General features: G+C 44.3%; 3 protein-coding genes across 3 annotated transcripts in view; 1 reads left to right on the top strand and 2 right to left on the bottom strand.

Moving 5' to 3' along the window:
- The window catches only part of NET1 (neuroepithelial cell transforming 1), a 35,633-nt gene extending 31,358 nt beyond the window's left edge, over positions 1-4,275 (bottom strand). Inside the window, exon 1 of the mRNA XM_040248823.1 lies at positions 4,024-4,275. Within this exon, the coding sequence (XP_040104757.1) occupies positions 4,024-4,151 (128 nt within the window). The 5' untranslated portion in view covers positions 4,152-4,275. The remainder of the gene's footprint in view (positions 1-4,023) is intronic.
- Positions 4,276-11,980: 7,705 nt separating this feature from the next.
- Positions 11,981-21,358, top strand: TUBAL3 (tubulin alpha like 3). Its single transcript, XM_040248822.1, has 4 exons — positions 11,981-12,037; positions 17,152-17,395; positions 18,087-18,235; positions 20,180-21,358. The coding sequence occupies exons 1-4, from the start codon at positions 12,035-12,037 to the stop codon at positions 21,122-21,124; spliced, it is 1,341 nt and encodes a 446-aa protein (XP_040104756.1). The 5' UTR covers positions 11,981-12,034; the 3' UTR covers positions 21,125-21,358.
- A 6,945-nt stretch (positions 21,359-28,303) lies between these two features.
- UCN3 (urocortin 3) lies at positions 28,304-28,810 on the bottom strand. The gene has a single exon (XM_040248821.1). The coding sequence runs from the start codon at positions 28,808-28,810 to the stop codon at positions 28,304-28,306; it is 507 nt and encodes a 168-aa protein (XP_040104755.1).
- Between the last annotated feature and the right edge of the window lie 42,873 nt (positions 28,811-71,683).

Raw genomic sequence — 71,683 nt, 5'->3', positions numbered from 1 at the left:
TTCCCCCTACATGATATCACCCATGCACATCCACTCTCTAAACTGGCCCTCTGAGACTCAAGGGTTACAACAGGGAATCATTTCCTGTCCTTTTCAACTAGAATTTCTCCTTTTATTTGCATCTATGGCATCACATGCCTAACGCAATAGTAATGATCACCATACACGATTATGATTATTCTTCCCTATACCACCGTAAGTTCTTCTGTAAGAGCAGAAATTGGTTAAGGCTGCTTCCAACATGCTAGGCCTTATTCTTTTAAGTCCTCTAAGCCATTTTAGAAGAAAAGCTTCTCTTGCTTACTTACATTTTGAAAACGATTACTTTCTAATCAGAGCTGTGTACAATACATATGGTGTTCGCTTCTCTGAGGAAGCACTTCCTAACACTCCCTTCTTTTGTTAGCATTCTTTATTCTAGAAAGTCACAGTGCGATAGCCTCAAGGACTTCTGTATTCCTCCCAAGACAGCTTGACACTGACTTAGACCATGTAGAGATTTTCCAAAAGGAAAGAATGCAAGCTTGCTACTGCCCTACTCCTTATCTACAGCACTCCCTTCCCATCCTGAACTTTAAGATCCCTTCCTATTTTTCCCAAAGGAGGGCAGTCTTGAGGGCGCTAGCCTACTGTGGCCTCCTCTGCCTGGCAAAACAATAAAAGCTACTCTTTTCAACTTCACCCAAAACTCCTGTCTCTGTTTCTATCCGGCACCAGAGAACAGAGGCTGGGATCTCGGCAACACTCCCAGAGTAAGGACAGTATTTTGCATCTCCATATTTATAGTGTCTGACACTCACACATTTCTGGAATAAACCACACCTCATTCTCTTCTCAACCCACTACAAACATTCTTAATAGTTTAACTATTTTACGGAAACTACTGGAGGTCAATATGCTCTTCTCATGACCAGATTCAATGATCACTCATTCCTCATCTCATTAAACTGTTCATTCCTTCCTTATGAGTAACACTTGACATACTTTCCCATGTCCTTTCTCAAAACCCTTTTGCCACTTGGCCTCCTGGACACTGATCTCACCTGGTTCCTCACAGCTGTGGCTCCTCCAAGCTTGTTCATCTCCCGGACCTTTACATGTGGGGAGTGTCTCGGGGTTTGGGCCTCAAACTCTCCTTTATTCAGACTATCAGGATGACTTCCCAGTGCTGTGATTTCAAGTCTATTTGCTGATAAGCCCTCAATTTATATTTGGTTATACAGATGTGTTTACTTTGTGAAATTTCACTGGGCAAAACACTTATGATTCATGCACTCTTTATCTGACTGTTAAACTTCAATGAAAGTTTTTTTTTTTTTTTAAGAGAAAAAAGCCAAAAAAGAGAAAAGGGGGAAAAAATTGTGATGCATTCCTTAATAGGAGCCTTATAACGCATCCCAAAGCAAACCTCTCCAGGAACATGGAAACCTGGTCTTCTGGTGCTCAGATTAAAAACCTCAGAATCATTCTCCATTCCTGTCTCTCTTAACTCCACACTGAATCCATGTGCAAATCCTGTCAGTGCTACTTTAAAAATACATCCCAAATAGGAGTACTTTCCACCATGTTTACCACTCAGATGTCTCAAACTGCAGTAACCTCTTCATTAGTCTCCCTGCCACATAACAGACCAATCCTTTTAAACTATACATCACAGAATTTTCTATTGTCTCCCAACCGTAGATTCAAAATGAAGTCTTTCTGGTGGTTGACCATGTACTACCCGATCTGACCCCAGGCATCTCTGTGACCTCGCTGTCCACCTTTCTCACTTTAATTTGCTCCACTCCAGTTACCATGGCTTCTCTACAGTCCTTGAACACACCAAACAGGATTCTACTTTGAAGCCCTGTACTTACTTACTGCCTTTCTCTCCACATCTTCACATGGTGGAGTTCCTTAATTCCTTCAGATCTCTGCTTAAATGGCATCATTACCATGGAGGAGGCTTTTTTGATCTTTTAAAAATAGCAAAACTGCCCCTCTCCTTATCTCTGCCTGTCCTGCTGCTGCTGCTGCTAAGTCACTTCAGTCGTGTCCAACTCTGTGCGACCCTAGACGGCAGCCCAACAGGCTCTCCGGTCCCTGGGATTCTCCAGGCAAGAACACTGGAGTGGGTTGCCATTTCCTTCTCCAATGCATGAAAGCGAAAAGTGAAAATCAAGTTGCTCAGTCGCGTCCGACTCCCAGCGACCCCATGGACTGCAGCCCACCAGGCTCCTCCGTCCATGGGATTTTCCAGGCAAGAGTACTGGAGTGGGGTGCCACTGCCTTCTCCGCTGCCTGCCCTTACCATGCCTTAATCCTCCTAAAAAGATGACCACCTGGTATTTCATTATCGTCTTTCATCCCTAATCAGAATGTAAGCTTTATGAGAGCAGAAACTTCATCTGTTCACCAAAATCTCCAATATCTACAACACTGTGAAGATCTAGGGAAGTGAAAGTGTTAGTTGCTCAGTCGTGTCCGACTCTCTGTGACCCCTACAGACTGTAGCCCTCCAGGCTCCTCTGTCCATGCGATTCTCCAGGCAGGAATACTGGAGTGGGTTGCCATGCCCTCCTCTGGGGATCTTTCCAGACAAATGCTCAAAAGCTTTACTGAATGAATGCAGAATGAACTTATCACTGTTCTTCCCTTCACTACATGGTCCTGAGTCTCCTATTTCTCAGTCTCTGGGATGATGACGTCTTTCTGCCTTTTTACTACCTCTTAAATATAAGTTGTAATCAGTACAAAGGTTTCAGGCAAGGACTATCTAATCTTCAAAATAAAAAATCAATATCTAATGAAAAAGTCTAGTTCTCTGCACAATGACTTATTAACAGTGAGTTTACAAATGCTGTCCATGAAAGTAAGGTGTTCTGCTTTCTCTGAAAAAAATGACTGGCACATCCAAGCATGACTGGAATGTAACTTCAGTAAGGAACTGTAGTTTAAGAATAAGTAGTGGACCACAGGGACTTCTGAAAAGAGAAGCAGATGTGGAATTACTGATAAAAATCAGCAAATAACTGTTTCTAACTCCTTGCATACAGGCTCACACAATGACCTCACTGAATTGCACAACTTGGAGGAAGTGGATACTATTTCAACCCCATATGATGGATGAGGACCCAACCTTAGAGATGAAAGGTCCAATGGCTGGTCACAGGAACCCAGGGCCTGCAGCATCCTGACGGGAAAGCAATGCCCCCAGCCCTTGTTCACCACTCGCCTCGCAGACACCGCCTCTGACACCCTCGGCCGGTGTCCTCCCTTCGCAGACGCACAGGACAGAATGAAATGTGTCAACAGCTGAAAAGTCCAAGATGGGCCTCTGCGTCCTCTTTACCCCGGAGGCTGAGGCCCTGAGCTGCGCCCTGATCACCGACTTGGCCAGAGGCTCGAAAGGAGGGACTGTGACCTCGGCGAAACTTTTCATTTTAATGCTTTAGGCTAAAAGTTTGGTGTCTGGTAAAAGTCCTCGGAGGCTTCCCTGGTGGCACAATGGTAAAGAATCCGCCTGTCAATGCAGGAGATGCTGGCTTGATGCCTGGGCTGGGAAGATCCCCCGGAGAAGGGAATGAATCACAAGAATCCTGGGGAATCCTTGGACAAGAGGAGCCTGGCGGGCTGCGGTCCCTGGGATCGTAAGGAGTCGGACACGACCGAGCGACTGAACAAAAGAAACTCTCCGGCTCCAGGAACGATTCCAGTCCTCTGAGCCAGCAGCTCTCTGTCGGCATTTAGGAACCGCCCCCGCCACCCCCAAATCCAGCCCGAAACCTGCTGGGTGTGCAGAGAGGACCTCCACCCCCTGAGCGGGGAGGGGAGGAGACGAGAGGGAGGAAGAAGAGGAACCGGAGGTAAAAATAAAGGAGGGTCAGGCGATCGGAAGAGGGGGACGAGGGGAGAGAGGAGGAAGGAGAGAGCAGGCAGCCCGGCTCTCCCCTACCCCCGGCTCCTTCCCTGCCCGCCACCCCCTCCCCAGCCTCGAGCCCGACACCCCGAGTCCCCAGGCGCCGTTCACCCCGCGCTCACCTGCCGTCCGGGCCGGGCCCGGGGGTGTCGGCCGCTGGCTCCGCGGCGCCGCCGGCGTTGAGCCCCGAGGCCCGGCGGCTTCGCCTCCGCGGCCGGCTCTGCTCCTGGGCCTCCACCTCGGGCTCCATGGCACAGAGGGGGCGGCGCGGTGGCTGGGTGCCCGGGAGGCCCGCTAGGAGCGGCACGGCGCCCGGCCTCTGCGGCCCGAAGACGGGTTCCTGTCAGGACGGCGCCGCCACCGCCGCCGCCGCCATCTTCCGGGGTTTGAAAATGGCGGCCGTGCGGCCACCAGCCAATCAGGGGACGCGGCGCGGTTGCTAGGATCGTGGAGTCCCGCCCCCCTCCTTTCAGACGCTAAACTGTGCGGAGGCTGTGAGGGGGATCGTGGTCCACAGGGTCGCCCGGCTGATGAGCCGGTGGCCTGGGGTCTAGTTCCTAAATCGCCAAGGCCCGATTACCAGTGTACAGTTCATTAGGACTTTCACCACAAGTCAAGAGAAACTGGGAAGCATTAACTGGGAAGCACTTTCAGCTCAGTTCAGTCGCTCAGACCTGTCCTACTCTTCGCGACCCCATGGACTGCAGCACGCCGTGCTTCCCTGTCCTTCACTATCTCCCAGAGTTTACTCAAACTCATGTCCATTGAGTTGGTGATGCCATCCAACTATCTCATCCTCTGTCGTCCCCTTCTCCTCCTGCCTTCAATCTTTCCCAGCATCAAGGTCTTTTCCAATGAGTCAGTTCTTTGCATCGAGTGGCCAAAGCATTGGAATTTCAGCTTCAGCATCAGCCCTTCCAATGAATATTCTGGACCTATTTCCTTTAGGATGGACTGGTTGGATCTCCTTACAGTCCAAAGGACTCTCAAGAGTCTTCTCTGAAATCACAGTTTAGAAGCACAATTCTTCAGTGCTCAGCTTTCTTTACAGTTCAGCTGTCACATCCATACATGACTACTGGAAAAACCATAGCCTTGACAAGACGGACCTTAGTTGGCAAAGTAATGTCTGCTTTTTAACATGCTGTCTAGTATGGTCATAGCTTTTCTTCCATGGAGCAAGCGTCTTTTAATTTCATGGCTATGATTTTGGAGCCCAAGAAAAAAAAGTCTCTCACTTTTTCCACTGTTTCCCCATCTATTTGCCATGAAGTGATGAAAGTGGATGCCATGATCTTATTTTCTGAATGTTGAATTTTAAGCCAACTTCTTCACTCTCCTCTTTCACTTTTCTCAAGAGGCTCTTTAGTTCTTCGCCTTCTGCCATAAGGGTGGTGTCATCTGCATATCGGAGGTTATTGATATTTCTCTTGGCAATCTTGATTCCAGCTTGTGATTCATATAGCCTGGTATTTCACATGATGTACGCTGCATATAAGTTAAATAAGCAGGGTGACAGTATGCAGCCTTGATGTACTCCTTTCCGGATTTGGAACCAGTCTGTTGTTCCACGTCCATTTGTAACTGTTGGTTCTTGACCTGCATACAGATTTCTCAGGAGGCAGGTCTGGTGCTCTGGTATGCTCATCTCTTGAAGAATTTTCCACAGTTTCTTGTGATCCACACAATCGAAGGCTTTGGTATAGTCAAAGCAGATTTGGATAAATTTAAGCAAATTCATCAGTGGTTGTGCACAGATTTTAGCTCAGGGGACTCAGGCAGGCCTGTCATACCTCCTTTGACCCCAGAAAAGTGAAAAACTGAAAAAAGGCTGTGTGGCTTTAAGTGTATAACCCTCAGGTGGGGTCATTTCCTGCCCTGTGATAAAGCTTACCTGGGCTGGCACCTCCTGTCATTACCACGGGCAGTGGGGCACCTTCAGATCAGCATGGTAAGTGCTGCTGTCAATAGTTGTAGCAAATTTTACTCATCTTGTGTCTTTCTGTTCCCCACCAAACAATTCTTCATAGATTCTTCATATAAGAGACAAAATATTTAAAGAGACATTTGTTTCTTTCAATGTTTGTGTTTGGATCTGATTTAAATCTACTCTGAATTTCACCTGTTCATCTGTAATTCTGCTACTTTTGGGGAAAGCTTCATTGATTTGCCTTCAGTGGAAGCACTTGACTTCGCATTCCAGGATGTCTGGCTCTAGGTGAGTGATCACACCATTGTGATTATCTGGGTCATGAAGATCTTTCTTGTATAGTTCTTCTGTGTATTCTTGCCACCTCTTCTTAATATCTTCTGCTTCTCTTAGGTCCATACCATTTCTGTCCTTTATTGTGCCCATCTTTGCATGAAATGTTCCCTTGGTATCTCTAATTTTCTTGAAGAGATCTCTAGTCTTTCCCATTCTATTGTTTTCCTCTATTTCTTTGCATTGATCACTGAGGAAGGCTTTCTTATCTTTCCCTGCTATTCTTTGGAACTCTGCATTCAAATGGGTATATCTTTCCTTTTCTCCTTTGCTTTTCACTTCTCTTCTTTTCAAAGCTGTTTGTAAGACCTCCTCAGACAACCATTTTGCTTTTTTGCATTTCTTTTCCTTGGGGATGGTCTTGATCCCTGCCTCCTGTACAATGTCACGAAGCTGCATTCATAGTTCTTTGGGCACTCTATCAGATCTAATCCCTTGAATCTGTTTGTCACTTCCACTGTATAGTTGTAAGGGATTTGATTTAGGTCAGATCTGAATGGTCTAGTGGTTTTTCCTATTTTCTTCCATTTAAGACAGAATTTGGCAATAAGGAGTTTCTGATCTGAGCTACAGTCAGCTCCCAGTCTTGTTTTTGCTGACTGTATAGAGCTTTTCCATCTTTGGCTGCAAAGAATATAATCAATCTGATTTCGGTGTTGACCATCTGGTAATGTCCATGTGTAGAGTCTTCTCTTGTGCTGTTGGAGGAGGGTGTTTGCTATGACCAATGCATTCTCTTGGCAAAACTCTGTTAGCCTTTGCCCTGCTTCATTCTGTACTTCAAGGCCAAATTTGCCAGTTACTCCAGGTATTTCTTGACTACCTACTTTTGCATTCCAGTCCCCTATAATGAAAAGGACATCTTTTTTGGGTGTTAGTTCTAAAGGTCTTGTAGGTCTTCATGGAACTGTTCAACTTTTAGATCTTTCTTAACCTTTGGAGAGAAGAGAGGTTGAAAGTCATGAGCTAAAATGAATTATTCATGTGCAATAAATCCCCAGTTGCCAAAGGTACTGGAGATGAGTTCTCAGGTTGTCTCTAGGAAACAGTAAATCTGATTTTGAGACCTCATGCCTCCCAGGGCAGAGGGGACAGCAGCTCCTTAGCAAAAGAGAGTGAAAGCGCTTCATCCTCTAATTATAAGAAAGGACCACATCACCTAAAGGAACTTCTTAAATAAAAAAGATAATTTAACAATTGTTATATAGTACATTCTTTGGTTTAAAATACAGCTTTGTTGGTGTTCAAAGCTTTTAAAAATAGCCTCTCCTTTTGCACCAGAAAGGGAATCTATCCCAAGAAATGAAATTATATACACATTGAAGGGCAGCAGAATGTGCTGCCCCAAATATGCCACTTTGGCAGCAGGATTCTTTTGAGCTGAAGAACAACAGGTGCCAGAAGTGCCTTCTGACCTCTCCTTTCTTCCTAAAAGCGGGAGATAAACCTTTCTTGTGAGAGGGGCCCTTCCAGCATCAGGGGGAAAGATGCGTACTTATCACCAGAGGTGAGCAGAGCCAAGAGACAGAGAACTGTGTGCAAACAGACTTTGTTTAAGTAGCTCCTATCTTCCTTTGGTGGCCCTGTGTATTTTAGCTACTTTTCCATAATTCCCTCTCATTGTCCCACCTCATGTGTAAGCACTGAGGATTTGCTGCCTTTTTTCATCTTTGTTTTCTTTTGGAGGCCCCTCTGTACATGTCAAAGTCTGTTTGCTTTTCTCCTGTTAATCCATCTTCTGTCTTTTATATTCTCATGTCTACTGGATACCCTAAGAGGGTGAAAGGCAAAGGAGGAAAGGAATGATCTACCCATTTGAATGCAGAGTTCCAAAGAATAGCAGGGAAAGATAAGAAAGCCTTCCTCAGTGATCAATGCAAAGAAATAGAGGAAAACAATAGAATGGGAAAGACTAGAGATCTCTTCAAGAAAATTAGAGATACTGAGGGAACACTTCATGCAAAGACGGGCACAATAAAGGACAGAAATGGTATGGACCTAAGAGAAGCAGAAGATATTAAGAAGAGGTGGCAAGAATACACAGAAGAACTATACAAGAAAGATCTTCATGACCCAGATAATCACAATGGTGTGATCACTCACCTAGAGCCAGACATCCTGAATGCGAAGTCAAGTGGGCCTTAGGAAGCATCATTACGAACAAAGCTAGTGGAGGTGATGGAATCCCAGTTGAGCTATTTTAAATCCTAAAAGATGATGCTGTGAAAGTGCTGCACTCAATATGCCAGCAAACTGAGGAAACTCAGCAGTGGCCACAGGACTGGAAAAGTTCAGTTTTCATTCCAATGCCAAAGAGTGCTCAAACTACTGCACAATTGCACTCATCTCACACGCTAGCAAAGTAATGCTCAAAATTCTCCAAGCCCAGCTTCAACAGTACATGAACCATGAACTCCCAGATGTTCAAGCTGGATTTAGAAAAGGTAGAGGAACAAGAGATCAAATATCCAACATCCATTGGATGGTTGAAAAAGCAAAAGAGTTCCAGAAAAACATCTACTTCTGCTTTATTGACTATGCCAAAGCCTTTGATTGTGTGGATCACAAGAAACTGTGGAAAATTTTTCAAGTGATCGGAATACCAGAGCCCCTGACCTGTCTCCAGAGAAATCTGTATGCAGGTCAAGAATCAATGGTTAGAACTGGAGATGGAACAACAGACAGGTTCCAAATCGGGAGAGGAGTACGTCAAGGCTGCATACCATCACTCTGCTTATTTAACTTATATGCAGCATAAATCATGTGAAATGCCAGGCTGTATGAAGCACAAACTGGAATCAAGATTGCTCGGAGAAATATCAATAACCTCAGATATGCAGGTGACACCACCCTTATGGCAGAAAGTGAAGAACTAAACAGCCTCTTGATGAAAGTGAAAGAGGAAAGTAAAATGTTGGCTTAAAATTCAACATTCAGAAAACCAAGATCATGGCATCCACTTTCATCACTTCATGGCAAATAGAAGGGTAAACAGTGGAAAAAGTGAGAGACTTTATTTTCTTGGGCTCCAAAATCATAGCAGATGGTGACTGTAGCCATGAAATTAAAAGACCATTGCTCCTTGGAGGGGGATTCCTGGATAGCTCAGTTTGTAAAGAATCTGCCTGCAATGCAAGAGACCCTGGTTTGATTCCTGGGTCAGGAAGATCTGCCGGAGAAGGGATAGACTACCCACTCCAGTATTCTTGGGCTTTCCTTGTGTCTTAGCTGGTAAAGAAGCCATCTGCAATGGGGGAGACCTGGGTTCGATCCCTTGGTTGGGAAGATCCCCTGGAGAAGGGAAAGGCTACCCACTCCAGTATTCTGGCCTGGAGAACTCCGTGGACTGTATAGTCCATGGGGTCACAAAGAGTCAGACACGACGGAGAGAATTTCACTTTCACTTGCTCCTTGGAAGAAAAGCTATGACCAACCTAGACAGTATATTAAAAAGCAGAAACATTATTCTGCCAACAAAGATTCATCTAGTCAAAGCTGTGGTTTTTCCCATAGTCATGTATGGATGTGAGAGTTGAACTATAAAGAAAGCTGAGCACTGAAGAATTGATACTTTTGAACTGTTATGTTGAAGACTCTTGAGAGTCCCTTGGACTGCTAGGAGATCAAACCAGTCAATTGTAAAGGAAATCAGTCCTGAATATTCATTGGAAGAACTGATGCTGAAGCTGAAGCTCTAGTACTTTGGCCACCTGATGTGAAGATCTGACTCATTTGAAAAGACCCTGATGCTGGGAAAGATTGAAAGCAGGAGGAGAAGGGGATGTCAGAGGATGAGATGGTTGGATGGCCTCACCAACTCAATGGACATGAGTTTGAGCAGACTCCAGGAGTTGGTGATGGCCAGGGAACCCTGGCATACTGCAGTCAATGAGGTTGCAAAGAGTCAGACATGACTGAGCAACTGAACTTGCACTAGAATCATGACACAGGGAAAAAGTTTTTTTTTTTTAATTAAAGTTTAGTTGATTTTCAATATCGTGTTAATGGACAGGAGTGATTCAGGTAAAGGAATATATACCGTATATATTTTATATATTTCTTTTTAGATTCTTTTCCCTTATAGGTTAGTACAAAATGTTGAAATAGTTTTCAGTTTTAGAAAGAATGAGAAGTTAAAGAGTAAGAAGCCAATAGCTACGAATCATCTCTATACCGCTTTGGAGCAGTTTGAGTAAAGCAGTACAGAAATGTTGTCTAGGGAGCTGGTCCCCACCCAGAAAGGGCTTTAGAACATGCAGGGATGTCAATGGTACCTAAGAAATTGCTGACATTTGATCTTTTTACTTAGAGAAACAACAATTTCACCCTTTCAACCTAGCACTTAGTTGAGATTTTCTGAAGTTAGAATCTGTCCTTAGCTCTTTGATGGTGTAAAAGGAAATAGTCCTTTGGGATTTGTGATCATCAGTTCCCACAGTGACAGGTAATCCAGGATGTCGACTGGGATTCTCAGTGGGGAGGGGTTTCTTATCAGTAATCAGAATACTGTCATTTTAGGCAAAGCTTCCCTTTCCTATTTCTAGACACCTGGTAACCTACTATTTTGTTCAGTTACTCACAAGTATTTATTGAATTCCTACTATAAGATGTCCTGGCTACACACTAGGGAAGTGATGAATAGGAGACAAATTTTACTAGGTACTGCAGAAACAGAGCAGAGGATAGTGGATTAGTATGAAGGCTGGCTACTCAAAGATGTGAAAGTCTGGTGAATCATCTTGATCCTACAAAAGATCAACTTTCTGTTGCTAAATCCCGTCCCCAAATGGAATGTCTTACTCTGCCTAGGACAGTGCTGAATACCTGACAAACATTCCCTGAATCCTCTTTCTCTCATTATTTTTCTTGTAATAATCAGACTCTAGATTTCCCTCCCAGAGAAGATGTTCCTGTTACCTTGCTGCTAAGTCACTTCAGTCGTGTCCGACTCTGTGCGACCCCATAGATGGCAGCCCACCTGGCTCTGCCGTCCCTGGGATTCTCCAGGCAAGAACACTGGAGTGGGTTGCCATTTCCTTCTCCAGTGCATGAAAATGAAACGTGAAAGTCAAGTCACTCAGTTGTCCGACTCTTAGTGACCCCACGAAATGCAGCCTACCAGGCTCCTCCATCCATGGGATTTTCCAGGCAAGAGTACTGGAGTGGGGTGCCATTGGACCTAAATGTCACCCAAATTCCTTTAAGCATGGATTTACAACAATAAATTTACAAATACTGTTTATGGGGATTTCCTTCTAGATTATTTCCAGAATCTTCAGCTGTATGTAATTACATCGATCGCTGTGTAGGTTGATAGTATATATGTTCAACAACTAGTATACTAATATAAATTAATGTGTAAATCAATCATTCTAAAACCAACACAACATTGTAAAGCTATTACCCTTCAATTAAAAATTAAAAAACAGGATTCAAAGAGGCAGTAACAGGTACACACAAAATGTAATGAAATAGAAAGTAAAGTTAAGGAGTAAAGAGGAAAAAAAAAAATCAAACAGTGTTTTTGTAAAACTACTTACCAACTAGCTGGTTGTCATACATTCTTAATATGAGAGGAGGATTATTATTTTTTTAAAGACATTCGTTATTTTCAACCTAGGTATATGTTTAAAGCAGATTTGGATAAACTTTAGCAAATCCATCAGTGGTTGTGCACAGATTTTAGCTCAGGGGAGTCAGGCAGGCCTGTCACACCTCCTTTGACCCCAGAAAAGTGAAAATCTAAAAAGAGGCTGTGTGGCTTTAAGTGTATAACCCTCAGGTGGGGTCATTTCCTGCCCTGTGATAAAGCTTACCTGGGCTGGCGCCTCCTGTCATTACCACGGGCAGTGGGGCACCTTCAGATCAGCATGGTAAGTGCTGCTGTCAATAATTATAGCAAATTTTACTCATCTTGTGTCTTTCTTTTCTCCACCAAACAATTCTTCATAGATTCTTCATACAAGAGACAAAATATTTAAAGAGACATTTGTTTCTTTCAATGTTTGTGTTTGGATCAGATTTAAATCTACTCTGAATTTCACCTGTTCATCTATAATTCTGCTACTTTTGGGAAAAGCTTCGTTGATTTGCCTTCAATGGAAACACTGAGCCAAGATCTTTCTTTAGTTTTTACATTTGCTTTAGAGCGAGTGTGCTGATCTTTCTGTAGGAATCAGTAGCTTTGCTTTTAGTTACGCTTTCAGAGTTTCTGGGGACTTCAGACCTAGGTTGCTCTTGCTAAGTTCACAAATGCGTGGCCAGGTGAAGTACAAGAACCTCTGTCTTATTCTCTCTTGAGTGTAGTTCTTTGTGGACAATAATTAATACACACTTACAATAATTCTGTTTGGAGACCACCTTTTAAGATCCACTTTCCTTTCATTCTCTCTTTTTTTAGTTGACATATAGTTGCTTACAATATTATATGTTACAGGTATATAGTATAGTGATTCATAATTTTCAAAGGTCATACTCCATGTATAATTACTATGACGTATTGGCTATATTCTGTGTTGTGTACTATATCCTTGCAGCTTATTCTTTGCACATAATAGTTTGTACTTCTTAATCTCCACCCCTGTCTTGAACTTCCCTCCATCCCTCTTCCCACTAGTAATCAGTAGTTTGTTCTCTTTGTGAGTCTGTTTCTGTTATTATGTTCATTTGCTTATTTTTTTTGGATTCCATATATAAGTGATAACATGCAATCTTTGTCTTTGACTTTATAATACTCTTCAGGTCCATCCAGTTTACTGCAAATTGCAAAAATTTGTTCTTTTTAATAGCTGAGTAATATTCCACTGTACCATACTGCTTCTTCTTTGTCCAGTCATCTGTCAATGGATATTTAGTTTGCTTTCAGTTTTTGGCTATTGTTAATAGTGGTGCTATGAACACTGAGGTGCGTGTGTCTTTTCAAATCAGTGTTTTTGGTTTTTTGGAACACAAGGAGTCAAATTGCGGGTTAAGTGGTAGTTCTATTTTTAGTTTTACACAGTGGCTGGACCAATTTATGTTCCTGCCAACAGTGTAATCTCTTCTGTTCCAGTCACAGTAAATTTTAGTATCTTAGAAATTTTTAATTCTTCAATGGAAGCAAGCATTCAAACTGCTTTTTTTTTTTCATCTTTTATCATCTCTTCCTGTTGGATACTCTCTCCAGACTTAAGGATGTTTGTTTTATATTGTTTTGATCTGAAAAATTATGCCTTTCTACATGAGGAGTGCTTGCAGCATTGGAAACCCACTGTGTTTTTACTGTATCAATTTTGATATTCTGGGCGTGACCCTGCAAGATATTTCCATTGTAGAAAAATGGGTGAGCAATCCATGAATCTACAACTCATATTTATCTCAAAATAAAAAGTAATTAGAAAATTGTGCTGTCCTAATAATTCCAGTAAGCTTTAAAGCTGCATTTATTAGTGCTGGGACATCACTACTGATATTCTGTGGGCATCTTTTTTTTTTGTTTGTTTAAATAGCATGATTATTTTAACAGATAGTTTGGAAAGGAGGAAGAGGCTAAGAGAAGAATAAGGTGGAGATAGCCTTCTGTCCCTAGGGACAATAGGGACATAGTTATGAGATAAACTCGGCTGCTTCTGCAACCAGTATGGGCAAGATTTGTCCTTTCTGGGCCAAGTATTCTTGCTAAGTTCAAAAGGCTCAGTTTCACTCCGATGTCTGCATCACACAGGGGAATAGTCCCCATGAAGAGCAGCGATTTTTTTCCATGTTGGTGTTTATTTTTACTGTGAATAATTAAGAGCAAGTGCCCTGTGGACTGGTGGACTGGGTAGAAAACAGCCAGGGTAGGATGTTGTGAAAAAAGTCCACATGTAAATGGTTTTAATGATGCAGAAACAACAAACCTCCACCCCACCCCCACTGCTTTCAAGTTTGCACCTGAATCTCAAGATGTAGGTAAGTTTTGTTCTGATTACAGTAGCTGATGTACTGAGATCATCTTGAGTCCTTCCTGAGGGGAGAGGAGAAAGCTGTGCTTTGCAGATGGGGTGTGAGAAGGCTGTTGATGGAATGTGCTGTTTAGGCTTTCCTGTGCCAGAAAGAGATTGGAAAAATTGGTTGATACTAAGTGAAGTTCACAGTTTTTGTCGTGAGAGACATGGTGGCACAGAAGAACAACTGATAAAGCACTGTTAGGCCACATGACTCAGAGAGGCAAAGTACAGGGTTTGTGCAGCTAAGCAGGAACAGAGTTCAGGTCAGATGAAGAGGGTGTGACCAGCCAGAGAAACTACCCCCAACCTCCAGCTGGTGTCTTTCTGTGGTCCAGTCTCAGTCACTTTGGATAGTGGCAGCAGCCATGAAATTAAAAGATTCTTGCTCCTTGGAAGGAGAGCTATGACAAACCCAGACAGCATATTAAAAAGCAAAGACATAATTTTGCTGGCAAAGGTTTGTAGAGTCAAAACTATGGTTGTTCCAGTCGTCATGTACAGATGTGAGAGTTGGACCGTAAAGAAGGCTGAGCACCAAAGAATTGATGCTTTTGAACTGTGGTGCTGGAGAAGACTCTTGAGAGTCCCCTGAACTGCAAAGAGATCAAACTAGTCAATCGTAAAGGAAATCAGTCCTGAATATTCATTGATGGACTGATGCTGATGCTCCAATACTTTGGCCACCTGATGCGATGAGTCGACTCATTAGAAAAGACCTCCATGCTGGCAAAGATTGAAGGCAGGAGGAGAAGGGGATGGCAGAGGATGAAATGGTTGGATAGCATCACTGACTCAATGGATATGAATCTGAGCAAATTCTGGGAGATAGTGAAGGACAGGGAAGCCCGGCGTGCTGTAGCCGATGGAGTCACAAAGAGTTGGACTGAACCATAACTCAGACCTTGGGAAAGTGCAGCCATGGATGGACAGACGAGGGCAGAGTTGCCTATTAGTGGATCAGACAGACAGCCTGAAGAGTCCTGATATTGCAGCAAATAGACCTCTTACCCTTCTGCACAGACTTGTTCCATGACAATTGGCAATCAGAACACAAGGATGCTAAAGCCAGCAATTGCTGTTCTTTTAGATTTTTAGGATTTAACTTTTTCTCCTGGCTCTTAGATGAGTAGATACTTAAATTACAAAAAAAGTTGTTTGCCTTAAAAAAAGAGAAGTGAATGGTGATTTAAAAGTGGGAGAGGAGGGGAGGTCAATGGAAATGAAGAAAATAGGTAAGTTTAAAGAGGAAAAAAAAATTCTCCCCAGATATAACTAGAATTAATGTTTTGATGCATTTTAAGACTTTTTTCTATGCTTATTTTTATTTTACTTTATTTTTATTGAAGTATATATATGTATATACTCTTTCATATTCTTTTCTATTGTGGTTTATTACAGGCTCAGATGGTAAAGAATCCGCCTGCAGTGCAGGAAACCTAGGTTCAATCGCTGGGTTGGGAAGATCCCCTGGAGGAGGGCATGGCAACCCATTCTAGTATTCTTGCCAGGAGAATCCCCATGGACAGAGGAGCCTGGTGGGCTATAGTCCATGGGATTGCAAAGAGTTGGACATGACTGACTGACTAAGCACAGCACATTGAATATACTTCCTTGTGCCATACAATAGGACCTTGTTGTTTTTCTATTTTATATATAGTAGTGTGTGTATTTTAATCCCAAACTGCTAATTTATCCCTCCCCACTTTCCCTTTGGTAACCGTAGGTTTGTTTTGTATGTCTGTGATCTGTTTCCGTTTTGTAAATAAGTTCATTTTTATCATATTTTAGATTCACATATAAGTGATATCATATGATATTTGTCTTTCTCTGTCTGACTTACTTCACTTCATAGGATCATCTCCAGGTCCATCCATGTTGTTGCACATGGCACAATTTCATTCTTTTTTTACGGCTGAGTAAGCTCATTTTTAAATGTATCTGACATCATACTTTATATAAATTGCATAACATATGCTTTTCATTCTATATTTTAACATGAACATGTCCTATGTCATATAGGTTTTTTTTGGGGGGTAAATATAAAAGTTTGCATAACATGCCATTGTATTAGTTTCCTTTAAATCCCACCAAAAAGTGAATGGTTAACTATGTTGGTTCTTGGTTTTTACCCTCGCAAATAATGATGCCGTGAATGCCACTCTGCCTAAATCTTTCCATTTTGGATTCTTTCTTTTGTAATTCATTCGCTTATATCATTTGCCCATTTTTCTAATAGATATCTCAAGTATTTAAAAAATGATGTATATAAAATTGCCTTATACATAGCTCTTATATATGAAGGGTTATACATACATCTTTTTTATATACATCAACATTTTTGCCTATTATGATATGGAGTTTTTGTATTTTGGGGTTGTTAAATCTCTAGCCTATTTCCTTGGTGAAATTTGCTCTACTTTTGAGCTTAGAACATCTTTTCTTATTTAGAGCACATAAGAAAAGTGAAATCTCAAGATATGAAATGATAACATCTTTAATTTACTGCAGTGGGGTTTAATATGTATCAGGCTGTACATCAATTTTGGTTTTATTCCTTTCTAATAAATTTTTTCTGGGTGAGTAAGCTTGATTTTATTCATATATAGTATGTCTTAACTCATTCTCAGCTCATCACACAATAGGTGCTTAATTTATGTTCCTTGAACTAGAGTCCTTGATTCACATATTCCTTTTCTCTTCTTTTTTTGGGCTGCATCACACAGCATGTAGGATCTTAGTTCCCTAACCAGGAATAGAACCCACGCCCCCTGCAATGGAAGTGTGGAGTCTTAACCTCTGGACTGCCAGGGAAGTCCAGTTCAATCATTCCTGAAGCTTACCTGTACCCTGGTTTTTGGTTTCCATAACACAGCTTTCATTAGCCTTATCATCAAGTTCTCTTGTTGGCATAGGCTAGCCTGGTTTCTGTCAGTCAGGACAGACCTGCTGAGTGATGTAGTTCATGTTGTCACGTTAGGAAGACGCACACAGTTGTAACTTCTTACTATGGCTCATTTCAGAGGGAGTGCCTGTCTATCCACATTGGCCAAGCCGGTGTCCAGATTGGGGGTGCTTGCTGGGAGCTCTATTGCCTGGAACATGGAATCCAGCCAGATGGTGGTGTTCTCGATAGTGGTCAGGATCTGCTGGCACCTGCTAAAACAGAGCCCATGGGTGCATCTTTCGATTCCTTCTTTTGTGAGACCAGAGCTGGGAAGTATGTGCCCAGAGCACTCTTCATGGACCTGGAGCCTACTGTCGTAGGTAATGTACATTCCACTGTGCTTAACCGGGTCCACAACCCAAACAAAGTCCAGAGACTGGCATGACTAGCTGTGGGCCTGGTAACTCCAAGAACTGTCCACAGTCACCAGGAGCTGGGAGAGAGGCAGGGGGCAGTTTCTCCATCAGAATCTCCAGAAGAAGCCAACCCCGCCAATGCCTGGACATTGAACTTCTGGCCTCCTGAACTATGAGACCATAAGCCTCCCTTAGTTTTGTTTGTAAATTAATGTATTTTATTTTTGGCTGTGCTGGGTCTTTGTTGCTGTGCTCAGGCTTTCTCTCGTTGCGGTGAGTGGGGGCTACTCTCTAGCTGTGGTGCGGGCTCAGTTGCTCTGGGACATGTGGAGTCCTCCTGGACCAGGGATCAAACCTGTGTCTCCTGCATTGGCTGGAGGATTCTTATCCACTGCACCACCAGAGAAGCCCAACTTCCCCTGTTTTAAGCCACCAAGTTTGTTGTAATTTGTTAGGGCAGCCCCAATAAACTAATAAACGGTGAGATGATGGAAAAATGTGCACGTGGGAATAATTACACCTTTTCCTAGACTAAAAAAGCCAATTGGGCAGTTTAAATTCATTTCTTTCTATGATACTGGTGGAGAGAAAGGGGGCTGGGCAAGAGTTAGGGGTGGGATGGTGTGGGTTGCACTGACCTCCTTCCCCTCTGCAGACGGGATGCGTGCAAGCAGCTACCGCTCACTCTTCCACTCTGAGCAGCTCGTCAGTGGAAAAGAAGATGCTGCAAACAACTATGCCCGAGGTCGCTACTCTGTGGGGCCGGAGATCCTCGACTTGGTGCTGGAGAGGATCCGCAAGCTGGCAAGTGGCTCCCTTCTCCTTCCAGGGCCATTCAGAGTGCCCGGGGTCCCTGGGGACCCACCTAGCCAGCACCAGCACTTTCTCCCTCCCCTCCATCACCCAGCTTCTACCCTGAAGCCTCCCGCACATGCGCATGCTCAAAGCTGGGCTGGTCCTGATACTGGTACTGCCAACCTTCCTTACTAGGGAGGGGAGAAGCCTCACACTTACCCCACTGCCCGGTCAACTCCTTTGTTTCTTTTTCCTTTTCCCATGCATGAAGAAATGTTTTATTTTATCTCCCCTCCCCCCCTGCTTTATTGAGATGTAATTGACATATGGAGTAGAGTGTGCTAGTTGCTCAGTCGTGTCTGACTCTTTGCAACCCCATGGACTGTAGCCCACCAGGCTCTTCTGTCCATGGAATTCTCCAGGCAAGAACACTGGAGTGAGTTGCCATTCCCTTCTCTGGGGGATCTTCCCAACCCAGGGATTGAACCCAGGTCTCCCACATTGCAGGCAGATTCTTTACCATCTGAGCCACCAGGGAAACACTGTGTAAATCTAAGGTGTACAACAAGATGATTTAATTCATATTATCAAATATACATATATATTATCAAATATACATATATATTATCAAATGATCACCACCATCAGGATAGTTAAGACATTTATCCCTTACATAATTACCTTTTTTTGTGTGTGGTGACAGCATTTAAGATCTATTCTCGCTTCCCTCACTGTTCAGTGTAACCACTGGACTTTGCCTTCCAATGCAGGGGATGGGGTTTGATCCCTCCTCAGGGAGCTAAGATCTCACATGCCTCTCAGCCAAAAAAACCCAAGACATAAAATGGAAGTAATATTGTAACAAATTCAATAAAGACTTTAAAATGGTTCACATTAAATAAAAACCTTTAAAAGAAAAGACCTATTCTCTTAGTAGCTTTCACGTATACTATACAGTGCTGTTAACTACAGTCACTATGCTGTACATTAAACCCCGAGAACTTATTAATCTTATAACTGGAAGTTTATACCCTCTGACCACCAGCATCTCCCATTTCTCCTCCACGCAACCCCCTCCCCAACCCTGCCCCAGCAACTACTTTTCTACTCTCTGTTTCTATGAGTTTGGCCTTTTTTGATTCCACATGTCAGTGAGATGAGTCAATATTTGTCTTTTTCTGTCTAACTTATTTCACTTTGCTTAATTGCCCCTGAGGTCCATCCACATTGTCGCAAACGGCAGGATTTCCCTCTTTTAAATGACTGCTGCTGCTGCTAGCCACCATCTGCTCTTGGTTTTGCTGACTCATGACTTGTCTGATTATCAGAGACGTCCCTCTAAAACTTGTCATTTTCCAATAGTGACCACGAGTTGTAAAGTTAACAAGAGGCACATCCTCCCTGGAGATCAGTTCCTCTATTTACTGACAGTGAATTCTTCTTTAAAATCCTGTCTGGAGAATCCTTTGTCTAGTAAATATTTTGGTGTTTGGCATCATCATTAGGGAATATGGTGCTTTTTTTTACACCAGCACAGTAGATTGGGTACAAAAGTGACAGATGTTTCATCTACTGAGGGTTGGTGGTGGGGAACTATATTGCCTCAATATTTTGCTTGTCATTTCTTCATTATTGATAAACACCTTACTTTAGCTCACATATACATTTATATACTCATATACATATACTTTAGCTCATATACACGTACATTCATAGAGGGTAGCAAAAGACAGTTGAATGTTTATGCCCAGCTTATAGCAAAACTCTAAAGCTTTTCCCCCACTCCGGAAGTAACCGCTCAAGTATGTTTCAAAGTAAACATGTTTGTGATGGTGATAACAACGGTAAACCAGAACTTTCTGTTTTTGGGTACTGGCTGTGTCCCACAGTTACCACTGCTTCTGGGTTTATTTGGCTGAATTCTCATTTCTCATTTATGAATACTTTCCCCAGGTGGAACACTGCAGTGGGCTTCAGGGGTTTCTGATCTTTCGAAGCTTTGGAGGAGGCACTGGATCGGGATTTACGTCTCTCTTGTTGGAGCAGCTCTCCGCAGAATACAGTGGGAAGACTAAATTGGAGTTCTCCGTCTACCCAGCCCCTAGGATCTCAACCGCTGTAGTGGAGCCTTACAACTCCATCCTCACCACCCACCCCACCATAGAGCACGTGGACTGTACCTTCCTGGTGGACAACGAGGCCATCTACAACATCTGTCTTGGCAAACTTGACCTTGAATGCCCCTCTTATGCCAGCATCAACAGGCTGATCAGCCAGGCAGCATCTTCCATCACTGCCTCCCTCCGGTTTGAAGGCATCCTGAATGTGGACCTGATTGAGTTCCAGACCAACCTGGTGCCTTACCCGCGGATACACTTCCCAGTGACCAGCTTCGCCCCCATCCTGTCTGCCGACAGCACCCACCACAAGGAGCCCTCTGTGTCGGACATCACAGCTGCATGCTTTGAGCCCTCCCACCAGCTAGTCAGGTGTGACCCTTGCCTGGGGAAGTATGTGGCCTGCTGCCTGCTCTACAGAGGGGATGTGGTCCCCAAGGAGGTGAATGCGGCGATTGCGGCCACAAAGTCGAGGAACTCTATTCAGTTTGTAGACTGGTGTCCGACTGGATTCAAGGTGGGCATCACTGATCAACCCCCCCGGGAGGTGCCAGGAGGGGACCTGGCTGAGGTCCAGCGGGCAGTCTGTATGCTGAGCAACAGCACGGCGGTCGCAGAGGCCTGGGCCCGTCTGGGCCACAAGTTTGATCTCATGTTTGCTAAGAGGGCGTTTCTGCACTGGTACATCAGGGAGGGCATGGAGGAAGGTGAGTTCGCAGAGGCCAGGGAGGACTTGGCGGTCCTGGAGAAGGATTATGAGGAAATGGGGAGAAGTCTCTGATGCAGACCTGACTGGTGACAATGAACGCCGAGTTGAAGTGTCACGCTTTATGTTTCAAGGCTAGAGTTTCCTCGATGAGAAGAAAAAGGAAATTAAGTCAAGCAAGACCCCAAGTTCCATGCTCAGTCAAATGGGGGTCAACATTAACAGTAAGCCCGGACTTCCCCGGTGGTCCAGTGGTTTAGAATCTGCCAGCCAGTGCAGGGGACATGGGTTTGATCCCTGATCTGGGAAGATCCCACATGTTGCAGAAAATAGATAATTAAACAAATAAAATACCAACAATGTACCACTTTGCCTGTTTTCAGCTCACACTGTTGTTGCCACAGAGGACAGTGACTGCAGTTTGGTAGAAATGATGTGTATAAACATACTTTTCACCATGTTCTCACGCACTCCAATCAAGCTAGACAGCTTGCCCCTGCCCACATTTTTCTCTCTCTTGACTGCTTCTCTCTCTCGGTTTCTCTCTCTCCTCTCTCATTCTTTCTTCTCACTGCTTTCTCTTTTCTTTCCTTCTATGACTGTGGGGTATAATTCCAACTTCGGACCCAGTTCAGGTGTCACCTATTGTGTGTAGCCTCTTTGGAATTCACTTACTTTCACCGAGAATACAAGGAGAGTGAAGGTACACTGTGAAGTTTCTCACTGTATTGAAAATACTCACTGATAAAATGTTTTTTCATGTAAATATCTTATACAGTAATTTGAACTTTTATTAGGCTGGTTCCAGTTTGGGAAAGGAGTACGTCAAGGCTGTGTACTGTCACCCTGCTTATTTAACTTATATGCAGAGTACATCATGTGAAATGCTGGCCTGCATGAAGCACAAGCTGGAATCAAGATTGCCGGGAGAAATATCAATATCCTCAGATATGCAGATGACACCACCCTTATGGCAGAAAGTGAAGAAAAACTAAAGAGCCTCTTGATGAAAGTGAAAGAGAAGAGTGAAAAAGTTGGCTTAAAACTCAACATTCAGAAAACTAAGATCATGGCATCCAGTCCCATCACCTCATGGCAAATATATGGGGAAACAGTGGAAACAGTGAGAGACTTTATTTTCTTGGGCTCCAAAATCACTGCAGATGGCGACTGCAGCCATGAAATTAAAAGATGCTTGCTCCATGGAAGAAAAGCTATGACCAACCTAGACAGCATGTTAAAAAGCAGAGACATTACTTTGCCAACAAAGGCCCATCTAGTCAAGGCTATGGTTTTTCCAGTGGTCATGTATAAATGTGAGAGTTGGACTATAAAGAAAGCTGAGCACCAAAGAATTGATGCTTTTGAACTGTGGTGTTGGAGAAGACTCTTGAGAGTCCCTTGGACTGCCAGGAGATCAAAACAGTCAATCGTAAAGGAAATCAGTCCTGAATATTCATTGGAAAAACTGATGCTGAAGCTGAAGCTCCAGTACTTTGGCTACCTGATGTGAAGAACTAACTCATTTGAAAAGAACCTGATGCTGGGAAAGATCGAAGGCAGGACGAGAAGGGGATGACAGAGGATGAGATGGTTGGATGGCATCACCGACTCAATGGATGTGAGTTTGAGCAAGCTCCAGGAGTTGGTGATGCACAGGGAGGCCTGGTGTGCTGTAGTTCATGGGGTTGCAAAGAGTCAGACAGGACTGAGCCACTGAACTGAACTGGAGGCTTTTACCACGTGAAAATATTTTGTTTATCTGTGCTATTTCTCTCTTTAGACACTAGAGGGCGCAAGTGAAATGCTTAAATAATTGCTCGATTTATAGGGAATATTCAGGACTGATTTCCTTTATGACTGCAGGACTGCATACTGCAGTCCATGGGGTCGCAAAGAGTCCGACACCACTAAGTGACTGAACTGAACTGAAGGGCATTTGTATAGGGCATTTGTATCTCTGTATGTATGTGTATGCATGTGTGAAAAGACATTTAGAAAACTCAGAAAAGACCTTTTAGAAGTTTCCTTTTATTTTTTTAAAATTAGTAATCTACTAAAATTACGATTAAAATCCTAATTTCTTAAATTTTTAAGTTCAGTGTTAGGTAGGTAGAACAGGGAAAAGGAGTCTAAAATGGCGGTGGCTGCAAGACAAGGAAGGGAAAAGCCCGTGAAAATAGAACAAAAGAAGGTCCGAGGACCAGAGTGAGGACCTCAGGTAAAACAAACAACACTCCTGGCTTGCCCAATTTACCTAGGACAGGCCCAGGGAGAGATAAACATATAAATAGAGGAGCCAAAGCCAGCTCTCTCTCTCTCTCCGCCCCCTGGGGGCGCTCTTCTCCTCGTGTCTTTGGATTGACGTGCCCTCATGCCTCAAAGATGGATTTTCCTGCTATCTTCTAAGTAAAATAGAGCTGTAACACTGATTTGTCTAAGAGCTATAACATGGTCCATTCGAGACATGAGAGCTATAACACGGTCTATCCAAGACCTGAGAGCTGTGACACGCCGAGGGGGCTTTAATGTCCGTCACTCCAAATCTTTGTTGTGACGAGACAAAGAATCAAGGAACATATACTCGCATGACATTCAGCTTGTAAATCTTGTTTCTAAGTTTAGCAAAATTTAAATAATCATTTTAAATATGTGTGAATTTTGGTCCCCTTTGCAATCTTAAATGCTTAAATACTGTATCTTATATTCATTTTAATTTATTTTAAGAATTTTAATTATGTGACAAACCTTCCCAAGAGCTCTAGTTCTTTTAAAATCAAATAAACTAAACTATAAATGTGGTGATTGGTATTCTTATGTTCTCCAAACTGTCTATAATAAGATTTTTATTTAAGATCACGTGTAAATCCTTTACTCAAAATATGTATTTAAAATTAGAATTATAAGGCTGACTATAATTCTATTAGGCCAAATACTCTCAAATATTATACACATTGCACTTTAAATGCTAAATATGCATAGATTCCTATGTCATAAGAACTTTAATAATCCGTATTCAATTCACTCATTCACCAGTTATTTTCTGAACACCTGTCATGTGTTCCTAATTATTCTGACCACTGAGGATAAACAGAACCAAAAAAAAAAAAAAAATTCCTGCCCTTATGGTTTATATGATAGTGAAGTTGGGGGTCTATTTCCTGAGTATGTAAAGATGCTCACTCCCTAAAAAAACACTGCGTCTGGGACTTCCATGGCTGTCCAGTTAAGACTCTATGCTTCCATGCAGGGGGTGCAGTTGCGGTCCCTGGTCAAGGAACTAAGATCCCACGTGCCTCGAGGCATGGCCAAGAAAACAAAAGAGAACACACTGTGTCATCCCGTAGGCTTGGGTTATCTTCCCAAGATAAACTTCTCAGCTTGCGGCAGCTCCTGAGTGATGATGGCCAGGCTGTGACAGGATCTTTGTGGCTCTAATGGATACGCTGAACCCTAGCAACTGTCTGTAACAGGGACTTCATTAATTAAAGGATGATGTGGGATCTTTGTGTTGTACACCTGGGACTAGTGCAACGGTGTATGTCGATTACACCTCAATAAAAATAAATTTTAAAAAGAATGAAGTGTCCCATAGCTTACTTAGATCTGAGTCACATGTTTAGTTTTTCAAGTCTGATTCCATCTGTAATTCTTACAGAGGTAGCTAGCTACACCATTTGATTAGATTTTGTTTTTCTTCAGCTCTATCTATCAATGTCTTTTAGTTTAATACTACATACATTGAAGCACATGTACCTCCCGTTTCTTGGAATTATATAAAGTAGCTGATTGAATTCTGGGTATCATTTGACTTTTGCTGATTATTTTGTTTCAGCTTCCAAAATTATTCTGCTATCAGGAAACAGGAACCATTTTTAGTTTTTAGTATTTGTTTTCAGGGTTTCTTGTTGGGTAGAATATTTAAAGATCCTGTCTTCCAGGCACTGGTCTCTGGAGAAGGTTCACTTGGCATTTAAGCCTTGTTTTAAGTAAAAGTTGCTCAGTCATGTCTCTTTGCGACCCCATGAACTGTAGCCCCCCAGGCTCCTCTGTTCATGGGATTCTCCAAGCAAGAATGGAATTCCAATACTGGAATGGGTTGCCATGCTCTTCTCCAGGGGATCTTCCTGACCCAGAGATAAAACTTGGGTCTCCTATATTGTAGGCAGATTCTTTTACTGTTTGAGCCATCAGGGAAGCACCCCAAACCCTTTTTTATTTTAAAAAGAGAGCTTAAAACAGTTTTTTCAAGAGAACTCAAACCAACACAGTTCTCCCCTATTCCCCTGCCCCATCAATGATTTTACAAAGTGAAATCAAGAGAATCTTAGTTTTACGAGGTGAACTCAAGGGTGGGAGAAGGCAATGGTAGCGGTCTCTGGACGTGACAGTCTCCTCCACGTGGTTTTTTTTTTTTTTTTTAAGATTTTTTTTTGGTGGGAACCATCTTTGAAGTCTTTATTGGATCTGTTACAATATTGCTTCTGTTTTATGTTTCAGGGGTTTTTTTGGCTGCAAGGTGTCTGATTCTGGCATTTGCAATGATCTGTGTCTTCTTTTTTATTTTTAATCACCCTCTTGATTGGAGCTTTTGTGATGCAGGAACTATGATTTAAAATAAAGCAAAATATGAGAACCAATGTTATAGTACAGAGAACCCTACTCAGTGGACTGTGATGACTGTCCATGATGACTGTGATGATAAAAGGGAAGGAAATCCAAGGAAGATGGGATATATGTACACATATAGCTGATTCACTTTGCTGTGCAGCAGAAAATGATACAACATTGTAAAGCAACTATACTCCAATACAAAAAAAAAGTGAAACAAAACTTTTTAAAGCCACTTATCTAAGTCCACTAGAGGCTGCTGTCTTCAAGGATTTGTTCACCTAGCCAAAGGCCCTAAGAGGAGATAGCTGTGAACTTGGCTGTGCTTGCAGGTACCAGCCTCAACTTGGAAGTTCTCCTAGTGTTTTTGGTTGTTCAGGGAAATGTCATACCTGCCTGAGTTTTCTTTAACCAAGCTAATCCACCCCCTCGCCGCCCATTTCCTGTCCTTTGCACCTTTGGTGTGAGCAGAATGCTGCATGCACTGTTAGAACAAAAATAAATGTTAAATATACTTGTGAGAACTCCATGAGGTCTTGTTCCTAAAGAGGGTTCCTGGCACACCAGCGCTGAGGGTAGTTAAAGGATTTGCTCAGAGACACAGAAGAGGAGGAACCCAGACTCACGTAGGTATTCTGAGTCTCAGCAGGATTCTTTCTGCTGTGCCACGAGGGATTTTTCCCCCCACCCAGGATGGAAAAAACAGTTGCATTTCAGCTTTTTGAGCATTGGTTCTGTTTAGAGATGGGATATTTTTCATTTCCAAGTTAGCTTAACATTTTAAAAACTGCACAGTTTTGCTTTTTCCCATAATGTCCACCAGAATCAGGGTTGTTGAGTTAAAGGTAAAGTGAATTTGTGATTTTGATACGGATTTTCTAGATTGCCTCTCAGAATTCACATTCCCACCAATCATCAGTGAAAGAAGGAGGCTTTGCAGCTGTCAGTCACAGTGTGAGCCTATTGTCAAACAGATTTTGCCAGTCTGATGTGCGACAAATTCTGTAAGACTCCAGTTTTGCCTTTTTAGCAGTGAAGTTTGGCGTCTGTTTGTACATTTAAGGATCACTTGTATTTGTGTGTGATATATGTGTTCCTGCTTATTTTTTTGAGGGAGATTTTTTTCAGTTATTTTGTGTGCGTGTTTGCATGTGTTAAGTCACTACAGTCATGTCCGACTCTTTGCACCCTATGGATTGTAGCCCGCCAGGCTCTTCTCTCCATGGGATTCTCCAGGCAAGAACACTGGAGTGGGTTGCTGCGCCCTCCTCCAGGGGACCTTTCCCACACAGGAATGTCTCTTACAGTGGCAGGCAGGATCTTTACCAGTAGTGCCACCTGGGAAGTTATTAGCTCTTTATATATTTGATCAGTAAGATACTTGTCTTTTGCCTGTGTGGCAAACAATTTTTCCAAATTTGTTGTCTGTTTGTCTCTTGACTTTGTGTCTGATGGTGGTGGTGTGTGCATAGGAGGTTTATTTCACATAAAGACGTTCTTTGTATGTATTCATGACTTGTCACCATGCAGAAAGCTTTGCTGCCAGAGGCCATCAGGGTGCTTGCTGATGTCCATTTTTAGTGAACTGCTTCTCATATTAAACCTTCTCATCTTGCTCTGATTTCCTCGTATTTTTTACACTAATTGCTATCACCTTGCAGTTCATCACTTACATACTCCCTAGTGAAATTGCTTCTTTTCACATTTTGTTTTGGTCTGTTTACTTACGACTGTTGACTCATGGACAGCAAGGGCCTTGGTGTCTCCCATGTCAGTATCCCTAACCAGGCCTGGCACTGGGCTGGACAGTGACCGTCGATTCAAGAAGTGCCTATGACAGACTTGGTGGCCCAGGCCCTAGCAAGCCAGGGAGGAGCTGGGGGTGTCTCTCGTTCTACCCAGGGGCCCACTCTGTAGCAGACCCCAGGCTGTGCCTCTGGTGGGACCTGGCCGCATAGCCAGCTTCAGATCCAGTGATAGCCAACAGGGTCCTGCCAACTTGGCCTTTGCCAAGCTCTTGATGTCTCCCAAGACCTCCAGGGACCATCCTGGGAGGGTCAGGAATGGACTCACCTGTACCCTGTCTAACTAGCTGCCCCTTCCAAGCTCGGAGGCCTGAAGGCAGCCGATTGAAGGAAGAGGAATTGAAACCAGTCAGGGGTTCAAGAAGTCATGGGTTTTAATGTGGGTGAGAGGGTGAGAGGAGTTTTAATGTGGGTCTGGGAGTGGGGTGCTCAGCGCTCTTGCCTTCCTGCCTGGGCTGGTGTTGGTGTGGAGAGGGGAGGGCCTTCCTGTACCCCTCTTCTTGGGGTCAGAGAGCAGAGTGAAGGGCAGGAGGGCATGACCTTTGCCTCTCCTTGTGGGGAGGGAGAGAGGAGACGTGTAGGGTAGACCTCAGTGTCTCAGTATCAGTACCGTGGCCTCCGTCTGTGGGTCTGGGACAACAGGGCGCTGGTGTGTGTAGGTATAGAGGGCAGGGGGCGCCGGGCCGGAAGCGCCCGGCCGGAGGCGGGAAGGTGCAGAGGGGTGGACAGCCTGGAAACCAGGGCCGATCCCTCCGATACAAACCGGCGGGATGGGCCAACCCTCCCTGTCCAACCCCCAACCTCCGTCTTCCTCCCAGGGGGTCCCCAGCCTCCTCCTCTACTTCTTCCGCCCGATCTGGGCCATGAGGTGGGCGTTGGCGGCGGCCTTGGCTCGCAGGTTCTTGGCCTTGGCGATATTGAAGAGGATGTTCATAATGTTAGTGGGGACGTCCAGGGACAGAGTGACCTTGGTGCGCCGGTCACTCTTGGCCTTGTCCTGGGACGGCTGCCCCTGGAACTGGGCCTGGGACGGGTACTTGTACCGGGTGCTGCCGGCCCTGCCGCCACCGCCGCCGCCGCCGCCCACGGAGCCAGGGAAGGTCCTTTTCTCTGTGTCCTCCTCCTCCTGCCCTTCCTGGTCCTGTGGGTCTCCGCGGGGCAGGGCGGGGAAGGTCCGCTTGATCAGCAGCGACGTGTCCTTCCGCTGGCTCTTCTCGGCCTCACGCAGGGCTGTGTGGAGGCAGCTGAGGCTGGACCCGGCTTTGGGGGACCTCTGGGAGAGACCCGCCTCGGGGGCCTCGAGGAGCAGTAGCAAGACCAGCAGGAAGGGGGCCGGCACAAGCATCTCTCCCTGCAGCGGAAAAGAGCAATAGGTGTGAGAGGGTCTTAGGGCTCAGGGGGCGACGGGGCAGATCTACCAGGCTTTGTGCATGTTCAGCTTTGCCGGGTTTCGAAAGCGTGTTCTCTGGGCCTGCAGGTAGTAATGCAGAGAATTCTCGGGTCTAGCGCCAGAGCTGGTCAATCAAAAGCTCTGGGACCAGCACTCTGCCTGTTAACAAGCCTGATGGTGATGATGGATCGTTGCCAGATGTAGGAATGGTCCAGATGTAGGAACTAGCTACCTAGCACGTGGAAAGCAACACAGGCTCTGGAGTTAGACAGAGGTAGGTTCAAATTCCAACTGGGTCCTTGTTTGCTTGAGGGTGGCGGGCAGATTACTTAACCTCTGAGAACGTCAATTTCCTCATCTGATAATAATAATGATAATAATAATATGGGGGATAATAGGTACTACCTCATAAAGGTTAAATTAAAATGGAAAAGCTCCCTGTCTAACCAAATACTTAAGGAAGCATGTTGGTTCATGACTGTTTACATGTAATAATCCCCAGGGGCTATTAGGATAAGATTCAGTACACAGGCAGCCATCTCAGAAGTGATCTATCTGTATCTGTGTATCTGTAAATGTACTGTACATTATATAACTACTGAATATAAATCATATGAATATAAATATAGATGTATAGTATGCCAGGGAACTTCATCCTGCAGACCATTATCTTTGTTGTGTTGCGTTTCTGGCTTTTCTTTTTTGTCTGTTTGCTCCACTCTTACCCAGGTAGGCTCATCGTGCCTTGAGCTCTAAGTCAGCGGTTCTCACGCTTCAGAGTGTTCAGAATCACGTGAATGGACTGTTCAAACACCAGCTGCTGGGCCCCATCCCCAGCATTTCTGAATCAGTACATTTGGGGCAAGGCCTGATGATCTGCATCCCTAACACATCCCTAGAGGATGCTGATGCTGTGGGTTCAGGGACCACGCTTTGCGAACCACTTTCTCAGTATTCCCATCCATCTCCGAGGTCCTTAGAACTCTGTGCCCTGTTCCCGGAGAACATTTTACAGGGCTCTGTTGACTGTGGAAGAATGGACTTATCTTTCTCTTGATATTGTGCTCAATACCCAGACTTCTGGTTTCCTCATTCATTGAGGCTGTCCTTAGTTGTTTTGCATAAACATCCATGAATTGTGGCTTTAGCTGCCTTATTATGCCTTGAAGGCATCTTAAAGCTTGGGAGCACTCTCAAAGGGTTTGTTAAGCCTGAAAAGATTTAAAAAACCAAAAACCAATGCACAGAGAAAGGGTTAATAATGGGGTGGGGGGGATCTGTCTCTCTCTGTCACTGTCACTCTCTCCCTTGGTCCCTTGCTCTTTTCATGGGTCAGACTCAGCCCTAACCCCCACTAACTGGCTCAGTGACTAAATGCCTCGGGTCCCTGTGTTCCCATCTGTGAGATTAGGGGATTGAGCTCCAGGCTCTCCTCTCTCTCTCCTTTTGTTCCTCTCTCTCCAGTTTAGCTTTGTTTAGCATTTGTGCAAAACCATGGGAGATTGTGGGGCTTTCCAGGTGGCACTAGTGGTAAAGTATCTGCCTGCCAGTACAGGAGAGACAGGTTCAATCCCAAGGGGGGAAGATCTCCTGGAGAAGGACATGGCAACCCACTCCAGTATTCATGCCTGAAGAATCGCATGGACAGAGGAGCCTGGCGGGCTATAGTCCATAGGGTCGCAAAGGATTGGACACGACTGAAGCGATTTAGCACTCACCCCTGCATGGGAGGATGTTTGTAGGTTATGTGCAAACAATACATTATTTTATATAAGGGACTTGAGCATCTGTGGATCTGTGACGGTCCTGGAGCCAATCCCAGGAACAGAGAGGACTGTCAAAGAAAAGAAACGTCCTTTCCTCCTTCCTCAGGTCTGATTCCTAAGCAAGTTTCTCCTCTTACATTCTTTGGATTCCTTTGCCTTTACCATAGTGCAAGAGTACAAAGGTTTTAAGATTTCCCTGCTACCTGCTCTGAAAACACGTGGTCCCCATCTAGTTAGATTTACAGGGAAAAGTTCTTCATCTTCATTTTTCTCACTTGGGTACCTGACACTCAGCCATTCTTTGGGGGCTATTAGGGCAGTGCTTCTCTGGAGACAGACACTTGCTTCGAAGAGCTGTGACAGTCATTTCACACCCAGAGTGACAGGCAGCGAGGGACTCAGCTGGTCTGAAATTCAGAGCACCTGTGAGAGAGTGTCCCCAAAGGAAAAAAGTGATGCTGGAGGCAAATGCAGGACACCACGGGCTTTGCCCAGAGGCAGCCCCATTTTCCAGCATCGGGGAAGGCAGAGATAGTTTGCAGTCTGCAAACACGGGTAAGAAGTTGAATTAAAAAAACACTTTATAAAACAGTCACTGCTGAACCCAGGGACCCTTTAAGCATTTTGAAAGGTATTATAGTAATGAGCTGCAGACTCATGGAAGCATTTATGTGTCACACACATACTTCTTAGCAATTCACACTTGAGCGAGCGGAGGGGGTTCATTCATGAAAAGCCTTTCCCCCCAAGAGGGAGAAAAGCCAGGAGAAAGTTGACAAGATCTAGAGAACACTTGTTACTGGCAGCTTTTGTGTTGCTTTTCTGACTCCATTCATCTTCAGAAGTGGGAATGCTGGCTAGATTGCTGTGTTACAGGAGAACCCTGCAGACAGGATTTCTCGGAACACTTGGACATCAAATGGAGACATCAAACATCCATCTTTATGGCCTCTTCCCTTCAAGGGGGGGCACCTAATTGTTACAGACATCTGTTCCCTTCCTCCAGTGTCCCCAGTGGCCAGGGGGAAAGGACTCCAGGCTGTGAGGGCAGAGAACCCGGGCTGCGAACCTCCCTCACCCTCAAATGGGAGCAGTCACTTCCATCAGTCACTTAACCTCTCAGTCACCACATCTTAAAAAGTAGACGTTACCTGCCTCACAGGTGTATGGAGAGAATGAAAGGAGATGCCTTAGCAACCAGGAAATGCAAGCATCTTCCTGATCGGTCAGGCAGTGGGGAATGGTACCCCGGTTTTCACCCCCATCTTCCCCATCTACCCCATCTGGAAACATGATTTTCATGTTCACAGCTGGACTCTGTTCAGAAAAACATTTGTGAGAACCCATCCTGCTTCTGGACTATTACATTTTGCAAAGTGGGCCTCTCTACTAATGGGGGGAGGATGCTCTTGCTCCCCTGAGAAACTTTCCCCTGATCCCTTTGGGGCTGCCTTCTCCCCATTTAAAACACAGACCTTGACAATTCAGCACAGTGCCCCCAGGGGTGCTTGCAACTCTTATCGCTCACCCCATCCAGTCGACAGCACCTCCTGCATAATTAAGGGCAAATCAAGTTATCCTTCATAGGGAAGTCCCCAACCAGAGCCTTACCTGTGAGCAGACTTCCCTCTGGAGTGCAAATGCTCAGTGAGGCGGGCGGGCAGCTTCAGAACCGAGAGATCTGCCCCGGGAACATCCCCCCGAACTTCTGTCTTCTCTGGGGTCGCCGGCTCCTTTTCTTGAATTATTTGTAAGTGGGCCGTGATCTTTCCTCTCTATGGAAACCACTCCTCTCCCTCGTGTGTGTGTGTGTATATACATAAAAGTGACAGATCACGAGGTGGATCATAAATCCAGACGCGGTGTCTACCCTGGGATGTGATCCCGTTTAAAATACAACCCATGCAGCTGTGCACGTCACGGAGACGACAAGCTGTCAGCATCTCTGACCGCTCCTACCCACCTTCTCTCCCAGACCTCCCATCACCGCCCCCACCCCCCACTGCCCTTCCTGCCCTAGCAACTGGCTTCATTGATAAAAAGAAAAAAACACACTCTGTTGAACTGAGAAGCAGCTTCTTTGAGGAGTTTTATTACTCATCTTTGTTCTTACTAACTTCAGTCTCTCTACCCTTCTTCCTGGAGCCAATACCTGCTTGAAAGTAGAGAAGAAAATTTGTCTGCTGTCCTGTGATTCGTTTATTTTTTATTTATTTTTTTATTTTTTTGGCATCACCGACTCAATGGACAAGTGTTTGAGCAAACTCCTGGAGGTTATGAAGGACAGGGAAGCCTGGCTTGCTGCAGTCCATGGGGTCAAAAAAGAGTCAGGCATGACTTAGCTACTGAGCAATGGCAACATTAACTTATTATTTTGGCTGTTCTGGGTCTTCACTGCAGTGTGCAGGTTTCTCCATTTGTGGCACATGGGCTCAGTAGCTGCAGTGTGTGGGCTTAGGCACAGTTTTCAATTTCACCATGACCTTTATTGAACAGCCTAGCTATATTCCAAATGAACTTTTTGGCCAGCTCAATGCAAATAACCCCTTTAATAATTTGACTATAAACCCTTTCAAGTCAAATAACACTTTTTGTCTTATAGTCTGCTTTGTCTGATATTGAAACAGCTATTCTAATTTTCCTTTGGTTGATATTTGCTTGGTGCCTTTTTTCCAGTTTTTTTGTGTCAAAGTTCTTTTGTAAAGGGTATGTACCGAAATTAAAAAAATCTAATCAACCATCTCTGTATTAACAAGGCCTTAATACAGGCCTCTGTATTAGTTTGCACTAATAGTGATCACTGATGTGACACATTTGTATGAATAATGATTACTGATGTTTTTTTGGATTATTTTCTGCTGTTTCACGTTGTAAAACACTTCCTATTTGGTCTGCTTTCCCCCTCTGTTTCTGTTTATTTCTGTTTTTCCTTGTCTGTGTCCTTCTAGATTGATTAATTTTTCATTTCATTTTCCCCACTATTAGTTTGTATATAAGCATTTAAAGCTACAATTGGGGCTTCCCTGGTGGCTCAGTGGTAAAGAACCATCTTGCCAATGCAGGAGCTTCCTGAGACTCTGGTTTGATCCCTGGGTTGGGAAGATCCCCTGGAGGAGGAAATGACAGTCTTCTCCAGTATTCTTGCCTGGAGGATCCCAAGGACAGAGGAGTCTAGTGGGCTACAGTCCATGGGGTCACACAGTGTCGGACACCACTGAGCAAGTGAGCATGCAAAAACTACAGTTCTTGCTCTGGGCACTGATTCACTACACCTCACAGATGAACAGAGCCTCCTGTAACCTGGTGAAATTTCTCTGGTCTGTGAGGTAAGGGGAGACCCTTGCCTTGACTCTTGTTTCTCCCAACAGGCAGGACTGATTTAGTTATTAGTAACTGTACTTCTATAATAACATCACACCCATGATCCTGCATCAACGTCCAATCCTTTCTGATATGGGTTCTCTAGCGCTGTCTCCTATCCACCTATCAGGAATCAATCTCATTGGACTTTGCATCCCCCTCGAAACCAGCAGTGGTGGGCACAGGTGGGGACAGTTCCAGCCTGTCTCTGTGTCCAGGTGCCGTGGTGAATTACAGACGTTTTATGATCCTCTCTGATTGATTTTTAGTGGCTGATTGATTCCTGGAGCAAAGCTCCTAGGAGCCACAGGCTAGAGGCAGCTGCCTCCCTTGGGGCCTAGCAAAACAGCATCAGAGCTTTCTGTCTGGGACTTACTTCCCTGATGGTCTAGTGGTTAAGATTCCATGCTGGCCTTGCAGGGGGTGTGGGTTTGATCCCTGGTCAGCAAACTAAGATCCCTCATGTTGCGTGGCCAAATAAATAAATAGTAAAGTAATAACCTTAAAAATAAAAAGCTTTCTGTCTCCCTCTAGGGGAAGGGGAGGATGTTGGCTTCTTGGGCAAACTTGCACACTGCCCCATAGCTACTTTTCCACACCTGGGCACAATCACAGCGCCCTGTTTACCTGACCTGTAGACAAGGGGATCAACACCAACAGATACACTTAGGGGACATATTTTCTCTAGTGACAAGGGAATTGGAAACTCTTCCGAACATCTTAGAAAGCAGTGGACTGGGCAGCGTGCTCCCAGATGGGGCCAGGACGGAGAGTTCACTTGTGGTTCTGCTCATGGGCAAAGTCAGTAGTAATGGTAACCAAGCAGCCCACATTCTTCCAAGGGTAATACACTCACTCTGCCACCCCCACCCCTGAACATGTTTCAGAATCTCTTATCTACATGTTGTTTAGTTGCTCAGTCATGTCCCACTCTTTGCAGCCCTGTGGACTGTAGCCCACCAGGCTTCTCTGTCCATGGAATTTTCCAGGCAGGACTACTGGAGTGAGTTGCCATGGCTTCCTCCAGGAGCTTTTCCTGACCCAGGGATTGAACCCACATCTCTTACGTCTCCTGCGTTGCTGGCAGGTACTTTACTGCTGAGCTATTGTGGGGAAGCCCGATACATAGCACACTATGTTATTATTCAGTTCAGTTCAGTTGTTCAGTCGTGTCTGACTCTTTGCGACCCCATGGACTGCAGCACACCAGGCTTCCCTGTCCATCACCAGCTCCTGGAGCTTGCTCAAACTCATGTCCATCAAGTTGATGATGCTCTGTTATCCCCTTCTCCTCCTGCTTTCAATTTTTCCCGCATCGGGGTCTTTTCAAATGAGTCAACCCTTCACATCAGGTTGCCAAAGTATGCCTGCCAGCTAATCAGGGATTATGCTTAATCAGTTCATCAATCAATCAATCAATCAGAAATAAACCAGCATGTTCCTATCTACTGTGAATTTTAATCTGTTTCCCTTGGAAAGTCTAGGCTTTGAGACTGGCTGTGATCCACTCCTGACTGTGTCCATTTGTCTATAAGCAGCTTGAGACTGAAGTCTATGCCAGGAAAAGCACCATGAACACACTTGCTGTTTAGTAGAGATTCAACAAGTGAGGCTGATTTTCCTTATTCAGTAGCTCCGTGTGTATGCGTATACAATTGCAACCCATCACATATACCCAAACAGATAATATATATTTAAAAAATGTATCTGGCTGCATTGAGCCTTAGCTGTGGCATGTGGGATCTAGTTCCCTGACTAGGGATAGAACCTGGGTCCCCTGCATTGGGAGTGTGGAGTCTTAGCCACTGGACCAGCAGAGAAGTCCCAACAGACATTCTTTAGTATTTTAAATGCTTTTATTTGCATGAACTCTTCCAGAATCACAGAATGGTTGGCCTAAAAGAGAGTTCATGCTCTAGTTCAGTCACTTAGCTGGGGTCACACACAGGTGAACCTCAGAACTCAGGCCCCTGACGTGAACATCCTCAAGAATGATCTCTTTTGCAAAGCTGGATAAGTCTGCATCTCCAACCACAAGAAGAAAACAGAACTTGGCCTTGTGAGTGAGGGATTGTTGCAGACACGGAGCCCATAATTGAAGATAATAGTATTGAAATGAAATTAAAAAGAGATTATTAGAGATTTATTCAAAAAGACAAGTTACGGGGACTCAAATTGCATTGAGATTCCATTTCATCTCTAATAATCAAGGGAGGGTGAAGTATGTGTGTGCAGGTCTCTACAGAATGAGGCTGGGTTAGAAGACAGTGATGTCATCACTATAGTTGGCTTTCAAGAGTATAAAATCCTACAGTTTCCATTATAGAGGCAGAAGGAGCAATTCAACTTTCAGGGAGTACACTCGTGTGTATACAGGTGTACAAGACAGAGACAGTAGGGGGAGAGTAAAAAACAGACAGTTCTGCAATTTTGGCCAGTAATTGTCATGAGGTTAGGGAGGAGAGCTGCTACAAACGGGAAAAGCAGGTTCATCCCATGATGCTAGATCACCGGCCACATGGGCAGAGACCTCCACCACTGACTCCACCTCCAACCTTTCTTGTTTTGCTCTATAAGCCAGAAAAGAAACACCACTTTGCCAAGTCTGCCTCCACCCAATTATGCCCTGGCTTCCTTAACTCCAAGAAAAGAGAGGGAATGTGAGTCGGATGAAAGACTGATGTCTTGGTAAAGCTTTCCCTCTTTATTCTACTATTGTAGAAATGTTTAATAATTCAATCATAGCTCCGTGGGATGAGTTAGGAGTTTGGGATTGACATATATATACTATTGATACTGTGTATAAAACAGATAACCTATGAGAACCTGCTGTATAGCACAGGGAACTTTCCTCAATGCCCTGTGGTGACCTAAATGGGAAGGAAATCCAAAAAAGAGGGGTATATGTATACATATAGCTGATTCACTTTGCTGTGCAGCAGAAACTAAAAGCTCCAATACTTTGGCCCCTTGGTGTGAAGAGTTGACTCTTTGGAAAAGATCCTGATTGTGGGAAAGATTGAAGGCAAAAGGAGTAAGGGGTGGCAGAGGATGAGATGGTTGGATAGCATCATCGACTCAATGGACATGAATTTGAGCAAACTCTGGGAGATTGTGGAGGACAGAGGAGCCTGGTGAGCTGCAGTCCATAGGGTCACAAAGAGTTGAACTTAGTGACTGAACAACAACAGCAGCAGCATCAGAATCTAGCACAGCATTGTACTCAACTATACTTCAATAAAAAAGCCACCCCTCCAAGTCAGGTTTATTGTAGACCTACTAAGGACAAGAAACACAGGTGCTAAATATTTAATACTAAGGACTATAGTAAGTACTAACCAAGACCAGGAGCTGACTGTGGCTCAGATCATGAACTCCTTATTACCAAATTCAGACTGAAATTGAAGAAAGCAGGGAAAACCGCTAGACCATTCAGGTATGACCTCAATCAAATCCCTTATGATTATACAGTGGAAGTGAGAAATAGATTTAAGGGCCTAGATCTGATAGACAGAGTGCCTGATGAACTATGGAATGAGGTTCGTGATATTGTACAGGAGACAGGGAACAAGACCATCCCCATGGAAAAGAAATGCAAAAGAGCAAAATGGCTGTCTGGGGAGGCCTTACAAATAGCTGTGAAAAGAAGAGAGGCAAAAAGCAAAGGAGAAAAGGAAAGATATAAGCATCTGAATGCAGAGTTCCAAAGAATAGCAAGAAGAGATAAGAAAGCCTTCTTCAGCGATCTATGCAAAGAAATAGAGGAAAACAACAGAATGGGAAAGACTAGAGATCTCTTCAAGAAAATTAGAGATACCAAGGGAACATTTCATGCAAAGATGGGCTCGATAAAGGACAGAAATGGTATGGACCTTACAGAAGCAGAAGATATTAAGAAGAGATGGCAAGAATACACAGAAGAACTGTACAGAAAGGATCTTCACGACCCGGATAATCATGATGGTGTGATCACTCATCTAGAGGCAGACATCCTGGAATGTGAAGTCAAGTGGGCCTTAGAAAGCATGACTACAAACAAAGCTAGTGGAGGTGATGGAATTCCAGTAGAGCTATTTCAAATCCTGAAAAAGGATGCTGTGAAAGTGCTGCACTCAATATGCCAGCAAATTTGGAAAACTCAGAAGTGTCCACGGGACTGGAAAATGTCAGTTTTCGTTCCAATCCCAAAGAAAGGCAATGCCAAAGAATGCTCAAACTATTGCACAATTGCACTCATCTCACATGCTAGTAAAGTAATGCTCAAAATTCTCCAAGCCAGGCTTCAGCAATACGTGAACCGTGAACTCCCTGAGGTTCCAGCTGGTTTTAGAAAAGGCGGAGGAACCAGAGATCAAATTGCCAACATCTGCTGGATCATGGAAAAAGCAAGAGAGTTCCAGAAAAACATCTATTTCTGCTTTATTGACTATGCCAAAGCCTTTGACTGTGTGGATCACAATAAACTGTGGAAAATTCTGAAAAAGATGGGAATACCAGACCACCTAACCTGCCTCTTGAGAAATCTGTATGCAGGTCAGGAAGCAACAGTTAGAACTGGACATGGACCAAAAGACTGGTTCCAAATAGGAAAAGGAGTACGTCAAGGCTGTATATTGTCACCCTGCTTATTTAACTTAGATACAGAGTACATATCATGAGAAACTCTGGACTGGAAGAAACACAAGCTGGAATCAAGATTGCCGGGAGAAATATCAATAACAGATATGCAGATGACACCACCCTTATGGCAGAAAGTGAAGAGGAACTAAAAAGCCTCTTGATGAAAGTGAAAGAGTAGAGTGAAAAAGTTGGCTTAAAGCTCAACATTCAGAAAACGAAGATCATGGCATCCGGTCCCATCACTTCATGGGAAATAGATGGGGAAACAGTGTCAGACTTTATTTTTTGGGCTCCAAAATCACTGCAGCCATGAAATTAAAAGGCGCTTACTCCTTGGAAGAAAAGTTATGACCAACCTAGATAGCATATTCAAAAGCAGAGACATTACTTTGCCGAATAAAGTCCATCTAGTCAAGGCTATGGTTTTTCCTGTGGTCATGTATGGATGTAAGAGTTGGACTGTGAAGAAGGCTGAGTGCCGAAGAATTGATGCTTTTGAACTGTGGTGTTGGAGAAGACTCTTGAGAGTCCCTTGGACTGCAAGGAGATCCAACCAGTCCATTCTAAAGGAGATCAACCTGGGGATTTCTTTGGAAGGAATGATGCTAAGGCTGAAACTCCAGTACTTTGGCTACCTCATGTGAAGAGTTGACTCATTGGAGAAGATTTTGATGCTGGGAGGGATTGGGGGCAGGAGGAGAAGGGGACGACCGAGGATGAGATGGCTGGATGGCATCACTGACTCGATGGACGCGACTCTGAATGAACTCCGGGAGTTGGTGATGGATAGGGAGGCCTGGTGTGCTGCGATTCATGGGGTCGCAAAGAGTCGGACATGACTGAGTGACTGAACTGAACTGAACTGAAGAACTATAGAAGCCAGTTGCTCAAAGTGTGGTTCATGGACCTTCAACCTCAGCAGCCCTGGGAGCTTTTAGAGATACAGAATCTCAGCTCTCACCTCAGACCTAATGAATCAAACTCTTCCTTTTAATAAGAGCCTCAGGTGAGAAGAACAGCCTTTGGAAGTGCTAACCAAAGGCTGTATCATAGGAGTAGTTTTGTAGACAAGTTTGAGGAATCAGGTAGTTAAATGGGAAGAGAGCCTCACAAGAAGATTAGAAATGATAAGCTTTTAATTTGTTTTTAAAATAATTCTATTTATTTTTGGCTGTGCTGGGACTTTGTTGCCGCTTAGGCTTTTCCTCTAGCTGTGGCGAGTGGGGGCTCCTCTGTAGTTGTGGGGTGTGGGCTTTGCATTGCGGTGCATCTCAGGGCATGAGCTCTAGGTGCAGGAGCTCAGTTGTGTGGTTGTGGGCTCAGTAGTTGCAGCTCTAGGGTGCAGACTCAGTAGTTGTGGCTCATGGGCTTAGCTGCTCTTGGGCGGCTATGTGGGATCTTCCTGGACCAGAAATCAAACCTGGGTTTCCTGTACTGGCAAGCAGATTCTTTACCACTGAACCACTGGGGAAGCCCAGACACGATCAGCTTTTTAATCCTTTGTGGAACACTGCTTGACTTTACTTCCCGGTGAAAGCCCAGTATCACTTTGGTCCCATTAGAGCCTGTAACTTTGGGAAGGACACTTTTTTTTTTTTTTTACCATGGTGAGGGGCCAAAAGTGGATGAAATTAAAAGTATGTTCAGTAAGACACTCCCAGAAATAGCTTGTTGGGCCTTGGAGGCGGTGTGGACTGCAGGTCCCACGTCATCAGACCAAGGCATGAGAAACTGAACTGGTAACCTGAGAAAACATGGGTGCATGAATCTGTAGCCATACCGTGGGTGTTATTTTATATTCTACCCTTTCTCCCTCTCTCCCTGCATTTATGAACATTTAAAAATCTGCATTTCTCTCTGTTCATCCCAGACTTGCTTTTCACCCACTCTCTGTCCCGGGGCTGATGACATCTGTTCCTTCATGTTACACTCTGGATGGTGGACAGCTCTCAGGATTGCTCATGTTCCCATGTGCGAAGGGATATCTCCACAGTCATCTTGGTGAGCAGAGGGTGCCTGCTGAGGTCCTGGGGTCTGCAGGAAATAGCACTGATGTTACGCGATGTTGAAGGTAGAGAAGCCTGGGCTGAACCTGAGCTGCTAACGAGAACATCGCCGTGCCCTGGAGTCTCCCTGCAGCAGCTCAGAGGTGAAAATGAGATCCTCCCTCAAGACAGTCCGTTGTTCATTCCCACCAGCTGGTCCTTCTCTCCTAGGTTTGTTTTCAACCATCCAAACCTTGTTATTGAAGATGGCGGCTTCTTAGTGCCTTACCATGATTGCAAACCCACTGTCCCCCTTGTAAAACAAGCATTTGTGCTCAGTCATATCTGACTCTTTGTGATCCCATGGACTGTAGCCTGTCAGTGTCCTCTGTTCTTGAAGTTTTGTAGGCAAGAATACCGGAGTGGCTTGCCATTTCCTCCTCCATAGGATCTTCTGGACCCAGGGATGAACCTATGTCTCCTGCATTAGCAGGTGGGTTCTTTACCATTGCACTACCTGAGAAGCCCTGTAAAACAAGGCAGTTGCCCCAATAACTTTCTGTGCACTCCTTTTAAACCCCAATTGTTTTTCAAAAAGTTTCCAGGAAAGTAGAAATGAGTGTGATGAACAAAGGTATACTCCTTATCTAAATTAACCAAATATCAACATTGTGATTGTGTATGTGTGTGTGGGGGTGTTGTATGAGGAAATGATCAGCTTTTAAAATCTTTGAGGAACACAGCTTGACTTGCATACCCCTTGAAATTTGAATTGCTCCTTCAATATATTAAGAATTGTGGCATGTATTCAAAGCAGCATACAGAGGAAATTTATAGCTTTAAATGCTTATATGGGAAGAGAAGAAAGGTCTGAAACCAGTTATCTAAGCTTTCGCCTAGAAAAAGAAAAATAAATTAAGTCCAAAGCAAGGAATTTAAGTAGTAAAGATATGAGTCAGTTCTGTTCAGTCACTCCGTCGTGTCCAGCTCTTTGTGACCCCATGGACTGCAGCATGCCAGGCTTCCCTGTCCATCACCAACTCCTGGAGCTTGCTCAAACTCATGTCCATTAAGTTGGTGATGCCATCCAACCCTCTCATTCTCTGTCATCCCTTTCTCCTGCCTTCAATCTGTTCCAGCATCAGGGTCTTTTCCAATGAGTCAGTTCTTCGCATCAGGTGGCCAAAGTATTGGAGTTTCAGCTTCAGAGAGTATATATATATATCTTAGAATATATATATATATATATCTTAGAATATATATATATATATATATAGTGTGATATATATCATTGTGTATATTTACATATATATATGAAATAGAGACTAGAAAATGAGAGGAACAAGGAAAACAGAAGCTGGTATTTTTCAAAGAGCAACAGAATTGATAAACCTCCAGCTAGACCATGAATAAAAGAGAGAAGACCCAAATTACTGATATCAGGAATCCAAGAGGGACTTCATTACTGACCCTTCAGGACAGTAATGACTGTGACAAACACCTCTCTGCTCTTAAGTACATTGACTTAGATAAAACAGAAAGATATCTTCTGTGTCCCTTGTAATGAGGTCACAATGCAGAGTTCTTTGCTGCGTACTAGAACAGGCACCCAGTTCCACGATCTCTTACTTCATTCTGACTAATTGCCAATTAGAGTTCTGCATTCACTCGAGTCTCTGGCTGTCACCTTTCTCCGATGCCCTAACCTTTGCTGGCCCTCCTCCACTGAGTGTAATATGCAGAGAATTAGATGTAAATGAGGATATATCCACCTGGAAATGAATTTTCTTCAGAAATATTTGCAAAAGGGGAGTAGGTGGGTGCAACACTTAAATGTCAGTAATAAATGTTTCAGTTTTCAACTCAGGAAGAGCTTCAGAGACACCCTGTTTTGCCCTTTCAAAACAATAGGACTAGTTAACTGTTCTGTTTGGAAGAGGAGCCCCCTGAGTTTATAAAAATAGGTTTTACACAGTGAAGGAAATTTGAATGTTTGGCAAGGTCATTTGTTCACTTAAATATTTATTGAATGCTTATGGGTGTTAGGGACAGTCTTGACTTCTGAAGATTGAAGAGGGAGCAGGACAGTCACGATTCTTGCCTTCAAAGCAGCATCTTTCAGAACAAATGATGAACTCATTTCCTGTTGAGAGAGTATCATTCCTGTTCATCCTTCACTTGGAAGATTAAGTGTTCGGTTAGATGTGTAAGAACTGGCAGATCAAAGACTGTTCTTTTATAATTTTTAAAGCCACCAGGGAAGCCCAAAAGATATGATAAGATTAGGCAAATAACGCCAATTGTCCTCTATAGCGATAAGTAGCAATTTTCAGTCTTAATAGCAATATATCAGAATGAATGCAACTTAAGGTCTCTTGAATCTGAAGCACCTGCCAGGTGGGCTGGAGTAAGCTGAAGATGGATAAAGAGGAAGTGGCTGGACCAGTGGGGATGACCCATTGCTATAAGAGGGAAAGACCAGGGTACATTAAGGACATCCAAGTCCAATCTTGGGGGCCACCAAAAGACTCAGACATCAAAATTCACACTTAGTATAAGAGGTGAGGATGAACAGGACTCATCTATTTCCAGTAGGAAATAAGCTCACCATTTCTCTGGGGGATGTTGCTGTCTTGTTCAGTCTCTAACGTTTCTCTAAATCTCAGATGAAGATAAGATTTCCTGTCTCTCTGCATACATGAAGGTATGGTTGTTTTTCTTCCCTTTTCTTGATCACGCACTTAAAAAGCAAGTATGTTTATTAAAACTTTTCATTTCATACTGGAGTAGAATTGATTAACCATGTTGTGATAGTTTCAGGTGTACAGCAAAGTGATTCATTTATATATTTATACATTCATTTATTCATTATGCATACACGTGTGCCTCCGTGTGCTCTGTGCTCAGATGCTGAATTGTGTCTGATTCTGCAAGCTCATGGACTGTAGCCTGCCAGGTTCCTCTGTCCATGGGATTCTCCAGGCAAGAATATTGGGGTGGGTTGCCATGCCCTCCTCCAGCGGGTCTTCCAGGGGATCCCGACCCAGGGATAGAACCTGCATCTCTTGTGTCTCCTACATTGGCAGCCAGATACTTTATCACCTGGGAAGCCCCAACACATGTACCTATTCTTCTTCCAATTAAACAACAAAACACTTTAAACAAATACGTTCTTTATGATTGTTTCCCTCAAGCAAAGACCTTTGATGGATGGTTTAATATCTTCCCCTCAGATCAGCTTCTGATAGAATGAACAGGAGGGCAGAAAGGCTTTGAGAACACCAACATAACAAGACAGTTTCTTAGTACACTCCATCAAGACTTAACTCCAAATGGTATCACAGCCCTGATAGCCTTAGCACACCTGAGAACCTTTGCCCCTGTCTGGCCTGTGCAGGAGGAAATATGAGCAAGCTGTCCTGAGGACAATGAAGTAAGGACAAAGCTGAGGGGAGAGAGACCTGGCAGGCTCAGCTGGGTCCCTGCTGCCCCAGACTGATCTATGTCTTCCTTAGCAGCTTCACTAAGAAATGTGCATGAATATCCATCAGCTTGTTCAACTTGAAAAGAAGAAATATGAATGAGAGTCTGGCTCAACAATGTCTAGGGAGTATTTTCTGGAACACGGTTCTGTACTGAGGTCTGTTTTTGGGTCCTCACTCCTGAAACAGAGGAGAGAGAGTCACTCCACCCTCTTCTGTGACCCCTACACAAATCGAGGAAATAGAAATCACACAATTCAGTCTGGGAGACAAACCTTTACATTTTTGAGATGCTATAGAAATCAAGTAGTTATGATATGAGTTGGATATATGTCAGTGTCCTTATTAGGTAAGACAATACCTAGTCTGTCGACAACAAATGACTCAAGGTGGTAAAAGAGATATATTGATGAAGCCTGCATGTAGTGACAAAGGGTGTGAGTTATTCCTCTTAGAGCTTTTTCTCTGGATGTTAAGAATTACTGTTTTAGTTGGGAGGCTGGCATTTCCAATTTGATCAACACTTTTTGAGGACAAACCACATGAGAGGTCCTGCAAGGGACATAAAGATGACAGCACTGGCACTTGTCCTCAGGGCTCACAGTGTATGTGGTGTGTGTGTGTGTGTGTGTGTGTGTGTGTGTGTGTGTGTGATTAAAACAAACAAACAAAAAATAGCTACCAGAAAAGCTACCATAGATTGAGTACTTCATATGCCCAGCACTACTCACAGTTATTTCCATTTATTTATTTATATTTTCTATTTATTTTATTTTTTAGACTGGTTGCATGGCATGTGGAATCGTAGTTCCCAGACCAGACACTGAATCCATGCCCTCTGCATTGGGAGCTCAGAGTCTTAACTACTGAATCACCAGGTAAGTCCCTCCAAGTTATTTTTAATCTCATTTAATCCTTTCAACAACCATGTAAAGTAGGTATGATTCTCTATTTATGGTTAAGTGATTTTCCCAGTTCAGTTTAGTTGCTCAGTTGTGTCCAACTCTTTGCGACCCCATGGACTGCAGCATACTAGGCCTCCCGGTCCATCATCAACTCCCAGAGTTTACTCAAACACATGTCCTTTGAGTTGGTAAGCCATCCAACCATCTCATCCTCTGTTGTCACCTTCTCCTCTCGCCTTTAATCTTTCCCAGCATCAGGGTTTTTTCCAATGAGTCAGGTGGCCAAAGTATTGGAGTTTCAGCTTCAGCATCAGTCCTTCTAATGAATATTCAGGACTGATTTCCTTTAGGATGGACTGGTTGGATCTCCTTGCTGTCCAAGGGACTGTCAAGAGTCTTCTTCAATACCACAGTTAAAAAGCATCAATTCTTCAGTGCTCAGCTTTCTTTATAGTCCAACTCTCACAACTGTACATGACTACTGGAAAAACCATAGCTTTGACTAGACTTTGTTGGCAAAGTAATGTCTCTGCTTTTTAATATGCTGTCTAGGTTGGTCATAACTTTCCTTCCAAAGAGCAAATGTCTTTTAATTGCATGACTGCAGTCACCATCTGCAGTGATTTTGGAGCCCCCCAAAATAAGGTCTGTCACAGTTTCCATGGTTTCCCCATCTATTTGCCATGAAGTGATGGGACCAGATGCCATGATCTTAGTTTTCTGAATGTTGAGTTTTAAGCCAATTTTTTCCACTTTCCTCTTTCAGTTTCATCAAGAGTCTCTTTAGTTCTTCACATTCTGCCATAAGAGTGGTGTCATCTGCATATCTGAGGTTATTGATATTTCTCCTGGCAATCTTGATTCCAGCTTGTGCTTCATCCTGTCCAGAATTTATCACGGTGTACTCTGCATAGAAGTTAAATAATCAGGGTGACAATATACAGCCTTGACGTAGTCCTTTTCCTGTTTGGAACCAGTCTGTTGTTCCATGACTAGTTCTAACTGTTGCTTCTTGACCTGCATACAGGTTTCTCAGGAGATAGGTCAGGTGGTCTGGTATTCCCATCTCTTAAGAATTTTCCAGAGTATCTGGTATAGTCAATAAAGCAGAAGTAGATATTTTTCTGAAACTCTCTTGCTTTTTTGACGATCCAGTCACATTGCCAACTTGATCTCTGGTTCCTCTGCCTTATCTAAATCCAGGTCGAACATCTGGAAGTTCACAGTTCACGTACTGTTGAAACCTGGCTTGGAGAATTTTGAGCATTACTTTGCTAGCTTGTGAGATGAATGTGATTGTGCAGTAGTTTGAGCATTCTTTGGCATTGCCTTTCTTTGGGATTGGAACGAAAGCTGACATTTTCCAGTCCCGTGGACACTTCTGAGTTTTCCAAATTTGCTGGCATATTGAGTGCAGCACTTTCACAGAATCATCTTTTAGGATTTGAAATAGCTCAACTGGGATTCCATCACCTCCACTAGCTTTGTTCATAGTGACACTTCGTAAGGCCCACTTGACTTCATATTCTAGGATGTCTGGCTCTAGGTGAGTGATCACACCATTGTGGTTATCTGGGTCATGAAGATCTTTCTTGTAAAGTTCTTCTATGTATTCTTGACACCTCTTTTTAATATATTCTGCTTTTGTTAGGTCCATACCATTTCTGTCCTTTTTGTGCCCATCTTTGCATGTTAATGTTCCCTTGGTATCTCTAATTTTCTTGAAGAGATCTCTAGTCTTTCTCATTCTATTGTTTTCCTCTATTTCTTTACACGGATCACTGAGGAAGGCTTTCTTATCTCTCCTTGCTATTCTTTGGAGCTCTGAATTAGAATGGGTATGTCTTTCCTTTTCTCCTTTGCCTTTCACTTCTTTTCTCAGCTATTTGTAAGACCTCATCAGACAACTATTTTGCCTTTTTGCATTTCTTTTTCTTGGGGATGGTCTTGATCAATGCCCCCTGTTCAGTGTCATGAACCTCCATCCATAGTTCTTCAGGCACTCTATCTATCAGATCTAATATGACAAAACATGGTCCACTGGAGAACAGAATGGCAAACCACTTCAGTATTCTTGCCTTGAGAACCCCATGAACAGTATGAAAAGGCAAAAAGATAGGACAGTGTAAGATGAACTCCCCAGGTTGGTAGGTATCCAATATGCTACTGGAGATCAGTGGAAAATTACTCCAGAAAGAATGAAGAGATGGAGCCAAAGCAAAAACAACACCCAGCTGTGGATGGGACTGCTGATGGAAATAAAGTCTGATGCTGTAAAGAGCAATATTGCATAGGAACCTGGAATGTTAGGTCCATGAATCAAGGCAAATTGGAAGTGGTCGAAGAGGAGATGGCAAGAGTGAACGTCGACATTTTAGGAATCAATGAACTAAAATGAACAGGAATGGTTGAATTTAACTTAGGTAACCATTATATCTACTACTGTGGCCAAGAATCCCTTAGAAGAAATGGAGTAGCCATCACAGTCAACAAAAGAGTCTGAAATGCAGTACTTGGATGCAGTCTCAAAAATGACAGAATGATCTCTGTTTATTTCCAAGGCAAACCATTCATTATGACAGTAATCCAAGTCTATGCCCCAATCAGTAATGCTGAAGAAGCTGAAATTGAACGGTTCCATGAAGACCTACAAGATCTTCTAGAACTAACACCCAAAAAAGATGTCCTTTTCATTAAAGGGGACTGGAATGCAAAAGTATGAAGTCAAGAAATATCTTGAGTAACAGATAAATTTGGCCTTGGAGTACAGAATGAAGCAAGGCAAAGGCTAATACAGTTTTGCAAAGAGAATGTACCAGTCATAGCAAACACTCTTTTCCAGTAACACAAGAGAACACTCTGTACATGAACATCACCAGATGGTCAACACCGAAATCAGATTGATTATATTCTTTGCAGCCAAAGATGGAAAAGCTCTATACCATCAGCAAAATAAGACCGGGAGATGACTGTGGCTCAGATCATGAACTCCTTATTGCCAAATTCAGACTTAAATTGAAGAAAGTAGGGAAAACCACTAGAGCATTTAGGTATGACATAAATCAAATCCCTTATGATTTTCCCAGGGTCACGTGCTAATAAGTGAAGGGTCACAGGAGAATTCCTAGCTAAGTGAGAGGGGGGCTCAGAGGAGGAAATAATCACATCTGAATAAGAAAATGTCAAGAGCTTCATCAGGGAGGATGTCTTTGCAAGGCTTGGACATCAGGGAAAAACTTTGAAAGGCAAAGACTGTGGTTGTGGGGTGGGGGATGGATTCTTGGTGGAGGCAATATTTGAGCAAAAGCCGAGGGTGTTCGTGGAACAGCGAGACTAATGGGTTGGGCTGTGGTGGGGTGCGGTGAGAGATAAGGCTGGATAGAACATTTTGGGGATGACAGCTGCAATGTAGGGGACATTAACGACTGTGGTCTTAGCTGTACTCTGAGGAGGACTGTCAGGATTAATATTGGAATCCAGGAGTGCAAGAAGCAGTTAGGAATGTGCCCTAAGAATTTCATTAAAGGTAATGAGAGTCTTAACTAGGGCAGCGGCTTTGGGAGTGGATGGCATTATGATTTTTAAGATGAGCATCCTGTGGGTTACTTGGTTTTAGGATTCCCAAGGAAGAAATTGTGCCTATTTCCACCAAGTGAACCCTGACTATAAATACTCTGATGTATAATATGGTTCTACTAATTCTTCTAGAAATTATACTAATATATGTCAATACTTTTCAAGCAATGTTGTTTCCAAGTAGCTTCAGGAGCTATCTGCTGATGCTAAAGGCAAGCACAGGTGGTAGCATCAGCTCCCAGCCCACAATCACAGGCTGCAGTGGGCAGATGGGTGGATGCTGTACTAAGGGATTAATCTCAGGAGGCTGAGCCAGGTCATACAGAGGTCCTTCTTCTCAGGTGTCAACTATTTAGTTCAGTTCAGTCACTCAGTCATGTCTGACTCTTTGCGATGTCAACTGTATGTGGTGGAAAACTAACTTCCTCTATGAAAGCTTTCTGCAGGCTGGTCTTTTCCTTCTTGATGCTGCTGTATCACCTCGTATGTCCTCTCATGAGACCACTTATCTCATGTCACTATTACTGTCTCTTTCCCCAGCTTCTGCCTCTATTATCTTGTGAGTTTCCCAAGGTCAAGGACTGTGCCCTGTTTAATAGAGGACTTTTATCCCAAAGCCGAGACCTAAGGAGTTGAAGCTGACTGAAGGAGGATGAGCTGTTAGAAGGAGCACACCATTTTGGGGAACCAACTTTGACCAGCAGGGACCAGGATCAGAGTGACAGAAGCCTTGTGGAGGAGGGCAGACCGTGGTGGGAAATGTCAAGATTCCCTGTTTGTTGAGTGAACCTTCTCCTTCCCAGCCTAGAGCTTCTCCTATCCACCACTTTTTTTGTTCAAACCTTGGAGGGTTTTCTTTTTCTTTTAAATTTTAATTAATTTGTTTTTTAATTGAAGGACAATTGCTTTACAGAATTTTGTTGTTTTCTGTCAAACCTCAACATGAATCAGCCATAGATGTACATATGTCCCCTCCCTTTTGAAACTCTTTCCCATCTCCCTCCCCATCCCACTCCTCTAGGTTGATACAGAGTCCCTGTTTGAGTTCTCTGAGACATACAACAAGTAAACCTTGGAGGGTTTTCAGCTTGGTATTTACCACAGAGGTCATTCCCTTTCAAAACTAGAGGAGCTTGGCAGATTGTCCATGAAAACTATGCTTTTCGCCACAATGCAGCCAAATTCCTCCAGCCATAGTGGAAGGAAACTTTTGATCTTCTTGGTGTGAAAATGAGGAAGGAGGTGAGTGTTGGAGTGAGGACAGCAACAAACAAAATCTGTGGGGTACCCACTGTTCCATCTTTGAAGAGACATTGGGCAGAATTCATCTGACCAAATTTTGTTCTTGGGAACAGATGAGGTTTTGTTATTCTTATTTTGCTGAAGCTGTACCTGGGCCCAAGGTTAAGAGGCTAAATCATTTGCCCAATGGCTAGTAAGAACCCAAACCTTATGACTTTGAAGGCAAGATTCATTTTCTCAAACTCTCAGAAGCTACTTGAGCAATAAAGAGATCACTTGAGGTTCCTTCGAGGAGTGAGTCAGCGTCCCCACTGTTTCACACTGACGTAAATGCCTTTCTTTTCTGGGCTCTGGGATGATCAGAAGTCATCTTAGATGTAGACACATCACATTGTTAGGGCCAAAGGAAGGGGAATATGGACTGTCACCCCCCTGCCCTACCAGGGGTAAAGCCATTTCCTGCCGTCCCAATACCCTTCCACAGGAAGGCATTCTATAGAACAGTGCTCTAGACAAATGGCATCCTTTTCTGAAAGTTCAGTATCTTTTAACTTTGCTGAATACTCACTAATTCTATTTCTTTTTGTTACAAACTCAACAGCAAACTCATTAGTAGCTTATTAGCCAGGGCTGTTGAAGCTGAGCTGATGCGGTTAAGGAAAATTAGTTTCTGAAGTTCGGTCAGTGCTGGAAGTGATCTTTGTTGGGGCTAATGAGAGCTTGATGAATGCCACAGCACAATTGACAAATGCTGCCAATCAGAGACAATAAGACCATTAATGAATTTCAATAATTCCAACAAAAAGGTCACACATTAGTCAGGGATAGGATGAGCAGAAGGAGGATGTGGGAGTCAGAGAGTAATCTCAACAGGAGTTCAATAAATTTGCCAAGTTTTGGAAAGGAAACAAAGTGATGCTGAAGCCAACATTTCTGGGCGATGGTAAATACAGTAAAGAAATCCTGATGCTAAATGTTAAAGAGGTACATTAATTCTTGATAACTTTATGATTTTGATAGAAATGATTGGTAAGCTTGGATTCACAGGGAAAGGGAAGAAAGGGGAAAATTTCCACTTGTAAATCTCTTAACTCTATCCTTAGCCATTGACTCTCTCATGCGATTCTTATTATAATTCTATGAGACAATTAAGGCCTTTCAGTCTAGGGTGGCTTTGTGTGTTACTTAGTTCAGTTCAGTCGCTCAGTCGTGTCTGACTCTTTGCAACCTCATGAACTGCAGCACGCCAGGCCTCCCTGTCCATCACCAACTCCCGGAGTCCACCCAAACCCATGTCCATTGAGTTGGTGATGCCATCCAACCATCTCATCCTCTGTCGTCCCCTTCTCCTCCTGCCCTCAATCTTTCCTAGCATCAGGGTCTTTTCCAATGAGTCAGCTCTTCGCATCAGGTGGCCAAAGTATTGCAGTTTCAGCTTCAACATCAGTCCTACCAATGAACACCCAGGACTGATCTCCTTTAGGGTGGACTGGTTGGATCTTCTTGCAGTCCAAGGGACTCTCAAGAGTCTTCTCCAACACCACAGTTCAAAAGCATCAATTCATTGGCGCTCAGCTTTCTTTACAGTCCAACTCTCACATCCATACACGACCACTGGAAAAACCATAGCCTTAATGAGACGGACCTTTGTTGACAAAGTAATGTCTCTGCTTTTTAATATGCTGTCTAGGTTGGTCATAACTCCTTCCAAGGAGTAAGTGTCTTTTAATTTCATGGCTGCAATCACCATCTGCAGTGATTTTGGAGCCCCCCAAAATAAAGTCAGCCACTGTTTCCCCATCTATTTGCCATGAAGTGATGGGACCTGATGCCACGATTAGTGTTACTTAGAGGCAGCACAATGATGGATGACTAGGTGACTGTGCCATCTCCGAAGGCTGCCTTCAGCCTCCAGTTTGAATGCTGTAAAATTAGATCCATGAACCTATACAACAAGGGACTTTGGTTCAGTTAGACCCCAAATAATAAGAAGACCCCTGTCACAGGCACCCCACTTTATAAATACCTGCACTTCCATCTTACTTGAGTACTTTGGATTGAAAGGGAATCAAACCAGTCAATCCTAAAGGAAGTCAACCCTGAATTTCATTGGAAGGACTCATGGTGAAGCTGAAGCTCCGATACTTTGACCACCTGACATGAAGATCCAACTCATTGGAAAAGACCCTGATGCTGGGAAAGATTGAGGGCAGGGGGAGAAGGGGATGACTGAGGATGAGGTGGGGTTGAATGGCATCTTTAACTCAATGGACGTGAGTCTGAGCAAGCTCCGGGAGATAGTGAAGGACAGAGGACCCTGGTGTGCTGCAGTCCATGGGGTCGCAAAGAGATGGACATGACACAACTTAGCGACTAAACAACAACCACCATCTTGCCTGAAGAGGTCATTTCTTCCCTTTAGGCTGATGAATTCCTTTGGAAAACTTCAAAGGCAGAATCTGTGAGGCTGAAGCATTAAAAATACATATTTTTGTTTAAATTTACATAGTGTAGAATTGACACATTTGTGTGGGTGTGATGTTTCAGCTTTGCTTGCCAAGTAGCAAAATTTCCATTGTATTTCACAAAACAAAAGACCCTTGCAGGCAACCTATCAGACAAAATAACTACTACCAGAAAAAACTTACATGCCTGGTGAGGAGTATCACTCAAGTCCAGAGCAAAAGCCTCTGCTGGAGAGCAGACATGGTAGACAATCTGTCTGTACATGCACTTTGTCCTAAATGAGAGACAGAACAAGCATTCTGCGTATAACGTTGAGATCTATCTACTCTTGTAGATGTGTGTTCTTAAGCATGTTTTATTTGGCTGTTTCCTACAATGCTTATGATTCCCACATTTATATAGTCATATCTTTGGCAGTACCTGTCTTCTAATTCAATTGTCCACAGTCCTTTTCAGTGTCTTTTCTGCATCTCATGCTTCACTTGTACAGAACTGAGCTCTGATTTGGGCTGAAAGTTTCAACCCTCTAATCAGTGACTGGTTCCCCTGGCAACCAGCCTACCTGAGGGCTTTTTCCAAAAGTCACCTTATTAGCATAAACTGAGGTATGGTTGCAAGGAGTAGGGGCCCTGGTTCGATCCCTGGTCGGGGAACTAGGTCCCACCACAGGTGGCTCAGTGGGTGAAGAATCTGACTGCCAATTCAGGAGACGCAAGAAAAATGGGTTTGATCCCTGGGTGGGGAAGATCCCCTGGAGTAGGGAAGATCCCCTGGAACAGGAAATGCAACCCACTCCAGTGTTCTTGTCTGGAAAATTCTATGGACAGTGGTGCCTGGAGGGCTACAGTCCATGAGGTTGCAGGGTCAGACAGGACTGAAGAGAATGAGCACTCCTGGAGTCCTGGGGCTATGTGCTTATGGTCCTCAAGTAGTTAATATCTTCCATTGTTGGAGATGGGGAGGTTTTTTACATCTGCAAAACAACTCAGGAAATGTGCATTAAATACTATTATCTAGGTACTTTATAAAGAGCTAAAGCAAAGGATGGAGGTAGGCGGAGGCCTGTTGTGGGGAGGCCTGTCCTGGGAAGGCCATATGAAGTCCTGCTTGGCTACACCTGGGCTTTAAGGTACAGGAGTCCTAGCCTTGTTGAGAGAAAAATAAAATGTTAGGATCTAGCTCATGGTGCCTGCTATTTAATACATATTTGTTGAGTGAATTTATTATTGTTAACCATTTCATGTATAGGTTTATATTGTGGGCACAAAATTGTAGACTTATACAAGTGCATTTAATGGCAAGGAGGATCCTAAAGGTCTAAATTGTAAAGCTCTAAATCAAATCCTATAAATTCACAGGAAGATAAAAAGAAGCAGTAGAAGGTTGGGACCAGGGCCTCTGAATTCATCAGCAGGAATTGAGCTCAAGGGTATGGTTCTGGGGTACTCTTTGTGCTCAGCATATTTTAGGGATGTGTAAAATAGCATATTCAAAAGCAGAGACATTACTTTGCCAACAAAGGTCCGTCTAGTCAAGGCTATGGTTTTTCCAGTAGTCATGTATGGATGTGAGAGTTGGGCTGTGAAGAAAGCTGAGCACCGAAGAATTGATGCTTTTGAACTGTGGTGTTGGAGAAGACTCTGGAGAGTCCCTTGGACTGCAAGGAGATCCAACCAGTCCATTCTAAAGGAGATCAGTCCTGGGTGTTCTTTGGAAGGAATGATGCTGAAGCTGAAACTCCAGCACTTTGGCCACCTCATGCGAAGAACTGACTCATTGGAAAAGACTCGGATGCTGGGAGGGATTGGGGGCAGGAGGAGAAGGAGACGACTGAGGATGAGATGGCTGGATGGGATCACCAACTCAATGGACATGAGTTTGGGTGAACTCTGGGAGTTGGTAATGGACAGGGAGGCCTGACATGCTGTGGTTCATGGGGTCACAAAGAGTCGGACATGACTGAGTGAGTGAACTGAACTGAACTGAAGGGAGCAATTGTAGGTGACAGAAGTAATTAAAAGGAAAGGCACAGAGGTGTGAAGTGTGAAGCACAATCCAGTATGGTTATGGAGCACTCAAAAATATGAACATGGAGCTGTCCAGATCAATTTCACTAAAAATTTCCATCTTCATTATCTCAACTCTTCTGCATAACTCATTATTTTAAATTCAAAAAATGGCTATTATTACATCACCTTTAAACCATGATGACATTTTAGAAGATTAAATATTTGTCTCAAACTCATGTAGAGCTACTTTCAATTAGGTATCCTCATAATATCTTCTGACATAAATGAATACTTTTGCTATAATTTTAGGGCACATTTCACTTTGTTTAATACTGTATGATAGGACTTCCCAGGTGGCACTAATGGTAAAGAACCTACCTGCCAATGCAGGAGACGCAAGATATGCAGGTTTGATCCCTGGGTCGAGAAGATCCCCTGGAGGAGGAAATGGCAACCCACTCCAGTATTCATGCCTGGAGAATCCCATAGACAAAGGAGCCTGGCAGGCTACAGTCCATGGGGTTGTGAAGAGTTGGACATGATTGAGTGACTGAGCATACATCCAATATTACATGATAAGCATCTTGCTCTGTATTTGTCCTCATGTATCTTAAAAAAGTGGCTGCAGAATATTTCCTGAAGTTGCTATATTTTGTCTCTCCTCAATTTGTGAGTATTTCGTATTTAAAGATTTTTTTCTCTCTCTTGTGACTGCCTTGGTACACAATACTTTTAGTTAGATAGCTTCCCCCCTCTCTTATTTCTGAAGTATTGGCTTGGGAGTAAAGCCCCAAGATTCAGTTCAGTGGCTCAAAGCGTAACATTAAAAATTCTTATTGAAGTATAGAGTTCATTTACAATGCTGTGTTAATTTCTTCTGTACAGCAGAGTGACTCAGTTATATATATAAACTGGTAGGAGGCTGAAACCTCAGCCTGAGGGGTCAGGAGATGTGCTAGAGCTGAGAGGGGTTGGGAGTGGGGGGCCCTGCATGCAGGAAACTTTGAGAAGCTCTGCCAACCAAAAATCCATCCACCTCAGCGTCGTTATCTGTGGAAGGCAGGCACCATCCCCAGGTGGGGCTGTGATGTCTAATGAAGGCAGGTATAAGGCAGGTCCTGATAGGTCTCTGAACTCATCAGCAGGAATTGAGCTCAGGGGTATGATTCTGGGGTGCTCTTTGTGCTCAGCATATTTTAGGGATGTGTAAGGGAGTAATTGGAAGAAGCACAAGCTGGAATCAAGATTGCCGGGAGAAATATCAATAACCTCAGATATGCAGATGACACTACCCTTATAGCAGAGAGCAAAGAGGAACTAAAGAGCCTCTTGATGAAAGTGAAAGAGGAGAGTGCAGGCCTGGCGTGCTGCAATTCATGGGGTCGCAGGGAGTTGGACACGACTGAGCCACTGAACTGAACTGAACTGATAGGTCTCATTCTCCAACTGGGGTGACTGGACAGACTTATACTTCAAGTTTTCTCTGCTCCCTCCCTTTTCTCCTGTCAGGATGTGGATGCAAGAGCGGGGCTTCAATTGTATTAAGCCCAGCATTGTGACTGATCTGTGTTCTCTGCATCTGGAAATACAATCAGGATCAAATCTGATCACTGAGGAACAGAGAAACTCATTTAAGTCATGGGCTGTGCTGGGCAGTTCCATCACTTTCCGTGGGGAAAGGAGGTGGTACTGGTTCTACACACCCAGAGAAGGGACAGGGCTTCTGTCGGGAGGATGGATAAGAGAGGTTAAAACAGAGCAGGGATGCTGCCTGGGGCAGCATCTCTCCACACATCTCTCCACTCATGCGAAGTTCATGAGCAGTACTGTGCTCCCTCCTGGCGAGGACCTTTGTGTCTGTTCTCTGTCCTCATCCTTGGAGCCCTGAGAGCAGGCAGGGTGTCACTTTAGGAGCCAAGCTCGGAATTATTTCCCCACTGTCTGATCATTGTGTCCGTAATCAAGCCATTAGATATCTCCTGCCCTAAGACTCGGAGAAGGCGATGGCACCCCACTCCAGTACTCTTGCCTGGAAAATCCCATGGACAGAGGAGCCTGAACAACTTCACTTTCCCTTTTCACTTTCATGCATTGAAGAAGGAAATAGCAACCCACTCCAGTGTTCTTGCCTGGAGAATCCCAGGGATGGGGGAGCCTGGTGGGCTGCCGTCTATGGGGTTGCACAGAGTCAGACACGACTGAAGCGACTTAGCAGCAGCAGCAGCAGACCTAAGACTTGTCAGTCTTAGATGCAAATGCCATGGAATGAGTAATTCCTCCAACCATCACTGGAAGGGGGAGCCTTGAAAGGCTAAACAAGGAGGTGATGGGAAAAAGCCATTTAGGGGAGAAAGAAGAGGAGCTAAGAGTCAACTCAAGACAAACCAGACCAGCTTCACAACCTCGTCCTGTGGGGGCTCTAATTCCAAACACTGCTGGGATAATTTCCTTCTGAAGTTGGTGTTTTAGGGAAGTGAGAAGAATAAGCTGGGCTGTTGGAGCCTCTGGTCTATGGAAGCTCACATTCTAAGACTTCGAAGAAATCCCCTTCTTTTCTTTGCTAATGTTGAAACTTACTTCATGATTTTCTTTTAATGCTATTAAAATAATATAAACTTGAGATTTCCCTGGCAGTCCAGTGGTTAAGACTTCATCTTCCAATGCAGGGAATGTGAGTTCAATTCCTGTTCGTGCAGCTAAGGTCCCACATGACTTGTGGCCAAAAAACCAAGGCATGAAACAGAAGTGATATTGTAACAAATTCAATGAAGGATTTTAAAAGTGGTCCACATCAAAAATTCTTAAAATACACACACATATGAAGTCCATGCAGGAGGAATCACACCTATCTTGTTGGCACTGTAGCCCTGGCACAGACAATAAATTGGTGAGCAAGATGTGTGAACTGCCCTGTTTTTCAACCTGTAACACCTCCAAGGGAAGCAAGTTCCAAAGATTGGCTGCCCACCGTGTAAAGCAATGCTTCTTTTGCTTTGTTCTTAAAAAAGAAATCAACATTTCAGGTTCAAAAGAAAAGATGGTTCCTTTGTAAGTGGTTTTCAATTTCTCTCTTTCCTTTTTTTAAAAATTGTTTTTGTTTAAAGCAGTGCAGTGATTTGAACAAGTACAAATTTACTTAGAACTTTAATACAGAAAACGTATATGAAACAGGCTGCTTCATTCACAGTGGGGCAAACTTCCCCTTCATTAACTCCACAAGGCAGCTCAGATGGTAGCAGAACCCTGCCCCCCCTGGGAATTCAAACAACCCCTGGACCCTCCAACTCCATCACCTTCTCCATGAGTGTCTCTTTCACAAACACCCCATAAATGTTTAAAGAAGCAGAGTTCACATTCTCCTTTCATCCATTTTAGATGGATTTTATACTCACCAATGTCAGGAAATGATATTTTTAAAATATCTAAGCTTATTTATTTATTTTTTTAATGCTCTATCTCTGTTTAGGAGAGCCTTCAGTTCAGTTCAGTTCGGTCACTCAGTCGTGTCCGACTCTTTGCGACCCCATGAATCGCAGCACGCCAGGCCTCCCTTTCCATCACCAACTCCTGGAGTTCACTCAGACTCACGTCCATCGAGTCAGTGATGCCATCCAGCCATTAGAAGACTCTAAAGTGACTTGAAATTCAGTCACCTCTTTTCAAAATCCAGTCATAGTCTTTGCTTGTTTGTTTGTCTGTTTAGAATCAAGCTCCAAATGAAAAAGTGAAGAGATATAAAATTCTTGGTTGTTTTATCTGATCATTTATCTAACTTTATATGACTAGGTCTTTGGAATGAGTAAAGATTAAATTTTAAAAAAATTCATTATTTTCCTTCTAAAAACAAAAAGACACACTTTTAAGGAGCAGCTTTAGGTTCACAACAAAATTGAAGGGAAGATACAGAGATTTTCCTCTCCCGCTCTACCCCTCAATGTGCACAGCCTCCCCCACTATCAATATCCCCCACCAGATGGTACATTGTTGCAATCAATGAACCTAGGTTGACACATTATCACCTAAAATCCAGAGTTTACCTTAGGCCTTGCTCTTATCCTGTGAGCAGTATTCTGTGGGTTTGGACAAATGTATACTGACATCTATCCATCATTACAATAGCAAATGTAACTGGATCGCTGCTCTAATAATCTTCTTTCACCTGTTCATCCCTCCCTTTCTCAAACCTCCCCCCTCCCCTGGCGTTGACTGATCATTTTACAGTCTCTGTAGTTTTACCTTTTCTAGGATGTTATGTAATTGGAATCACAGGCTGTAGCCTTTTCAGATTGACCTCTTTCACTTAGGAGTGCACATTTAAGCTTCCTCAATGTCTTTCACGGCTTGATAGCTAATTTATTTTTAGTTGTGAATCATATTTCCTTTGTCTGGATGGACCATGGTCTATCTGTCCATTCACCCTCTGAAGGACATCACGGTTGCTTCCGGTTCTGGCATTTGCAAATAGAGCCACTGTAAGTATCGGTGTAGGTTTTTGCATGGACAAACATTTTCAGTTCATATGAGCCAATACCTAGGAGGGTGATTGCATCAGGGTATGTTTAGTTTGGTGAGAAACTGCCAGTCTTCCAAAGTGAAGCTATTGGCCGTTTACTATCTGTTGTTGCCTCTGAGTCTCATTTCCTTACCCTATAAGCAAAGATTTTGAAAGTAAACAGACCTGAGCTCTGTCAGCTACAAACTAGCACCTGCCTTGTGCTTCTGCAAGGATTATATCATGTGCTGCTCCAGCAGCTGACTTCCAACACCCCCTGAAAGGCGCTCATGGGGAAGAGCAGAAATGAGGTGCTCTGTGCTTGGGGAAAACTGGCAGGACGGCTCTTCAGATAGATATCTTCAGGAGCCAATTTTATGAACCTGACTTGTATCTCCTCATATCTAGAAAAGCACTAAAATCCTTCCTGGTGACGACTGCTCCTCGTGACTAGCAACACTTAATAAAACCAGTAGAAATCATCTGAAAAAACGTACTTGATTGTATTCCCCCTTCACCAAAACACATATATACTGACCTTCCCCTCTGCCTCTTTCGAGCAGTTTCTCAGAGCTGCAGTCCTCATTTTGCCCCCAGTAGAACTTAACTACCAACTCTCACGTTGTGCATCTTTTTCAGTTGACAGCTCAAATCCCAGTTCTCTCATTTACCAGCTTGCCTTTAGTGAGTTACCTTCTCAAAGCTTTTGTTTCTTCATGTGTATAATGGAGAACACTGTATTTATTTGGCAGGATTTTGGTGAGGATTTAATGAGGTTGTGTATATGTAAGTGACTTCTGCCTGGTAGGAACCCAGTAACCGGGAGCCATCCTTCCCTCCCCTGCTTTGAATAGCCAAGAGGCATGGCACTGCCTCCAGGATTTCCTCTAAGCTTGCTGGGGAAGTGGAGGGTGTTAACCACTCCAGAGAAGATGGCTCTGATTCACTGATTCAGTGTTCACAGCAACTCTTTCAAACATCATTGCTATAAATAATGAGAATCAACGGTATCAAAAAATTTCTTTTTCTCTATCCATTTCTGGGACCTAATACCATTTGATTGTACTGTGTTCTCCTCCTTACCTATTGTTGGGTTTGCTTATTTTGTTGAGGATTTTTATACGTATGTTCACGAGGGATATAACTCTGCACTTTCATTTTTTGGTGATATCTTTGTGTGGTTTGGTGTCAGGGTAATAAGATTTTAAATTATGAATTAAATTTCACTTATAATTATATGGCTAGGATATATAGGGGGGCTTCCCTGGTGACTCAGATGGTAAAGAATCTGCCTGCAATGCAGGAGACCTGGGTTTGATCCCTGGGTCGGGAAGATCCCCTGGAGAAGGGAATGGCTACCCACTCCAGTATTCTTGCCTGAAGAATCCCATGGACAGAGGAGACTGGTGGGCTACATTCCAAGGGGTCACAAAGGGTGTATAGAGGACACAAGCTCTACCCTCTTGGTAAAATTTAGGTACACAATACAGTTTTTACTTTGTCAATATGCCTTACGTCAGGTCTCCAGAATGTACCCATCTTGTACGCTGAACTTTGTACTCCTTGACCACCACTAGGCACCCACCCTTCTGCTCTTTGCTTCTACAAGTTCACCTATTTCTGATTCCACAAACACCCGCGATCGTGCAGTATTCGTCTTTGTCTTATCTCACTCAGCACAATGTTCTCCAGGTTCACCTGCGTTGTCTCAAGTGGCAAGAGCGCCCTCTTTTTACGACCAAAGATCAATAATGTCATTTCCCTGGATTCTGCCCTTTGGAAAACTAAAGACTTAAGGAGGACTGGGGTCAGAGGTTATTTACATCCCGTGTGTGTGTGTGTGTGTGTGTGTGTGTAGAGAATGAAGCTCTGAGTCATGAAGTCCCTGCCGAGCTTGCATCAGGAATCAGATGGGGAAGTCCAGGGGGGACATCTGTGCTGTCACAGCAATTGTCAACCATCTGTTGAACTCTCACTCAGCACTGGGCACTGAGATAAACATTTCCTACATATTTATTCATTTATTTATTTTTATTGAAGCATAACTGATTTACAGTACTGTGTTAGTTTCAGGAGTACAGCAAAGTGATTCAGTTACATATATATTTATATATGTAAATATATGTATTCAGATTCTTTTCCATTATAGGTTATTACAAGATACTGAATATAGGTCTCTGTTTTTTCATTAAAGTTTCTTCCAAAGCCATGTTGTGTGGTTATTAACGTACAGCACCTGCCCTGTGACGAAGGTATAGGAACTCTTCCCACCTAGGGATGAAGGAGCCGTATCTTCCCCATCATCACACAGGTTGGAAGAGGAGACACAGGATCTGAGTTCAGGTCTGTCTGTCTCTGAAGCTTTGACTTGCTTTGTCCTCCATCCACTTTGGATAAGACAGGACTTACTTCCCTCCTCTGCTCCCCCTTCACAGTTTGCTGGGGGGCAGCTTCCCCATTTAGAAACATCCTTTATATTCTCCCAGAGCTCGGGGGTCAAGGGCACGCCTCCTCATCTCTCCTCCATTCTTCCCAGCACAATAGCCCAGCTATTATTATCATCAGTATTAATTAGTTTCCTATTTAATGCGGGAACAGACTGGCAGTTGGGAGGTGTCCTCAGGTGATGGATCCCTGACGGGGCTCCCTGCCCTTTAGAGAAGCTGATTCACGGGCTGTCTCCTTATTACCAGGAGGGCTGGGGGTGGAACTATCCTATTTTTGGTTGCCACCAGTGTTTTTTATTTTGAAGACTTTTTGAGTAATGGGTTTACTCAAACTCTTATTCTCAAGAGTTCTCTTCGGGATTTGTTGGTATTGCGGAAGGAGTTTCTGAGCACTGTCTAAAAGAGAGAGAAGAGACGTAGATTATCTGAATCAACACTTAACCCCCAAGGATGTTTAAAAAACTTTGGAATGCTGCCTTTGGGAGAAGATCTGAGGAGGAAGCCAGATAGGCCAGGTACCCTGATGGGGGCTCCAGCAGGGATCTAATAGCAGGAGGAGTTCGGTTTCTTCCTGGTGTGGTGTGTGCCAGCATGCTGAGTCGCTTCAGTCATGTCTGACTCTTTACGATCCTATGGACTGTAGCCCACCAGGCTCCTCTGTCCATGGGATTTTCCAGGCAAGAATACTGGAGTGGGTTGCCGTGCCCTTCTCCAGGCATTCTTCCCGACCCAGAAATCAAAGCCTCATCTCCTGCGTTGGCAGGCAGGGTCTTTACCACTAGTGCCGCCTGGGAAGCCGGGGTGTGGTGGGATCAGTCAAATCAAGGTGTGCTCAGGGCCCAGACGGTAGCTCTGAAATAGGAGTCATCCTTACGACCATCTGGAGAACTTCTAGGTTTCACCCACTACAGACTCTTATTTCAGAAGCTCTTGTGGGGTCCTGGCAGGTATGTTTTGACAAAGGTCCTTGGGAAGATGGTGCACCAGCCACCACTGCCCAGAGGAGGCCGGTCCTGGGGTCTGTGGTCATTCACTAGCATCGTGAGAGGGCCTGAGCTGATTAAGTAGCTCATGTAAAGTGCTTGCACTGATCGTCTGGACTGAACAATTATTATTACTCTCTCTGGACCAGAAGCAGGGTGGGTACTCCTGGGATGCAGAGGGGAAGTAGAGTCAGGGATGCCGAGGGGCATTGAGCCAACGACAGTGAGAGGCAGTCGGGCATGAATGGGGAGACCCAGGATTTGGGTGTTAAGCTTGGAACAATCTAGAAAGGAGACAGGTTCCCGAGGGATGCAGGTGATCCAGGGCCTTGAACACCCGACGCTATGGGATGCCCCACCTGCCTTCCACTGCTCCCGACTTTGCTCTCAACTCCTGCCTGTTCAGCTGTGCTGGTTCCCTGCCCTGGTTCTGACGTGATCCCCCAGACATGTCAGGGTCCAGACGCTGAAGGAAATCAATTCACTCTCTGTGCCCTAGTACTGTCGTGGTAGATTGTCAATTTCCTGGGTGACTGGTAGTTAAATGACTTACCTTCCCCTGTGGCCCCAGGCACCATCTCTGGCCACAGAGAAAGGAGTCAGCCCAAGGGACGGAGGTGGACCCGGAACTCTGCAGTGGGTGTGATGAATGATGTGTCTCTCTTGCTGGCAGAGTCAAGTTTTTCATTTAGCCCCAAGTGACCTGCCCCTCTCAGAAATGTAATTGTAAATAGATTCACTGCTGAGTTTGGAAAATGAGATAACCTGATGGCAAAGCTGTCTCCTCTGTTTGGGACAGCCAGGGATCCAGGGTGTTGAAGGTCGTGGAGTGATGAAGTGCTGATCCCCAGGTTGGCCCCCCGCCCTTCCTGCTCAGGTACTGGCTCTGCCAGCTTCAACCTGGCCCCTCCTGGGGGCTGAGATGCCAAGGTTTGCAGACATCCTCCCCTAACCAGGCTCCCAGCCTGATGACATTTGGTCTTTAAATTATGGTCCGAGTGACTCTCTTTACTCCAAGAGTGGCAAGTAATGTGTTCATTTGCTTAAACATAGAAGAAAAAACCAGATTTAGTGTCAAGCTTGTTGTTCAGTTGCTCAGTGGCGTCCAACTCTTTGCGACCCCATAGACTGTAGCACACCAGGCTTCCCTGTCCTTCACTGTCTCCTGGAGCTTGCTCAAACTCATGTCCATCAAGTTGGTGATGCCATCCAACCATCTCGTCCTCTGTCGTCCCCTTCTGTTCCCGTCTTCAATCTTTCCCAGCATCAGGGTCTTTTCTAATGAGTGGGCTCTTCACAGCAGGGGGCCAAAGTGTTGGAGCTTCAGCTTCAGCATCAATCCTTCCAAGGAAAATGCAGGATTGATTTCCTTTAGGGTTGACTGGTTTGATCTCTTCACAGTCCAAGGGACTCTCAAGAGTCTTCTCACAGCACCCACAGTTCAGCCTTCTTTAGCGTCAATAGATTTAACAAATTTGCCCTTCAGTGTAGTTACACTTACTGTCCTTCCATCAGGTGGGTGTGAATGTACAAGTTCCACATGCTCCTCCATGTCATACAGCAAGCACATGTTCCCCAGGCTGATGAGGAAATAGTTCACTTTGCTTCCATCTGCATTTCCCTAGTTATGAGTTGACCACCTTCTTGTACGCTGATTGGACAATTTTGCTGCTGCTGCTTTGAATCATTTGCTTATGTTCTCTGCCCAAGTTTTCTATTTCTATTGTCCTTTTGTCTTGATTTTAGGAATGCGTTCCCTTTTATGGCTTTAAGTCCTTTGCTAGATATCTGATATTTCTCTGGGTCTGTCCCTTGATTTTAATTTTCCATGTGGTCTCTTATTAGAAAGCAAGGGTTTTAAATTCTGATGTCAAATTGATCAGTCTTTTCCCTTTTGGCTTTCGCTTTCTTGTGCCTTATTTATGAAGGTTTCTCATCCTCCTGGAGAGAGTCTCCCATATTTTTCTTGTAGTATTTTTAAGATGCTGCTTAATTGTCATTTTAACTGAGGTTATCCATCTTTCTCTTTTTGGGGGAAATATTGTGAAGTGGCAAATTAACTTAATTCCTTCTGAAACAAACAGCATATGGTGCTATTGCCCATCAGGACTGCTTCTTCATTCTCCCCCATCCCGTGACCCTCCTATGAAATGGTGTGTTCAGCGTGTTACTAAATTTCATGTCTACTTTGCTTTGTGTCTGGACTGCATATTCTGTTCCTTTGATGTATTTGTTGACTCCTGTCTGGTAACACTGAATCACAGTAAGTCCAGGATATTTACAATCTTAGGACTGGCTGCATATCCTGCTCTTTACCAACACTTTCTTGGCTCTTTCTGTGCACAGGAATTTTAGCATCAGCACTGATTTTGATGTTCTTTGCTTGTTTCCATTCCCTTCCCAGCTGGATTTTTCGCGCTTTTCTCTTTTTACCCCTCTCCTTATCGCTTTGTTTCCTTTGTCACCCACATTTCTCATTTGCCTCCGTTTTCTTTGAGGAGGTGACCAGAAGCCTGCAGGGGAAGTCAAGGAATCTGAGTTTTAACGTGAGTTCTGTCTCAAGTGAGGCATGTGGCTTCAGGCAAGTGATGCCTCCTCTCTGGGTTTTAGTGTCCTTTTCTATAAAATGAGGGAGTGGATGAGATTAGTTCTGGTCTTCTTTTTCCATAGAACAGCTCATTTCTCCAACGTGACTCAGCTCTGCTCATCAACGTAGGACATAGCAAAGCCCCCATTTCTCTCTCTGCAGCTTCCCATCCCCACCTCTGTCCCCTGCCTGCACCTGCCTTCCCTCCAGGGATGGGAAGGTGTGTGATGACAAGGTGCTTGGACTCCATATTTCCAGGCTGCTTCTCAGTAGAACAAAGAAAGGGGGTTTCTGGGGGTTACCGTGGGGAGGCTGAACTCTCCCAATGGGCTGCTCCAGCTCCCTTTCTCTGAGTTCTGCTTGAAGACACAGAGGGCCTCTCTGCCCAGCTCACCTGGGGAGGATTAGCTGACAGCTCGCTGCCCATGTGATCACCGCCTGTTGGCAGCAAGGCTTCCATCCTCAACCTTGCAAACTGGCAGGGCTGTGTTTGCCTTGGCCGGCTGCTGTGTTTGCGTCTCTAAATGCAGTGGTCACAGTTAGAGAGTTAATGAGGCAATAGATGCTCTTCTGGGTAATTCAACTCTCAGTGAAGGTGAAGCATCAGCTCAGGCTGTCTACAACCTCGTTTGTCTGGAGGGAATGCTAGCGGGCCACCCTGCTCCCGTGAGTGTTCTACAATCATGGGGGAATTTGTGGTCCCTTCACCTGGGTGGCGACGTAAGCTCTCCCGACATTTGAGGGGGGGGTGTGTGTGGCCGCTGTGGTGTTATAATTTCAGCTCTGGAAATTTTAAAAAGTTTAACATTTTATATACAGTTTTAAAAGATTATATTCCACATTCAGTTACTACAAAACACTGGCTACACTCCCTGTGCGGTATGACACATCCTTGTAGCCCATCTTACGTGCCATAGCGTGTGTCTCCCATTCTCCCACCCCTCTGTTGCCTCTCCCTCACTCTCCCCACTGGTAACCACTAGTTTGTTCTCTATATCTGTGAATCTTCTTTTTTATTACGTTCACTGGTTTGTTCTATTTTTTTTTTTTTTAGATTCCACATATAAGGGATATCATACGGTATCTGTCTTTGTCTCTCTTATTTCACTGAGCATAATGCCCTCCAAGTCCATCCGTGTTTCAACTCCATGGACTGTAGCCTGCCAGGCTCCTCTGTCCGTGGAATTTTCTAGGCAGGCACAGTGGAGTGGGTTGCCATTTCCTACCCCATCATGTTGCTACAAATGGCATTATTTCATTCTTTTTACGCTAAACAATATTCCACTGTATATACATACATACTAGTAGTAGTAGTTTAGTCACTAAGTCATGTCCGACTCTTGCAACCCCATGGACAGTAGCCTGCCAGGCTCCTCTGTCCATGGGACTCTCCAGGGCAAGAATACTGGAGTGGGCTGCCATTTCCTTATATATACACACACACCGCATTTTCTTCATCTACTGTGTTGGTGGACTTGGAGATTGACCCCAGAAGCAAGAAACAGTTTCAATCCAAGGTTGGATGTCCTATTGGGATAATTCCTTGCCACTGATCACTGGTGCCCATATGTATACAAGGGCATGGCCGCTGCCAAAATTCAACAACTTGCCAAGAGCATCCCCAGTCTGGTGGAGCCTCAGCTGCCACTGCTTGCAGGTAAGCTTCTTCTCCCTTGGCTCAGTCTCACCATCCTTATCTCCTCACAGGTGTGTCTCCAAGAGCATTTGCCCAAACCTTCTGCATGCAGCTCTCTGTCTCAGGGTCTGTCTGGGGACCCTAACTTCAGACACGCTGAGGAAACACACGCTGCATCATCAGCCTGGGTACCAGCACCCTCCATGGGGTTAGTTGGTCCCATGTCTCTGCTTCCTTCACGTGGTGTCTGAGAACGCTCACGCAGTGCTCATGGAATGAGTGATTGAAAACAAAACATGGTGGGTGGAGATGTTTGGAATTATGTTCAGGCACATGAAAAAAAAAAAGACAAGAAAAATGGATAAAAAAATCCCTTTAAAGGCAATTCCTGAGAAAGCATGGCAAAGAACTCTGGGGGAGGGAGTGTGTCAAGAGAGTACAATTTTTACTATTATTGCCTGTTGGGCATGTTTATTATCTTTTCAGCAAAATGACTTCAGATTTGGCAGGTGGCCAGTGGGGACCCAGTGCTGTGAGCCTGTGACCTGAACTGGGCTGTTGTTCCCAGCTCCTTGCTGACTCTCCCTGGGACCCACAGCCAGGTCAGGGCTGTTCTTGATTGAGTTGTGACTTCATGCCATCCCCCCGCACCCTCCTCAGCCCTGTGCTCTGCTGACACTGGCCTTGAGCTTCTGGCTCAGGTCTGATCACTCCCTGGCATCCCTCCTGCTGGCTGGGTCTGCTGGCTGCAGGACATCATCCAGGGACTTTGCACTCAGCTTTTCTCCTCTTAAGAAATCTGCATGCAGGTCAGGAAGGAACAGTTAGAACTGGACATGAAACAACAGACTGGTTCCAAACAGGAAAAGGAGTACATCAAGTCTGTATATTGTCACCTTGCTTATTTCAGAGTACATCATGAGAAGCGCTGGGCTGGATGAAGTACAAGCTGGAATCCAGATTGCTGAGAGAAATATCAATATCCTCAGATATGCAGATGACACCACCCTTATGGCAGAAAGTGAAGAACTAAAGAGCCTCTTGATGAAAGTGAAAGAGGAGAGTGAAAAAGTTGTCTTAAAACTCAACATTCAGAAAACTAAGATCATGGCATCTGGTCCCATCACTTCATGGCAAATAGCTGGGGAACAGTGGAAACAGTGGCTGACTTTATGTTTTTGGGCTCCAAAATCACTGCAGATGGTGATTGCAGCCATGAAATTAAAAGATGCTTACTCCTTGGAAGAAAGCACTCCTTGGAGAAAAGCACTCCTTGGAGAATGCTTGCTCCTTGGACCAACCTAGACAGCATATTAAAAATCTGAGACATTACTTTGCCAGCAAAGGTCTGTCTCATCAAGGCTATGGTTTTTCTAGTAGTCATGTATGGACGTGAGAGTTGGACTATAAAGAAGGCTTTGTGCTGAAGAATTGATGCCTTTGAACTGTGATGTTGAAGAAGACTCTTGAGAGTCCCTTGGACTGCAAGGAGATCCAACCAGTCCATCCTAAAGGAGATCAGTCCTGAGTGTTCATTGGAAGGATTGATGCTGAAGCTGAAACTCCAATCCTTTGGGCACCTGATGTGAAGAGCTGACTCATTTGAAAAGACCCTGATGATGGGAAAGATTGAAGGCAGGAGGAGAAGGGGATGACATAGATGAGATGGATGGATGGCATCACTGACTCAATGGAGATGAGTTTGAGTAAACTCTGGGAGTTGGTGATGATTGACAGGGAGGCCTGGTGTGCTGCAGTCCATGGGATTACAAAGAGTCAGACACAATGGAGTGACTGAACTGAACTGAACTGAACTTTCTTCTCTCAACCTTGAGGCCACCCTCAGGGGCTGCTTGAAGAACCCAGTTTGTGGTGAGCTCATGACATCTCCAAGGCCAGGAATCTGGCCTAGTTTGCAACTTCTGTTGACCTTCTCCATGGTCACAAGGCATTCCACTTTTTGCTAGACTTTTTGTTCCTTCCCTCACTCGGGCTCTTTTCTGGTACAATTGTTGTCCAATGCTTGGATTGGAATGTCCCAGGGAGACGATAAGTAATAAATTAACATATTCTGAGTGCTGTTGGTGTGATAAGCTAAGGTTTAGGTTATATACACCCCAACACCTCTAGGGTGTGCTGCCCAGGGAGGATACCTAACTTGTCCCGTTTACCGCAGGTGGAGGAAAGTTTCAGGAGGTTGCCTGAGGTGACCGCGAGTCAGGGCTGGGCATTGAGCCCAGCAGTTGGGCTCCGCAGTCCACTTTCTGGGGGACCTTTGATGGCTCCATCATTCTGGGTGTGCCAAGGCATCTTAGTCATGTCCAACTCTCTGGGGCCCCACAGACTGTAGACCGCCAGGCTCCTCTGTCCATGGGATTCTCCAGGTGAGAATACTGGAGTGGATTGCCATGCCCTCCTGCAGGGGATCTCCCTGACCTAGGGATTGAACCTGCATTTCTTATGTCTCCTGCATTGCCAGGCGGGTTCTTACCACTAGTCTGTCCTTCTGGATAGTGTAATATTTTTCAAAGCACACCAGGTCACCTGGGTTATAATCTCAGTTCTGCTCTGTACTTTCTGGGTGAGCTCCAGAGAATCAACCAGCTCCCCTGGGCCTTAGTGAAACAAGGGAGCTTGTCTTGGAGATTCCCACTGGTTGGGGGATTCTAAAATCCCTCTTCTTCCCTCCACCAGTTCAATTGTCTTCTCCCATCCCATCTTCTCATTCTTGACATAGAAAAGTGAAAATGAAAGTGTTAGTTGCTCAGTCATGTCCAGCTTTTTGAGACCCCATGGACTGTAGCCTACCAGACGTTTCTGTCCATGGAATTCTCCAGGCAAGAATACTAGAGTGGGTAACCATTCCCTTCTCCAGGGAATCTTCCTGACCCAGGGATTGAACCCTAGTCTCCTGCACTGTAGGCAGATTTACCATCTGAGACACTTGGAAAGCCTATAGAACACTGGTGGTATTTGGGGAGAAAGGATAGTTTCCTGGTGCAAAGAAAACTTCAATGTCTACTTCCTTTCAGGGATGAGGTGATCAGTTGGTTTGCCACCAGTGCCGACTCTTAAAATATGCTTATTACTGGTATGAGCACCTTGATCAGCAAAGAAACCCTGTGGGTCCAGCAAGCATAAGAAGGCAGGTTGGTAAGTGTTATTCTCTCATGAGCTGTGGGAACTAATAGGGAACTTGATACCATTTAACGGCCTCTCCAAGGTCAAGACAGTTAATTGCTGCTGTTTTGATTTCTTCCTGGTGTTGGGGAATGTTAACTGATTAGCATCTGCTACTCTAAGTCTTTGTACCATACTTAGAATTTCCTTTAAGGGGCAATCAAACAAAGATCTCCACGTGCTGGCCCTGGAATGCAGTTTAGCCACCAGCTTGGCCAGTGACGGCAGTGTGACATCCTTCTCAGGGGCCTGTGGCCTAGCTTTGGCCTGAGACTTTGTTTTCCCTCAAGAGGTACGTATCTTATGGGTAACATTCCAAGGTGGTATGCACGAGTTTTCCCCACAGGTGTGGGGCTATACAACTCTTAATAGAGAAACTGTTATTAAGAGCAAATTTGCTTAGAGCAAGCAAGAGAGTTTCTCATTTTCTCATTTCTATTTTTGGCAAAAGTGCTAAAAAATATCCAATATTGGGACTACTCTAGTGGTCCAGTGGTTAAGACTTTGCACTCCCACTACAGGGGGCATGAGTTCAGTCCCTGGTTGGGGAACTAAGATCCCATGTGTTGAGTGGTGCGGCCAGAAACAACAACAGGAAATATCCAATATCCAATATCTTTACTCCCTTTCCATCTTCTTTTAAATCCACTCCCATGGAGCTTTCTCTTCCTTGACCCCATGAAATCCTTCTTCTCAAGGGACCTCCATGCTGTCAGATCATGTGGTCTGTTCTCTCTCCTGTTTGGCCTGTCAGCTCCTTTTACCTTCTGGGGGCCTGGAGGGATTCCCCACACACAGGGGGTGTGCACTGAGCTTGGAGGATTCACCACCTTGGCAGCAAGAGGAATCAGCCTGCTGTTTGTGGAGAGACGTTAGTCCACCCTGAAGATGGCTTGCTGTGATTACAGCCAGAGAAACAGCCTTGGGAAAGAGCGGTGAGACCACCAGTACATCTGGTGAGAGTGTGCAGGACACCCTGGCCAGGCCTACTGCCTCTCCCAACAGTGTTTTCCAAAGGCAAGCCTTTTCCATTTCTCGAGTCTGAGTCTCCAGTCTGGCCCTAACCACTGATCCCTGGCAAGTATACCAACATTAATACACACCTCAGGATATATGGCAAGTTGAGTGAGGCCCATGGGCCCTCATTATGTGCGTACTCAGTTGCTCAGTCATGTGTGACTCTTCCCGACCCCATGGACTGTAGCCCACAAGGCTCTTCTGTCCATGGGATTCTTCAAGCAAGAATACTGGAGTGGGTAGCCATGCCCTCCTCCAGGGCATCTTCCCAACCCAGGGATTGAACCCTTGCCTCTTCTGCATGGGAAGGTGGGTTCTTTATCACTGTGTCACCTGGGAAGTCCCCTTATCTTGGTAATGTTTTTAAATCCAGAAAATAAAGTAAAAATACACAGGACTGCGGAAGACAAACACTATTGAAACTCAGTTCTATTGGTTTCTTGTTGCTGCTGTAACCAATTAACATGAACTCGACGGCTTAGAACAACACAGATTCATCTTACCGTTGGGGAGGACAGACACCCAGAACGGGTCAGCAGGGCTGCCATTTTTCTGGAACTCCTAGGGGAGAATGTTCCCTAGATGTTTCTAGTTGTTGGAAGTCGCCTGCCCTCCGGGGCTCCTGGCTCCTTCCTCTGTCTTGAAAGCCAGAAGTTCCCCTGCTTCCATCTTTGCTTCCGTCTTTGTTGTCACATGGCCCCTCTGGTTCTGCTCTCTGTCGTCCTCTGATGAGGAGGCTCGTGATTATATGGGGACCACCTGAATAATCCAGGACAATCTTCCCATCACAAGATCCTTAGCTTACACCTCCAAAGTCTTTTGTTAAAAATTTTATTTTATTTATTTATTTGGCCACACCAGGTCTTAGTTGTGGCATGCAGAATCTAGTTCTCTGATCAGGGATTGAACCCAGATCGCCTGCACTGAGAGCATGGAGTCTTAACCACTGGACCATCAGGGAATCCCCCTCTCCCGCTCCCTTTAAAAAAATTATTTAACTCTGGGCCATATTTAAAGTCTTTATTGAATTTGTTACAATACTGCTTCTGTTTTACATTTTGGTTTTTTGGTCCTG

This window comes from Oryx dammah, unplaced genomic scaffold (genome assembly GCF_014754425.2).
Source record: "Oryx dammah isolate SB20612 unplaced genomic scaffold, SCBI_Odam_1.1 HiC_scaffold_10, whole genome shotgun sequence".
NCBI lineage: Eukaryota > Metazoa > Chordata > Mammalia > Artiodactyla > Bovidae > Oryx > Oryx dammah.
Note: the sequence above shows the minus strand (reverse complement) of the source record. Positions and strands in the feature narration are given on the sequence as shown.

Coding starts and splice junctions, on each gene's coding strand:
- TUBAL3 (XM_040248822.1), top strand. Junction 17,396..18,086: donor CCTGGAGCCTACTGTCGTAG/GTAATGTACATT, acceptor TCCCCTCTGCAG/ACGGGATGCGTGCAAGCAGC. Junction 18,236..20,179: donor TGGAGAGGATCCGCAAGCTG/GCAAGTGGCTCC, acceptor TACTTTCCCCAG/GTGGAACACTGCAGTGGGCT.
- UCN3 (XM_040248821.1), bottom strand. CDS start 28,810: ATGCTTGTGCCGGCCCCCTTCCTGCTGGTCTTGCTACTGCTCCTCGAG.